General features: G+C 37.9%; 1 protein-coding gene and 2 long non-coding RNA genes across 4 annotated transcripts; all 3 read left to right on the top strand.

Moving 5' to 3' along the window:
* Positions 1 to 22,879: 22,879 nt before the first annotated feature.
* On the top strand, positions 22,880 to 25,304 carry LOC108956898. The gene is made up of 7 exons (XR_005547920.1): positions 22,880 to 23,476; positions 23,616 to 23,674; positions 23,763 to 23,917; positions 24,014 to 24,090; positions 24,243 to 24,295; positions 24,408 to 24,498; positions 24,604 to 25,304. It is a non-coding gene; the product is annotated as an uncharacterized LOC108956898 (long non-coding RNA).
* Positions 25,305 to 28,996: 3,692 nt separating this feature from the next.
* On the top strand, positions 28,997 to 30,368 carry LOC120289386. 2 transcript variants are annotated; one of them, XR_005547343.1, is made up of 4 exons: positions 28,997 to 29,063; positions 29,971 to 30,023; positions 30,136 to 30,226; positions 30,332 to 30,368. It is a non-coding gene; the product is annotated as an uncharacterized LOC120289386 (long non-coding RNA). The 2 variants fall into 2 exon arrangements; XR_005547342.1 differs by lacking the exon at positions 30,332 to 30,368 and having other exon boundaries at positions 30,136 to 30,278.
* Positions 30,369 to 50,328: 19,960 nt separating this feature from the next.
* On the top strand, positions 50,329 to 51,513 carry LOC108958828. The gene is made up of 3 exons (XM_039305317.1): positions 50,329 to 50,676; positions 50,753 to 50,800; positions 50,905 to 51,513. The coding sequence occupies exons 1-3, from the start codon at positions 50,329 to 50,331 to the stop codon at positions 51,511 to 51,513; spliced, it is 1,005 nt and encodes a 334-aa protein (XP_039161251.1).
* Positions 51,514 to 72,089: the final 20,576 nt, after the last annotated feature.

Raw genomic sequence — 72,089 nt, 5'->3', positions numbered from 1 at the left:
TTATTTGCTTTGTCTCTTTTACTATATCATTTTCGCCAAGAACAAAAAGCAAAAATTATGGGAAAATGATGATGTTTCGATTGTTATAGCAAAGGGTAATCTTAATTAATTGAAGAACTTTAGTGAGAAAAAGATCGAATTAGTGAAAGGGGAGAACCTTTGGGGGGACCATCAAGAAGGGTCAAATCACGGAGTTCTTGCCAAGTCCAACGTGAATTCGAGGCAAAGTAGGTCTTTTTCCACTATCTTAGTTTCAATGTATGCAAACGCAGATAATACACATGGATGCTTTGCGTTGCTTTTGGCTTGCCTTTGTTAAGGCTGAAAAGGAACGTCCTTTAAACGCATGACCCCATGAAGGATGGAAGCTTAGTTTTCTCTCCTTCCCCACCAAAACCCCACCACACACTCCAAGCATCAAATTGCATTCTTGTGGCTCTAATAAGTTATGGCCTAAGGCCACTGTGGTTTGTGCACACAACCTTGGGTCCAATTGAGTTGTGTGCATTGACACTTTGGATGTGCTAGAAGCGAGTGGATCTCAAATTTCATTTCGAATCAATGGAGTGATCTTTCGGGATCAAGTTACGATGCAATAATTCATCATGAATCCCTAAGGTTGTCGTCCGTTGGCCTTCTTTGATTGGACATTAGCGCAACAACAGAAGAGAGATTCGTGATACCATACTCCCTATATAAATTAAACTTGATCAAGTTTTCTAGGAAGTACATTGCAATTTATAACTGAATTTCAAATCACAGGCCAAATGGTTTGCCCTCTCCACAAAATCCATCTGATTTGCCCCTGCTCAAGAAAGAAGAGGTACTTGGAATTAAGCTGAAAGGCCCATCTCAATAACCTGGACCAGTCTATAGTAAGTTGACCCGACCATGGGCTTATAATAATTGGGAAACTCAAGCTATTACTTAATCGTGATAGCCCCACCCATATGAGAATAGCAAAACTTTGTATGTGTCTAGGGGACGGAGAAGTACACTATTGGTGCCATAAGTTGTATATGGCGCTCACTTTGGTGCTAAAAGTTTCCGTCGGATCACTTAAGTGCCAAAAATTTTGAAAAACGATCACTTTGATACCACCGCCGATTTGGTTGGCCGGAAATCCGACGTGGCAGTTTTTTTATTAATTTTTGACGCCGATGTGGATCGCCGGAGAATACAATCAGTATACAAAGAACAAAAAGACACCATTGTGGCATCCCAAAATTCATGGCAATCTCTAGAAGCATTAAAGTCTATGAATAAGTGATGGAAGTACCATCAAGTTATATTGTAGCCATTTGATCCATAATTTGCAATGAGATTTATGGCCAAGCTTTTAGTGGATAATTAATTTGATAGGAAAGAAAATTGTATCATTGGCCATGTGAGTAAGAAATTGGAATTTATGGATTTATGACTACAAGTTTTATGGCCATATTATTTTTGTAAGTTAGGTATTTATTTAAGTGGAAGATATTAGTAGATTATTAAAGGGGAAGTGGGCCAAAACTCTTAGGCCAAGACCAGCCCACGAACACCCACCATTCGGCCATATGGGCCTGGCCCGCGAAGCCCAAAGGGAGAGGAGGAGCTGCCATCGACCAAGCTGGCCCAAGCCCAGTTGGATTCAAGCCCATCTTGCATGGCAATTGCCAAGTGGCGCAGGCATGCAAGATCATGATTGTTAATCATGAGGGGGAAGAAATTAGAGAGTGAGGGGGGCGGATTAAGCGAGAGAAAGAGGAGAGGAAGAGAGAGAGTCGTCCGAGAGAGAGAGAGGAGAGAAAGAGAGAAAGGAAATGAAGAAAGGAAGAGAGAAAGGAGAGGCCGTGCGTGCGAGAGGAAGGAGGAGGGCCGTTCGCCGATCGTCCGCCTAGCTCGCCGCCGTTCATTCGCCGCCTTGCCCGCCGTTTGTCGCTGTTTTGAGCTTAAATTCGAGGCAAGTAGAGTCCTAAAACCTACCCTTTGCTTGCTGTGTTGTGTGTGTAGAAGATGGTGAATTTTGGTTGTGGTGGATGTGATGAAAGGTTGAAGCTTTGGGGAGAAATTCGTTGGCCTAGCATGCTGTTTTCTGGAAAAACCAGTCCAACCCTTCACGGGTTTGTGAGCTGCATGCGAATTTTTAGTTGGAATCTTGCTTCGATCTCTTCATGAAAGTTGTAGAGAACATCTTGAGGAATAAAATAATAAAATTTGAGAAAAAACGGACAAGGATTTCCCGGTGAAATGATTTTCCTTTGGAGAGATTAGATCTGGAATTTGTTGTGCTGACCTTCAGTGATTTCGTGGACTGTAAAGTAGCTTTCTTGCGAAAATATCACTTTGAATTCTTAATGAAAGTTGTAGTGTACTTCTTGAGGTAAAACATATCAAAAATTTAGAGGAAATGAACAAAAATAGGTCGGTGAAATCGTTGTCCTTTGAAGAAACTGGATCTGGGAAAATGCTACCTTGACCTAGTATGATTCTGTGATTTTTATAAAATCATACAGTTAAAATTTGATCGTGTGTCCTTAATGAAAGTTGTAGATAATATTCTGAGGTATAACATACTGAAAATTTAGAAAAAAAACGGACATATGTAGATCGGTGAAACGAGTTTCCTTTGAAAGAAGACAATCTGGAAAAACGACACCGAGAACAGGGGGAATTAATCGTCTATATCTGTTAATCTAGAACGATTTGGGGTTAGATTTCTTCACAAGATATTTACCTTTAGGAATTATCTATAACATATCAAAATTTCAGAATTTTCTGAGTTCAATTGGATATTTAATTAAAATTACTTCCGAAACTGTGCAAGCTGAAGTGTTAAAATTTTGAAGACTATGATGCATGGACCGTACTGTTTTGTGTGGGATTCTTTTGGTATGGTGTTCTTCATGAGATATCTGCCTTTAGGTCTCGTATATAATGTGTCATGTTTTCAGAATTTATTTATACCATTTACTAATTTTCCTAGAGTTTTAACCAAAGGAGTGTATTCTGTTTTATCTAAAAATTGATGTGTTATAAAAAATAAATGAATTTTTCCATGTGATGCAATGCTTTGAGTGGTTGATCTTGCTGCATATGTGATGACATATGGCATGTTATATGGTATCAAAAACTGGTTGAGACTCTTGATATTGATGCATCAGATGCCATGTTGAAATTGAGATACATGTGTGAATATAAATTGAGATAATAACAAGACCATCGGAGGTGTGAGCCGACGATGCCTCGGGAGTTTCGAGATGCACGGAGTGTGTGTGCCGGATGTCCTCGGGAGTTTCAGGATGCCCGGAGGTGTGTGCCGGAAGCCTCGGAGGTGTGTGCCGGGGGGGATACCTCGTGATGCTAGTTGGGGTACGAGATGCCCGGAGTGTGTGTGCCGGATGCCCGGAGGTGTGTGCCGGAGGTTCCTCGTGATGCCAGGTTGGATGCGAGCGATAAATTGAGGGATGCAAACACTGGTCCTTGGAAAGATAAAAATTGAGATTGTATCATGCGCATGGATGTGTACATATGGCATGGTGATATATGCATGACTGTTTGATGATAAGTGCATGGTGGTATATGCACATATGGCATGATGATATATGCATGACTGCTTGATGATAAGTGCATGGTGGTATATGCACATATGGCATGGTGATATATGCATGGTGATATATGCATGGCTGCAAGGTAAGGTATGCTTGAATGCATGAATGATATGTGTTTTATTCATGATACCTTGATTGTTCTGTTTGATGCACTGTGTAGTGTAGCGGATCTTTACTGCTGAGTGGTTGTACTCACCCCTTTTGGGGATTAACATTTCAGATTAGAAAGATGCCTCTTTCACCAGTTGTGCGTGGTACCTTCTATGGCATACCTACTGACGTCGAGGTGGAGTGCATCGAGCATTCTTGTATTAGTATACGTGGTTTGGAGTATGTCCGAGTTTGAGTATTGGTGATGTACGACATGGGTTCAGTTGATGGCCCTATCATCTAAGAGTTTTTGTCCGTTCACGTTTGACGCAATGGGGTGATGCTAGGGATGTTACTGTCGCTGCCGCCCAATGCACCGAGGTGGGTGTGATGGCACGTAGGACTGGTGGGAGCTGACGCTTTCTTTTTGGGGATAGCTGACACTTGTTGATGGAGGGATGTACATGTTTCGTATAGGGTCGAGTTCTCTTTTGGGTATAGCCAAGTATAGTTAAAAATCTTGGCCTTTTTGTTGTATCGACATGAATGTCCATCATGAAAATATAAATAAAAGTGAATTGGCTTTATCTTTTCTTCTGGTGCATGGTTGGTGTGCATTGCATTATTATTATTGGAGGGAGAGATGGTGAAACTTGTTTATGCTTCCGCTGATGAACTGCGCTGGAACCTTTAAAAAAAAATGATAAGGAATTCTATTGATCAACCCCTATGAACTATGGTTTCACTTAAATAAAAAAAAAATTACTTTACTGGTATGTAATAGGATGAGTAGCAAGTAATCTGTGGCGACCCTAACGAATTGGGGGCCGTCGAGGGGTGCCACAGCCATTTACCATTTTCTCCCAAATAAGAAATCCTAAATCCCTAATTTCGACTAGAACCGGAAGTTGAAAACCCTAAATCCCCAATTCGACCATTTCGAGTGCATACTTCGATTTTCTCCCAAAGTTATTAGCTCGCTCTTGCAAATGGAGGACAGAAGCTTCAGCAACGACTCACATTCCTATAAGAAAAGCGAATTAGATGGTGAGTGTTACTATTATTGTGGGTTACCGAGTCCGAGAAGAACATCTTGGACTCGGTTGAATCCCAGGAGAAGATTCCATGGGTGCGGCCGATATAGAGAAGGGTCGAAGTGCTAATATTTCAAATGAGTTGATAGGAAATTCTCTGATCAAGTGACAGAGGTGATATTGGAGTTACTTGAAGGCCGAAATCAACCTCCATCTATGTTAATGGACGAGTTGGAGGATGTCGATTCAATGCAAGCTCAAATGAAGGGTATAACATCTCTGGTGGACCATTTGAAGATGGAGGTTTCAAGGCTGAAAATTGAAAGAAACTTCTATCAAGCGTTGATTGTGTTCTTATTCTCTTTGGTAGTTTATTCAAATGTAAAGTGAGTAATGAGAAGAAGTTTGTATGTCTACCATAGCTGAAGACGTGGAATATGCACTTGTATTGGATTATTTATAAATAAAATGTGTTTTTGGTTTGCTGCAATTTTTGTATGAAGCAGAAGGTTTTGTTGTTGTAATCTATAGATAGAAATGCAAGGTTGGACTTGAAATGCATTAGCTATGAACATTTAAAAGTTTTGTTGTTTAGTTGTGTACTATTAATGTTTGTTCTGGTTAGTTTTTGCTTCAAATATAATGGTTTGTTGCATTTTTTATTTAGTAATAGTTTGCTGCATTGAAAGCTTTTGGTAATGGTTTGATACATTTTTTTTATTTGGTAATGGTTTGCTGCATTTTTTATATGGTAATGGTTTGCTGGTTTGCTGCAACTGCAAACCATGGCGAAATTAAAAGATGGTGACAAATTCACGATTGACCATTTCAGTGCCATAAGTTGTAAATAGTGATCGCTTGAGTGCCAAGCTTTTATAAAAGTGATCATTTAAGTGCCAGTTGCGATTACAAAATGATCACTTATATTGCACAAGTTTTTTAAAAAAAGAACATGTTAGTGCCAAATGTTACATTCCAAATACACATTGTTCTTGCACCAGTTGGGTTGCTGGTGCATGCACTAGCCCATACAAGTGTTGATGCAACAAGATGTACCAGCACCCAAAGTGTTTTTGCAGCAACACATATAACTAGAACCCCACAAATTCATTATAATCCATAACTTCAACCAACAACAACAACATTGCAGCAACAGCAAAAATAAAATATACAGCATAACTGACTTGCTAGTATTCTAGCCGAAACTAACACAAGAGAAAATAGTCATTCTAGTACTTGCCATTAACATTGATTGATTGTTTACAAAAGAAAAGAAAAACATGTCTAACTTCACTCCTCAATCATCGAAAGTTCAGCACCCTTTAAAAAAAAAAAAACAATGGCAATATGCAGGCAACAACTACCATCAATGATATGATATCCAGCACCCTCCTAAAAAAAGAAAACATGAAAAGAGACCATATCCAGCACCACATAAAAAGAGACCATGTCTAGCACCCTCCCATCAGTCAATATTAACAACACCATGATCTCCTTTTCCTGTTGGAGCTTTGAATTGATTCATAATCCGAGCACTCTTTTGAACTGGATGTGCAGGTTCTTTAACTGGGCTTTCTGTCACCTCATTTTCCTTTTCCTTATTTTTTACGACGGCTATTTTTGTTCTAGCACGTGTCATGTGTTGGTCCATATCATCACTACTGCTCCCAATCGTTGGTTGAGATGGAACTGGTGCTGAGTTCTTTTTGGATGGCTGTTTCACAACTATACCCGCTGCCTTCTTCTTTTTTGGAGCACTCTTCTTTGGCTGCGCCCTTGATTCTTGAGTTGGCCCACCTTGAGAGAGAAGTACCTCCGAAGTTCTCATAGGCTATAAGAAGATAGTGATATTGTCAACCAAATAAATTAAAGTACAACAAATTAAATGCATATGGCCTATAAATCTTACATTCAAAATAATCATTCCAGTACGTTCATCTGTGTAAATCCCATAATCATATTGCCTTAATATTTTTCCAAGAGCCCCACTTGTTCGCTGTGGTGCATCAATTCAGCAACAACAATCCTTGTAGCAACCTCTATAACTTGTGCAGTTGCTCGTCTTCTCACCTAAGAAACACATAATAAATGTAAATTTCAGCCCATAAAAGACCAAACACAGCGATGTACAACTTACAGGATATTTTTTTTTCTTGTTTGCTCAACAGTGGACTCAGTTGTTGTTGTTGTTGTTGTTGTCCTGCCCATTTCAATCCCTGTCCCTGCACTTAAGCCTACAACAGGGCCTTTTTCTGGCCCTTTAGTAGGCCTTACAACAATGTACTGTATTAGGATTATGACCAACTACAACGAATAATTAGACATCTACTCATTTTCATGGTGGAAACAAATGGAGAAAATTTCTCAAATTACAAGTGCATGACAGAGGAAAAGCACAAGAGAAGCCAATACATATGGTCAACCATCAAACTCTATCGAATAAGAATTGTAAAGTTACTGAGACAAAGAGGATACTTACTTTACAGCATGGCTTTCTGTTTGCCCTTCAGTAGGCATTACAGCAGGGCCTTCTGTCCTCCCTTCAATAGGCCCAACAAGAAACTCTTCAGTAGGTCTTGTCCCTGGCACTGAATTAGCCATTACATCTTGCTGTTGATGTTGCTTTTTCAGCTCACAACCTTTCTTATTGCGCCCTTCCGTGCGGCAATAGGAACATTTCATCTTTGACCCAATCCTACTCATCCTCTGACTTGATGCCTCTTCCTGTTGCATTCTTTGTCTCTTTTTTGGCCTTCCTATTTGCTTCTTCAGTGGTAAAGGTAGAGGGCTTTCATGATTTGTTGGCTCCCAAAATTTGCTGCTTCTGATAGGTTACATCATGAATTGGTATGAAGTAAGGTATGAGTTTTTTTTTGTACCAATCATGTAGATAATCATTTGGGTTTTCTTACTTTATCTGAATAGCACAAATGGCATGGGCACAGGGAATTCCATTCAGTTGGCAAGCTCAGCATGAACACTTTCTTCTATCCAAATTGACAACATACTTATCCTGATTTTAAATAATCTCATATCCATTATCTCCATTTCAAACTGAATGGTAGAACCTACTAGCAGCAATGTTTGCATCCAATCTCTTCACAATCCTAGGGCCACAGTCTCTACTCCATTTTGCAGCCTCATTTCTTTGTCTATGCAGTCTAGTCATAACCATAACTCGAATATCAGCAAGCATGCTGATGATTGGTTTGTACATGGCCTCTAAAATTCTGTCATTGAAAGCTTTACTGAGGTTGTTATCAATGATATCGCATTTGAACTCTTCGCTGAAGAAGGCTCGACACCAGTGCTTAGCTTCTGTCTGGAAGAGTGCATCAAAACCTTCCTTTGTCAGCTGCAACAATCATTGTTTAACTAATATGAAATCAGCCATATTCGTACTCTTTGTTATTTGCCAAAACTGCTTCTGTAGCCCATCTCCTTTGAAGTTCCTTGACCAGTTTGCATATATGTGCCTCGCACACATTCTATGTTCAGCACGTGACATCAACTCAGCCAATGTAGGAATAAGTCCCTACAAAAATTCAAACCAATAAATACAAGTCAGGAAAAATATGCAAGTGATTAATATTAAAAGGGAGTGAATTAATTGACAATGAAATTACCTTTGGTTGGTCGCTCATGAATGCCCATCCTCCCTATCGGTTATCTCAAGGTCAGCTATTAATTTTTTTAGGAACCAGGACCAAATATCATTGTTCTCTATCTTCACCACCGCCCAAGCTATCGGGAACATTTGATTATTAGCATCTTTTCCCATAGCAGCCAACAACTCCCCCTTGCATAAACCCTTTAGAAAGTATCCATCCAATCCTATAACTCTTCTACAATCAGCCAAGAAGCCCCATTTGCATGCATCAAAACAGACATAAAATATATCAAATCTAAGCCTAAGATTAGGGAGTGGCCTCTCCACAACCTCTATATATACCCTACTAGATAGGTTTTGAAACATGCACTCGCCAGCATAATCCCATACCTACGCATATTATTCCTTATACCTACCCATTAATATTTTCATCACCCTCATCTTAGCTCCCTTACATTGATTCCTCAACACATTAACCCCCACTTGCTCATTCACTAACTGTTGAAATTGAGGATTCTTGATCTCGGGCATTGCTTTGATAGTATTGAAAAAAATGCTTTGATAACCACACACTTGTTACCCTTTTATTGTTAAAGATAATTGGACAAGTATGCTCCTCCTAGAAGGACCTAATCTAGAATGACCCATTCTTATTCAGCGCGCCATAGAGCTTTCACGAACAATTAGGTTGTGAGCACTTAACTATCATAAATTCCTTCGTGTTTCTAATGAATTTAACGTTCCTCTGTTTACCAATGAAGTTCTTCACAACAGCTTCCTTTAACTGTTTGGCATTGTCAAATCTCATGTCTACCGATAAAACAGGTTTATCAACAGTCGGATCATAGCAAGGGTACTTACTTTTTCTTTGACGAGTAGGTTTTTCATCATCATTGTCAAGCTCATTTTCCAAACCAGCAACTTCATCGCTGCAGCTTTCTTCATCTTCACTTCTATTACCCTCAGCTGGATCTTCATCTTTATTTACTGGCTTGAACCTTTTTGCTGAAGCTGCAAGTTTTTTTCTCAAAAATTCCCTTTGCTTTTGTCTTGATTGTGCGAGTTCATCATCATCTTCGTCACTTGGGAAATTTACTAAAGCCAAACATTCATCCTCCAATTCACTAGATAAAGCAATTTCCCATTCTAATCTAATGAAGTTTTCATCGCCCACATCTTCACCCAAATCTTCACCCAAGATTTCAGGACATCTCCCTCTCTGTTCATCTCTATCAATATGACTTCTCTCCCTCTCATTTTGCCCTTCATCTAACCTAAACTCATCCCCGACCTGATTACTCGCTTAAACAAGATCCCTCACTTCTCCTCCTTCAGTGGTGGTTTGCTCATCCACATCCTCATCCTCATCCCCACCATCCTCATCCTCATCCTCATCCTCACTATAATACTCAACATATACCTTAGCTTCTTCACCGTGAAGATAATAGTAAATGATATCCTTAATACCATTATCGTCATTAAAAAATCTCAACCCGTCTTTCAATTCCTTTCCAGGAACACAGTAATATATTTTTTGCACTTTGCATCGTAAAAAATACACAAAATCCCTCATAAAATCAATATATGATGGCTTCCAAACATTGACATAAATAGTACATTCATTTCCACCACTATATTCCCAATCTTCAGTGCCAATAACAAACTCTCCACCATAGCAAACAATGACGCTTACCTGATTCGCATCCATGTTGATGCTGCACCCAATGAAAAAAAAGAAAAAGGTCCTTGTCGTTTTGTTGTCAAGAAATAAATGCGACTAAAATCTCCCTAATTCGGTGCATTTACAGAAACAAAAGAAACCAAATTAAATAAACAAAGTGAGGTCTCTACCACCCATTTTTCAATTCAATCACATTCACATTCGGTCCCCCACAGAAGTAGTCCAATTAATTAAACAAATAAATTCGATCCCACCACAGTTTCCCTCCCAGTCAAGCCCCTCCGCGCCCTATTTTTCTATTCAGTCCCCACAAAATAAAGCGAATGAATGATGGAAGAATCAATTTTTCTATTCCGTCTCCATAAAAGTGACATCCCCACCACTTTCTCCACTACTTTCCCCCTAAGCCGAGCCCTCAATTTGCCCTCCGCGCCATAACTTGCCCGTCGGAACCCTAAATTTTTCGCTAAATTGACCCACATAGATAACATGACAAACCTGAGTGAGCGAGAGTTAGCGACATAGCCAGCGAACGACCGTGAACGACGGCGCAACTACAGCAGTGGCCGAGCGACGGCGGGCGAGCGAATGACGGTGGGTGAACGACAGTGGGTGAGCGAGCTACGGCCGGCGTTGAGAACTGTATACGAACCCTATTTTACTCCCTCTTCAGCGACATCGTTTTTTGCCATGGAGCAATGCGGCATCATTTCTTATGTGAATCTACGGTGGATGGCAAGAAACGGCATTGTTTCTTACGAAGAAAGGAAAATAGCGTCGTTTTATGCCATCTACCGTGGACAATCTTAAGCCACGTCGATTTTTTTTTTTTTAAATATAAAAGCCACGTAATCATTTTGGCTGGAATTTCTCGCCGGTGGCACCAAAGTGATCGTTTTTCCTCCAATTTGGCACTTAAGTGATCTGATGGAAATTTTTGGCATCAAAGTGAGCGTCGTATACAACTTATGGCACCAATAGTGTACTTCTCCCGTCCAAGGGATTAGACTAAACCTATCCATCGACCATTAAAGTCATGCCTAGGAACACCAGCAAGATCCAATGGAGTTTGATCTTGGAGTGTATCGAACCCAGCGCCAATTGCATCTTTCCCCATAAGTTGAAACACATTGATGGTCACCATATATACATACAGCCAAACGTAATTGATAATCCTCACTAGGTACCAAGAAAGACCAACATTTCGATTTATCTTATTTGTATATGGAACCGAACAAATTGATTAACAACCTATATCTTATATCTCATCTTTCATATTAAACTAAGTGCAGACCTGTTTTTTGTTTTTTTCTTTGCACAATGTGATTCACGTTCGATAGCAAATATATCTAAGTGAAGCGAACAATCGATGGCAAACTCTAGATTTACTGGCAAGTACATCTAAGTGAAGCGAACAATCGGTGACAAAGAAAAACACAACTTTAGTAATTTAACTGATGAAATCATTCCTATAATTGCACAGCATAACATTTATTCTAGCAAAATGTGCTTCAATTTCGATGATTCTAAGGTTTTTTTTCCAAATTCCTCTCTGGTATTCCTTTTCTCTAACCCTTCATTTTGGAATCCAATTCCTTCTTCTTTTCTTATATCGGGTGATTAAATCTTATGGCAATTCTACAAATTGTTAGGCGCGAAAAAAAAAAAAACGCAATTCCAACCCATCAGCGAGCAGCTGCGTTGGTTGAGAGTCCCTCCCTCATCGCCGAGATCAAGAGTTTGAAACCCATAGTTGCTAGCGCTGTAAGTGAGGGACCATGGTGGTGGGGTTCTGTGTTAGTCTCCCTCAAAGTATTGATGTTGGTCCGAATGTGCCACCAGGCACTACTAGGGCTGTGTGACCCCGTAAGGGGGCTCAGGCAGATTCTTGGTTATCAAAAAAAAAAAAAACGCAATTCCATGATTTTCATAGCTAGAACAAGAATATATATAATTGAGTAGAAAGATTAACGCACCTGTTTTGGAATTTTGTAGGAGTGAAAAAGTGATGATCCAAGCGCAAATCTTTCTTCTCTATTGCTCTCTGTGTCACTAGCTCAATAAGACAGCCCAATCACCCTTTAGTGCTAAGTAAATGTTTCTTTGTGAAGATAATTATGTATGTTAGGATTATATGAGAGACTTGAGTACTATTTATAGAGTTTCTAGTCAGGCCCTCTCATTACGAGTCAGGCTCAACTCGGCCCATACTAGCTAGTCTCATATTAGACTAATTAAGAAACATTATATCCCATCTTACACCAATCTCGTAAAGTAGTAAATTACAATATCAATTAATGTAGTTTATATTAGGAAAACTTTTACATTTTCCCACTTGGACTATATTAATTGAAATTATACTATACATGCGTACCTTGGTCTAAAGATAATTTTTAATAGTCAATCATATCACAAAAAGTCTCAAATACCGAATTATGGCAGTAACTGCATATATACACACAGAGCCTTCTATGGTCATGAGAGTAATACCTTATATATTATCACATTTGTCGGTCAACATTTTTTTACCTTAAGTGTCACAAAAACCTGTGTCACTAGAGAATTACTTTTTAGTTCAATGAATCCACATATGTCTTATCCTTATAGTTAACATTTCTTTATGTGTAACAAGACATATGTTCAAGGCTAATAACTAGATGCTCCTAGCATTCACTTAAGGTTTATATAATACCATAAGATTTTTATCAAAATGTATTTAACATAATAACAATATATTCATAAATGCTTTATCGAATGCAAATGTTGATACATATCAGAACGTTACTTAATGTAACAAATACAGATGTAAACCTTAAATATGTGTACTTTTACAGGTATTTTCGCGTATTTATTTTACATATTTGATATTTTATGGATGTAAAAATACATACGGAACCCTAAATACGTGTATTTTTAGTATATTTTCGTGTATTTTATTGTATTTTTTTGTGATTTAAAAAAAATAGGTATTGGTTTACAGGAATGTCATCACATAGATATTGTGTAAAGTGTGATTCATTGATAATAAATATAAAGTTTAACTTGTATTAATGAATAAAGTAATGTAATTAGCATAATATGTTATTTTACTGATAAATTGTCCATGTCACTAAAGTTAAAATCACATATATATAGTGTACGTGAGAAATAAAGTTTATATTCTTAGTATAAAAGAATTTCAAGAATTTAATTGAGTTGTTACCGCCAAAGTGGCACACTTCATTGAGTTTAAAAAATATCGGTCTCGTATAATAATGGACGTGCGGACTGAGTGCCATAATTTGACCAAAGGACACTTAAGTCGCCATAACTTTCGAAAGGTACACTTAAGTGCCACATTTTAAGAAAAGTGGGACACTGAGTGCCATCTTCGAAGTTGGCGGAAATCATACGTGGCATTAAAATATTAATATTTCTCGCCGATATGTCTCGTCGGAGAGTCGAGCTCGGAATTCATACCAAAACGACGTCGTTTTGACATCATTTGAATTTTATAATAATATAAAAATTATTTAAATTAAATTTAAAATAAATTTATTTAAAAAAATTTAAAAAATTAAAAAAATTTAGAAACTTTAAAACATTAAAGAAATAAAAAAAAAAATTACAAAAATTACAAAAATTTACAAATTTACAAAAATTTACAAAATTTACAAAAATTTTACAAAATTTAGAAAAAATTTACAAAATTTAGAAAAAATTTACAAAATTTAGAAAAATTTAAAAATTTAAAAAAAAATTTAAAATTACAAAAAATTAAAAATTTACAAAAATTTAAAAATTTACAAAATTTTTTAGAAAGTTACAAAAATTTACAAAATTTATAAAAAATTTACAAAATTTACGTAAAATTTACAAAATTTACAAAAAATTTTAGAAAGTTACAAAAAAATTTAAAAATTTACGAAATTTACAAAAACTTAAAAAAGTTACAAAAATTTCAGCCCTCACCGCCTCCCTTTTTTTAAAAAAATTATTTTTCTGTAACTTTTTTAATTTTGCAAAATTTTTTAATTTTTAAAATTTTAAAATAAATTTATTTTTATATTAAAATTAATTAATTTATATATTAATTTTTTTTACCATGTCAGCACCAAATTAACGTCGTTTCGGGTGTTGGCCAGATTAGAGCACTTAAATCGGCCAAAACAACGTTGTTTTGGTATAAGTTGAATTTTAATATAATAGAAAAATTAATTAAATTAAATTTAAAACAAAACAATAATCTAATTTATTTTTATTTTTAAAAAATGTAGGAGGAGGAGGAGAAAGGAAGCCAACGGTTGAGAGCGGAGCCCTCGTTGCCGCCGCCTCCCCGCCGTCGCCGGAAGGTGGGGGAGGGTTGGCCGGGCCCACCTCATTTTCTTAAAAAAATTCAAAATTTTTTTAAAATTTTTTAAAATGTTTTAAATTTTTAAAATGTTTTTAATTTTTTAATGTTTTAAAATATTTTAAAATTTTCTAATATTTTTAAAAAATTTCGAAATTTTTTAAAATTTTCGAAATTTTTTAAAATTTTCTAAAATTTTTGAATTTTTTTATTTTTTAACTTTTAATTTCTTTTCAAATTATTTAATTTATTTAATTTTTTAATATTTTATAAATTTTTATCGACTTTTATAATTTTTTATAGAATTTTATAAATTTTTATAGAATTTTTACAAAATTTTTACAAATATTTTTTTAAATTTTTACAATATTTTTAAAATTTTCTATATTTTTTAAATTTTTTACAAAATCTTTTAAATTTTTTAAAATTTTTTATAATTTTTATAATTTTTTTAAATTTTTATAATTTTTTAAAATTTAACATTTTTAATATTTTAATATTTTGTTAGATATTTAAATAAATTTATTTTTAAATTATTTTTATATTAAATTTTTGGCCACGTCGCATTAAAACGACGCTGTTTCGCACTCGCTTCGCCGGAAAATTGACACGTCAGCGTTTTGGCCGGATTTTGGCCGGATTGGCACTCAAATGATCCATTTTACTCCGATTTTGGCACTTAAGTGTACCTTTCGTAAGTTATGGCACTTAAGTGTCCATTTGTGCAAAGTTAAGGCACTTGAAGTGTCCCTTTGTGCAAAGTTAAGGCACTTGAAGTGTTCTTTTGCCTATAATAATGGGATGTCTCATATTCTAATGTGTGGTCATACTTTTCAAGGAGGTGATTATGTATCAATTCATGGAGGGATACATGATCTAAAAGCACCGATGCTCTTCGAGAGCCTTTGTGTCGTGTCCAACACTCCGACACATGTCAAACATACTTCGACATGTAGTCAACAAGTGTAGGAAAATCCGACAAATGATCAACTCTCCCTGACATGCTCCAACACATGAGTTTAGAATTTCAACATGCGATTTCGACACGCACGGGGTCAATTTTAAAAATTTTCAATACTCAATGGGTCAAAATGTAAATATATGAAAAAATTGGGTAAGGATCGTGGTTGGGCGTTGCTACTGCTACCACCATTGGAGTGGACCGGCCCTAGGTGGAGATAGGGGGGCCCTCGCTAGCCCGACCAAGGCTCACTTAAATCCAAGAGATGCCACGCCCTCTCTTAGGACTAACAAGGGTCATCGACCCCCGCTTGGGGCCGATGAGGCCTCACCTAGTCTTGGGGAGGTTCGCTGGCCATAGGCAAGGGCCAACGTCGCCCAGATTTGAGCGAGCTTCATTGCCCTAGCTGAGGCGTCGCCTAGATCTGGGCGAGCCTTGCCTGGGCCTCACCCAAGTCAACAAGGACCGCTCCCCCTTTGCGGTCACCGACCCCCTCCGACGATGGCAGGGGCAAGCCTAGACCCCGCCCTTTTCTTTTCTTTTCTTTTCTTTCTAGTTTTGTTTTTTAGAATTATTTTAGCATTTTCTATGAGAAAAAAGTAATAAAAAATGCCACATAGGATAAATAATTTAATTTAAAAATGCCACTTCATCATTTTTCGTCAAACAAATTGACAGTGTTAATGGAATGACTTAATTACACCAATTTGATAAATTTTATGACTTAATTGCATTTTCGTGGTAAATTTTAGAACCTGTAGTACACATGTTCCTAAATTTAATAGTGGAATGTGAATTGCATTTTTTTCCCTCTAAGTTTTATGGATTATTACAATGGAATGTAGTTGAATTTGTTAAATTAAAATAATGAATGATATTAACAAATATTGGATTAATGTTTTTAGTGTAAATTAATTCTGGTCTCTTTTTACTATTATTTATTTAATTCTGTATTTATATATACAAATATGTTTAATATATAACATGTCATAATGTGTCGGAATTCTTTATTTTTTGAGAAATGATGTGTCGGTATGTCATGTCATGTAATGTCACGTATTGCTTGTCCATGACGGTGCTACATAATACATGATAGTATGATAGAGGAGTAACTGAGTCTGAGTGTAGTGATTCATACATCTAAATGTGATGAATTCACTAAAGTTGAAATATATTCTCATGGTTGCTGTTATGTGAGGAGTATATATCTGCATGTCATGTATTTTGTTTAAAAGTGATTATGTGATGATGTATGTAACTCTCTAGATTTGTACTTGTGCATCTTCAAGTTACACAATACTCATATGATACTATTTATATACATTGCTTGTTTTTAGTCACTTTTTTCTGTAAATGGTAATTCCGTTACTATTGAGATTCTTGCTGGTTGAAATTTTAAGAGATAGAAAGAAGATTTTTTGTTTGGTGTGGAGATGGCAAATAATCATGTTGCTCTTACTGTCGAAAGCCAGCAGATCTTATTGCCGAAAGTACTGAAGCTTAGAAAGCACAATTTGCTATTTGGGGGAAAAAAACAATCAAATTTGTTTATTGTCCATGAAGCTTTCCATAGGAATACTTGAAAAGTAATATGCCTACAGACTGTACTGCTAGATAGATGATGGAAGTCTTGGTGGCTAGAAACTGTGTTTTGTCTAATGCTGAGATAGGAACACACTAGCAAACACTCTTTAATATGAAATATGATGATTTGGGGGAGCCTCCCACGGCGACGCACCACTCACGATTTTGTGCGTTTTGACAAATTCTTTCTATTTATATAATTAAAATCAATTTTTTGCCGCACAAAAAAATCACGAAAAAAGAGCAAAAACTATACACTAGTGTTCTAATCTATGGAGGCTCTGATACCAAATGTTAGACGCGGAAAAAAAAAATGCAATCCCACGATCTCTATAGCTAGAACAAGAACATATATAATCGAGTAGAAAGATTAACGCACCTATTTTGTAATTCATCATTCTTGATCCAAAAGTGAAAATCTAAGCGTAAATCATTCTCTTCTATTGCCCTCTATATTACTAGCTTACTGAGATGGCCTCCTCACCTTTTAGTGCTAAGTAAACGTTCCTTTGTGAGGATAATTGTGTGTGTTAGAGTTAGAGAAGAGACTTGAGCACTATTTATAGAGTTTCTAATCAAGCCCTCTCATTATGGGTCGAGTTCAACTTGGCCTATGCCAGATAGCCCCATATTAGATTAATTAAGAAATCTTCTATCTCACTTTAGACCAACTCTGTAGAATAGTAAATGACAATATTAATTAAAGTAGCCCACATTAGGAAAACTCTTGTACAAATCAATTCTTGGGACCAATAACCATTAGTATAACAAAAGAACATGATATTTAATACTTATCTATTCGAGTCTAGTGGAGCACAAATTTTTCAATTTGCTATTCGAGTTAGACTTGAGCATGACATTTAATGCTTGATCAAATTTGAGTTGTGCTTTGAGTAACGAGTATGTGGGTTAGGTCAAGCTTCACCGACTCAATTACGTCCCCTTGCCTACATAAAGAAATCGTGAAGCTATCGTTGAAGATTCATTAAAATATATGGCTCCGTTTATTTCATGAAAAATAATTTTCAGGAAAATATTTTATGAATTTTCCAGTGTTTATTTTTTGGAAAATGAACTGATCGTGGAAAATATTTTTCATTCTCTTTCTTTCACTCCTAAACCAAGCACTTTTTTCACCAAACACATTTTCCTTTTATTTATTTATTTATTTCTTATTATTATTCTTTTAAAAAGTCAAAATTTTATTTTATTTTTTAATTTTTCTTTTATCTTTTCTTCTTCTTTGGTTGGTTGCGCACCTCGGTGATGGTCGGCAATCCGGCCATGTTTACCTTGAGCCTTGTTGGCCTGTGGCGAGGCTTTGCCTCACCTCGCCCAAATCGCAAGCTAGGCGGGGCCCGAGCCTTGCAGCAAGGCTCGAGCCCCGCCTAGCTCGCTAGCTTGTGGCAAGGCTCCGGTTTGTTTGTGGTCGACAATCAGCCGATGAAGAAGAAGAAAAAAAAAAAGAAAGAACGGAAAAAGAAAAATAAAAGAAATAAAATAAAATAACAAAAAAATTATTGAAATGAGTGCATGGAGGAAAAGATTTACCTTATCAAATGTAGAAAATATTTTCTATTTCATTGTCAGATTTTAGCCGAATGCCAGAAAATATTATTATTTTCCTAGAAAATGATTTCATAGAAAATATTTTGCAAAAATGCCACATTTTCTACGAAATGAACGGAGCCTCTGTCTCTTTAATTTATCTTGTTTTCTACCGAGATGCTTGTAATTTGTATTTCCCCCTTTTTTGCCGCGTATATTTGATGCTTGATATTAAATGAACAATCAAATTGGCTATGAGAATGTCTTCTCCCCCATTACTTTCCCATGTACATAATTTGTCTTATCTAATAGATGAACGTGGCATGTGATTGATACCACTCCAAGGAATTCATCTTGGAAATATATTTGTTGGAGTAAATCTTATTACCTATGACTTTCGAAAAAAAGATCTAAATAATATAACTTTTATATGGCATTCACTTTAATACTGTTTTTTTTTTCTTATTACTTAAATGCCATGACTTCCAAAAAAAATTTCACTTACGTGTTATAATTTTTTTTTTTTTTTGCAATTACTTGAATGACTTCTAATAAAACGTTCACTCAAGTGTCATAACTATTTAAAAAACATTCACCTTTTGTGCCGAAAATTCTAACGTGGCATAGTACTTGTGGTGAACATTTTCTAAAAGTTATGTCTATTAAGTGTTCAATTAAAAGTGTGGTTATCACATACATATAAACAAAGATATTTACCCTTAACCATTCGAGTTCTCTTTGCACTTATACAGTTGCTTTGGAGACATCAGTTACAACATCGAACTTAGGGTTGTACTTTGCTGCCACGAGCATCATCCTGGGCGATTCTTCTGGAGTAGGCCCTTGAACTAATGATTTGATCTTACCTTCAAAAAGCGTCTGAGAGTTCCTTTCTTGGCCATTTTCCACAGCAAGTGTCATCAACCTCCTGCCTTAGGCTGAAATCCAAATAAGCTCTGGGTAAAACTGAATACATGGCTTCACGAGTTCATTGATTCCCTTCATTGTAGCTTGACAAAATAGGGCCAATGGGTTTTTCGTGTGCATACAAATGACAAGATGAGTGCAACTGCCGGCAAAAGTTGCGAGTAAGTTTTGGGAACCATTCGGTTTTTTTTAGCGGTTAGATGGTGTCCACCCAATTTTTGCGCGCCTCAAGTGATCCACCTCTCTGAATAATCTTAAGAGTACACTCTTTCATTTTGGTCCGGTGGGTTCATAATCTTATTTCTAAAGTGCTCTGAATAAGCCTTGAACACAAGATCACAAGAATAACAAACTCGTTTTCATGTATCTTGGGGTGGAATTTCCGAATGCACGGTTTTGTTGTGGCCCAAGAAATTTGCTCCCCTAAAATCTTCTTCTATTCCGAGCCCTCCCAAAAAAATTAATTTGACTTACGTACCTGCTTTCTCCCCTATATTCCTATTCTTCACGCCTTTTTGAAGTTGCCAAGCAAAGGTGTAAATTTACTACGTTAAATGCGTTTTGATAAGCACAAGCATGTGTGTTTCATCTATGGCAACCTTATTTTATGGATGACATGGCGAGAATAGTCAATGACGCTAGGGGCTTGCCCCTAGTCCCATGCCCAATTTCGTTTCGAATCAATGGATTGATCACTCGGGATCAAGTTACGATGCAATAATTCATCATGAATCCTTAAGGTTGACGTCTGTTGGCCTTCTTTGATCAGGCATCAGCACAACAACAGAAGAGAGTCGCAATACGATACTCTTCATATAACTTAAATTTTGATCAAGTTTTCTAGGAAGTACATTGCCATCCATAACTGAACTTCAAATCACAGGCCAGAGGTTTGCTCTCTCCACAAAATCTATCCGATTTACCCGACCATGGGCTTACAATAATTGGAAAATTCAAGCTATCTAATGTTGGATAGCCCCACTTAAGCGAGAAAAAGTAAAACTTCGTCTGTGTTCAGGGGCTTAGGATAAGATCAAAGGCAATGAAAAATAAACTCGCTAAAAAACACGTTCAACATATAAAACTTCGAAGATCCCACAAAACTGTTTCACAATGCAATATCTATCTCAAAAAGATTCATTATTTCGTTAAGTTTAACATTGAAATTATTTAGCTATAATTATACCTCGATCAATAATTTTCATTGACTCTGTCTTAAACTTCTACGCATGCTTTGAGTCACTTCATGTACTTTTTTTTTGGTCGGTAATGCTTAAAATTTCATTAACACAGCAGAAGTCTGTTTACTTCAAAAACTAAGATATCTAACGTAGATTTCGGGGGATATAGCAGCCAATTTGGGGGAAGTTCTTTTTTCCACTTTGCCTTGACCACCCTATCTGCAAGTTGATTTGCTTCTCTCGGACAGAAAGATAAACTAACCCAATTTAGTTGGGCCAGCTTTGATCTACGTCCATCCAGGCCCTGATGTTCCATGGACTTTCCTCTCCCTGAGCCAGGCACTGAATGAGCAAAGTACAGTCAGTAGGTACTTCCACTTTGCTCGCACGTGGGATTTCTCTTCCCATCTTTTCTTCCACAAAACGCAGGCCATGGAGGAGAGCCAGGGTTTCAGCTGCTTTGGCCAATCTAGCATGAACGGAGTGCTCGAACCCATTGATCATCGTTCCTTTGTAGTCGCAAACCACCCCAGCCACCGCCGAGTCCAACGATCCTTCCGATTTCAAGCCATCCAAGTTAAGTTTCCGATTTCAATACTTCACTTAAATTTTACCCATTGGAAACTCAAGACCGATGACCTCATCGACAGGCCTTGTGGGTCAATCCAATTGTTATGACTTATCGGTGAGCTTATCAAGTGTCCTGTCGATTATGTATTATGATTTAAGTGTATTGTCATGGCTGATTGTGGCCATTAAATTATTTAAATTGGGTCCGCTTCTGAGGAGAGGCAAGAGTGTCACATCCTTGTGGTGAGTAGCTTGGGTGGCGTTGTTCACTTGAACAACATCTTTCGTCGGCCACTTGGCCTGTATTATCTTGCTCTTTTACTTGCCATTACTTTTAGCCAGTTACATCCAACTGGTCAGTAAAGCATATACAGAACAAGCTTCCGCCAGATATTGAACAAGAGTTGGCCAAGAGTCGATTCCCATTCGCACTCTCCAATGGTTTTCTAATTCTCTTTTCTCACTTTTCGCTCGGGTAACATGTGTACGATTCGACAAGAGTCCTCACTAATTTCATACATAATTTGCAAATTTTCAGATGTGCCCCTGTCCCACGGTACACGTGAAAAACATTCCATCTATTTAATAAAAATGAGCTAGTTTCATTGATTAAGTTCCCATCTAAATTTTTTTATCCTCCCTATTTTCCTTATACCATAAATTACATATTAAGTTAATTATCCTTCTCTTAGAAAAATTTCTGATATTAAGCTTTTGAGAACACTCACATTAAGCTAAATGTATATGATAATTTTATTGATTTTCTCATCTTATGAGGTAAAGATAAAGACGTGTCTCTAGGGAATGACACATTAGTGCAATCTAGACACAAATTATGTTTGAAAGATTTTTTGAGTTGGCAATAAAAATAAACCTAAAGAAAAAAGAGGTGGAGGGAATGATTTCCCCATGTTGTTCCAAAAGAACAGATATAATTACTTATCATTAAGAGACTGCATAAGACTCATCCCTTGAAGACTTGATCATCGAACTAATCATTTCACTATGGTCATCTCCAGGAAGGAAATCATGTAGCGTTGTTCTAAATAAAAAATTACTTGTCAATTGATAGGATTGTCACTATTATGACAAAGTGTAAAGATAACACTATAGAAGAATATTCACCGACAAACACATTGTCCAAGACAAATGCACGGTGGAATGTTTTTGCTACATAGCAACAAAAAAGACGATGGGTCGTGTAAGAAAAAAAAGATTGATTCTTTTTCCCAACTGTTAAGTCTATCCAATAAAGTTTAATTGATGTACTTTATTTAACAAAAAAATCCATGCAATGCATCAGCATGATAAAAAGTAATACTTTTATAAACGTGTATCTTGTATCATTTGTAACTTATACATTAATTTTTTTAATTGATGAAGTCAATATGATTAAGTTCATTAATTTATTTTTATTCGTGTACAATTCTGTTATAATTATTACATGAAATTGTGAAGATACAAATTTTTTTGTATAGTGTGAATACAGTGGCAAAGATAAATGAACTAAAAAACAAATTGTGTAAGATATAAAAGTTAGAAGGTACCTCAAAACTAATTCACAGTGCAATATCTGTCTCAAAAAGAACTCATGATTTTGTTAAGTTTAATGTTGAAATTTTTTAGCTATAATTGTACCTCGATCGATGAATCCTCCTTGATTCTGTCTAAAATTTCTATGCATGCTTTGATTCAATCGATTATCACTCATGTTATGTACTTCACTTAAACTTTACCCATTAGAAACTCAAGCCATTTCATCGACAGGCCTTGTGGGTAAATCGCATTGTTATGACTTATTGATGAGCTTATTAGGCATTTTATCTAGGGTGAGCACGGTTTTTGAGTAGAACCGGGAACCGAAAAACCGAACTGGTGGGTCTGATTTGGTTCCCAGTTCCAAGGGAGAAGGTTTCGGTTCCCCGTTCTACTCTTTTTGGAACCGGCGGTTCCCAATTTGGTTCTCGATTCCTATCGGAACCAGAACCGGAAACCAGGGTTCCTAAACCTAAAATCTCTAATTTCTTCAATCTTCAAGTCTTCCTGTTCTCTCTGCCGATACTTTCCTCTCTAGTCTCTGCTCTCTCCTCTGTACAGCACTGCGGCGCCCCGACAACAGCCCGACACTGTTCACCGTCCTCGACGCCGCTGTCACGACCCACGATGTCACCGTTCTTGCTTTCTACTGATGGCTCATCAATCGGTACCCGAACTTGATCACAGACGTCATCAAGGAAGAGCCGCCCCTCGACACGAGCGGCGTCGCCTGGCCGATCAACCCCTTCAAGCCAAACCCTAACACTTGTGTTGTCAGGTTTTTTTGAATTTTGGTGGTCTCGAGCTGGAATTGTGAGAGGATTTGCGTTGAAGGTAAGGAGAGAGAGAGAGAGAGAGAGAGAGTTCGTGCGGATTTTTTGCATCACGCATGCTCAAGAAGTGAAGTTATCATATCGTTGACACTAATTTAATTGTCCTTTGTGCATAATGATGTTACTTTTGGGGCCTCCAGGTCCTGGAAAGACCACATTACTTCTAGCATTAGCTGGGAAGCTTAGCAAAGCTTTGAAAGTAAGTATAAAGAAAGTACTTTTAGAGTTGTCTTACTTTAGTAGTGAATTCTTTCGTGTGAGTCACACAAAGAGCTTTTGAATCTCAGTTCGTACAATGGACATGGGATGGACGAATTTGTGCTGCAAAGGACATCGGCTTATATAAATCAATATGATCTCCATATAAGAGAAATGACTATTAGAGAAACTCTAGCGAACTCTGGCTTTCTTGGCCAGGTGCCAAGGCGTCGGACACCATTTTGTGAGTTTCCTCTATTTTTCTTGTTACCTTGATTCAAAGAGTAAATTGTAGAAAAGCGTAAGGATTTAGAGATATAATACTACCGTTGTTTTTCAGACATGCTAGTAGAGTTATCAAGAAGAGAGACGGAGGCAAACATCAGACCTGATCCTGATATAGATATCTTTATGAAGGTGAGATACGAGACTGCAACTAAGGAACAATCGAACAGCTTTCTGATTGCAGATTTTACATGCTTATACTTCCTTTATTTTGATATGGAAAATATGGTCAAAAACATGGATTGATGCCTTTAAGAGCTTCTATGTATCTTAATCTTCTACAGGCAGCTGCCCCGGAGGGTAGGAGACTAATGTTGTTACCAATTATATACTCAAGGTACAAACAAGAAAAATACCTTTAGTCCATTCTTTTGTCTTTTTTCCACGAGGATAAGGAGAAAACACAAAAACTGAAAATTTCTGTTCTTTTTGCCATGCTTAAAATTTAGATTCCAGGACTTGAAATTTGCACCGACACGATGGTGGGAGATGAAATGATACGAGGCATCTCCGGTGGACAAAAGAAACGAGTCACAACTGGTAAGACCCAGAAGGCTGCTTTAGTATCCCATTTTGTTGGATGATTGCAATGACTTTCGATAAAATTCGGTTGATTTTTTTCAATTTCGTGTTGATATAAAACAGGGGAGATGCTAGTCCGGTCAGCCAAAGCACTCTTTATAGACGAAATATCGACTAGCTCGGATAGTTCGACAACATTCCAAATAGTGAACTCACTCAGATAGTCCATACCCATCCTCAATGGGACTGCTCTAATATCCCTCCTCCAGCCTGCACCAAAAACTTACGACCTGTTTGACAATATCATCCTTCTTGCAAATGGGCAAGTAGTGTAATCAAGATCCCCGAGAAAATGTGCTCGAGTTCTTCAATCACATGGGTTTTAAATGTGCAGAAAGGAAAGGAGCAACTGATTTCTTGCGAGAAGTAATATTTTCGCAGCACTGGGTGGTCTCGGGCTCGAATGATCATCCATCCTAGAATTTGTATTACATGGAGGTAATATTGTTGAGTTATAATCCAACAAAGAACTTCTTGCATGGGAAATAATCTGCTTAAATTGCTGATTTTAGTGTGATAGTAGGTGACTTTGTAGTTGTAATTTTAGATCCGAGAATTGTTGGAAGGTGCTGATCTTAGTCTGTTCTAATTTGGATTTTGTGATTGTAATGTGTGTTTTTACTATGCTTGGCTTATTGGTAGATGTTTTGCTTCAAAATTTATTCGCCAGACATTTAAATTCTAAGCTGAGGGTACTTTGTAACTATAGAAAATTTCGAAGTGATGGTGTTGTGGGTCCTGTTATAGAGAAGTACGTATTGGAAGTGAAAGTGTTGTGATAAGTTGGTGCAGCTATTTTTGAGATAACTGTTGTGAAGGTTTTGCTTAACTAAAGATGAAAAAAAAAAAAAAATCTGTTAGAATCTGAAACCGACCTTGAAATCTATAATAAGGTAGGTTCTAGGTTTAAGGTTCCAACAGATAAGTTTCAGGTTCCAAAATATAAGGAACCTGTATCTAAAGGTAGATTCTAAGTTCCAAATAGAATCTGTAAGGAATTTGAAACTGCTCATCCATACTTTTATTGATTATATATTATGATTTAAGTGTATTGTCGGTGGCTGATTTTGGCCATTAAACTCTTTCATTTTGGTTCACTTCTGAGGAGAGGCAAGAGTGTCACATCCTTGTGGTGAGTAGTAGCTAGGGTAGCGTTCTTGACTTGACCGACATCTTTTGTCGGCCACTTGGCCTGTATCATTGTGCTCTTTTACTTTCCATTACTTTTAGCCAGTCACATGGAACTCGTCAGTAAAGCATCAGAGAGATGCCGATATCATTAGATCATGTAAAAGTCGATAATGCCCCAGCATGCATTATATAGAACAAACTTCCGCCAGATATTGAATAAGAGTTGGCTAAGAGATTCCCATTCGCACTCTCCAATAATTTTCCAAGTCTCTTTTCTCACTTTCCGCTCGGGTGACATGTGTACAATTCGACAAGAGCCCTCAATAATTTCATACATAATTACAAATTTTCAGACGTGCTCGGGTCCACGGTACACGTGAAAAACATTCCATCTACATGTGTACAATTCGACAAGAGTCCTCAATAATTTCATACATGATTACAAATTTTCAGACGTGCTCGGGTCCACGGTACACGTGAAAAACATTCCATCTATTTAATAAAAATGAGCTAGTTTCCTTGATTAAGTTCCTATCTAAATTTTTTAGCTATAATTATACCTCGATCGATGAATCCTCCTTGATTCTGTCTAAAATTTCTATGCATGCTTTGATTCAATCGATTATCACTCATGTTATGTACTTCACTTAAACTTTACCCATTGGAAACTCAAGCCATTTCATCGACAGGCCTTGTGGGTAAATCGCATTGTTATGACTTGTTGATGAGCTTATTAAGCATTTTATCTAGGGTGAGCACAGTTTCTGAGTAGAACTGAGAACCGAAGAACTGAACCGGTGGGTCTGATTTGGTTCCCAGTTCCAAGGGAGAAGGTTTCGGTTCCCCGTTCTACTCTTTTTGGAACCGACGGTTCCCGATTAAGTTCTCGATTCCTATAGGAACCAGAACTGGAAACCGGGGTTCCTAAACCTAAAATCCCTAATTTCTTCAATCTTTAGGTCTTCCTGTTCTCTCTGCTGATACTTTCCGCTCTAGTCTCTACTCTCTCCTCTGTACAACGCTGCGGCGCCCCTGACAACAACCCGACATTGTTCGCCGTCCTTGATGCCGCTGTCACGACCCACAATGTCACCGTTCTTGCTTTCTACTGATGGCTCATCAATCGGTACCCGAACTTGATCACAGACGTCATCAAGGAAGAGCCACCCCTCGACACGAGTGGCGTCGCCTGGCCGATCGACCCCTCCAAGCCAAACCCTAACACTTGTGTTGTCAGGTTCTTTTGAATTTTGGTGGTCTCAAGCTGGAATTGTGAGAGGATTTGCGTTGAAGGTAAGGAGAGAGAGAGAGAGAGAGAGTTCGTGCAGATTTTTTGCATCACGCATGCTCAAGAAGTGAAGTTTTCATATCGTTGACACTAATTTAATTGTCCTTTGTGCATAATGATGTTACTTTTGGGGCCTCCAGGTCCTGGAAAGTAGGGGTGTGCAACGGGAACCGCCCGAACCGGGAACCGGCCGGACCGGACCGGACCGGACCGGCCGGTTTTGGGCGGTTCCCACAATCGGCGGTCCGATTCCTGGTTCCTAATCTTGGAACTGGTGGCCGGTCTGTCCGGTTCCTGGTTCCAAGGTGGGAACCGGACCGACCGGACCGAACCAAATTTTTTTATTTATAATTTATATACATAGAATTAATAAAGTATATAAACATAATAACTTATTGCAACCAAAATTGCAATTTGAGGTAACAACCTCTTATGGGGCCAAAAGACCATTAAAACCCTTTTTGTTACTCTTTTATTTATAGAAAAAATCTCTCTGTTAGTTTCATCTTCTACTCGATGTGGGATTAACGCAAAACATGCCAAACCCAATTGATCTTATTATGTATGTGTGCAAAGATCCATTTCGGATAAATCAAGAAAGAGCGAATTTAGCTCGACGGCTACTGGCCAGTTCAAGTGCCGAATACAGCTCTTTGCCAGGTCCAACGAAGCATTTCCGGATCACCCAACAAGCAGAAGAGCCGAGCAAAGGAAACAAAAAAGACAACTTCCAAAACCTCATATTCAAGTCCTGAAAACAAGAATGTCGGTTCTGCAGTGACCATATCCAATAGAAAACACGCCACTGAAATTGCAACAATCGATCTATATGCTTATCAACCCCAATCTCAGGTTTAAAGCTCGCTTCAACCTGCAACTAGTTTGATGTTTATAAATCACCAAAATGCTAAGGCTAACATATTCGAGTTCAGTTGCAATTGAAACACAACTTCACCTATTAACGTACAGAGCTACATGACTTGTAAAACACAAGGACACGAGATTGCCTGCCAATAACACCAAAGAGAAGCATAGAGCTAGCAAGAGACTCCAGCAACTACGAACTTACAGAAATGTGAAAAAAGATAAGCCAATTCAATTTTGCCACTATTAACAATTTTAGCAGAGATGGGTAAGTAATCATAATGATGACCAGCAGAGTACAAACGATTTAAAATGGAAAGGATAATTGCCAAACGAATTCGACGCAGAAATTGACCACCGCGAACACTAACTTCTCATTAAAGTATTCACATTACACGTGACTTCGATTCAAAACTAAATCAAAAGCCCTAACCCTAAAGCGCCATAACCATCCACAATGATACCCAATTCAACAACAAGCGCATCGAAGCGAAACACCCCCCAAACACAATTAACCGCTAAAGCCGTAGAGAGTCCTGCCCTGCCTCTTGAGGGCGCAGACGACGTCCATGGCGGTCAATCTTTAGTGCAAAAAAGTAGAGCCGATTTTGTTAGACCGGACCGGACCGGAACCGATGGTCCGGTCCAGTTCCTGGTCCTAGGACCAAACGGTCCAGTCCACGGTTCGCAATTTTGGGAACCGGTGCTCCTGGTCCGGTTCCCGGTTCCAAGGTGGAACCGGACCGAACCAGGAACTGATCACCCCTACTGGAAAGACCACATTACTTCTAGCATTAGCTGGGAAGCTTAGCAAAGCTTTGAAAGTAAGTATAAAGAAAGTACTTTTAGAGTTGTCTTACTTTAGTAGTGAATTCTTTTGTGTCAGTCACACAAAGAGCTTTTGAATCTCAGTTCGTACAATGGACACGGGATGAACGAATTTGTGCTGCAAAGGACATCGGCTTATATAAATCAATATGATCTCCATATAAGAGAAATGACTATCAGGGAAACTCTAGCGAACTCTGGCTTTCTTGGCCAGGTGCCAAGGCGTCGGACACCATTTTGTGAGTTTCCTCTATTTTTCTTGTTACCATGATTCAAAGAGTAAATTCTAGAAAAGCGTACGGATTTAGAGATATAATACTACCGTTGTTTTTCAGACATGCTAGCAGAGTTATCAAGAAGAGAGACGGAGGCAAACATCAGACCTGATCCTGATATAGATATCTTTATGAAGGTGAGATACGAGACCGCAACTAAGGAACAATCGAACAGCTTTCTGATTGCAGATTTTACATGCTTATACTTCCTTTATTTTGATATGGAAAATATGGTCAAAAACATGGATTGATGCCTTTAAGAGCTTCTATGTATCTTAACTGTTGCGATAGGGCGAGCGATCGAACAAAATATAGACGGAAGAAGAAAAATAAATCAGACACCGGATTTACGTGGTTCAGTCGTAAAGACCTACGTCCACGGGGACAGCAGCAGCGAATTTCACTATAGATCAAGCGATACAAGGAGATTACACACTCAAGTCACTCAAACACTCTCTCGGTGTTTCCCAAGCCCCAATTACACCCAATAACACACACAGTGTTTAGCCCCGAAATTCCTCAAGAAATAATCTCTCAATCTCACGAAGGAATTACACGCAAATCTTACCACAAGATTTAATTGGCTTTAACACTAAACCTTCTTGGATGTAATTCACGACAAAGAAAATCCCTCCCAAGCACTCGACAACGAGACGGCACTTCAAGATCAATTCTTCACGATCAACGGCGGAACACCAAGCACTCACGTGGCGCTTCAAAACAACTTGTGATCCACATCTATCACCCACGGCCTCGAGTCTATATATAAGTAAAACCCTTATTCTTTTGCCAACTTCTCATAGGATTTTGTTTCCTATCCAAAACATATCTTTGTATATTTTAAACAAAAAATCCAAGTCCTAGTCAAAGTTGGACTTTCCTATTTTAGCAGCCAGACTCTCCAACGCAGATTCAAATTCGGGAAGTTGATCTTCGGATCTTCTTTGCTCGATTTCGAACATCCACAACATATCCAATTCGGAATATTCGTAATTTTGCATTGGGCTTAAACTCGAGACATATTTTAACATTAACCTTCTACAGGCAGCTGCCCCGGAGGGTAGGAGACTAATGTTGTTACCAATTATATACTCAAGGTACAAACAAGAAAAATACCTTTAGTCCATTCTTTTGTCTTTTTTCCACGAGGATAAGGAGAAAACACAAAAACTGAAAATTTCTGTTCTTTTTGCCATGCTTAAAATTTAGATTCCAGGACTTGAAATTTGCACCGACACGATGGTGGGAGATGAAATGATACGAGGCATCTCCGGTGGACAAAAGAAACGAGTCACAACCGGTAAGACCCAGAAGGCCGCTTTAGTATCCCATTTTGTTGGATGATTGCAATGACTTTCGATAAAATTCGGTTGATTTTTTTCAATTTCGTGTTGATATAAAACAGGGGAGATGCTAGTCCGGCCAGCCAAAGCACTCTTTATAGACGAAATATCGACTAGCTCGGATAGTTCGACAACATTTCAAATAGTGAACTCACTCAGATAGTCCATACACATCCTCAATGGGACTGCTCTAATATCCCTCCTCCAGCCTGCACCAAAAACTTACGACCTGTTTGACAATATCATCCTTCTTGCAAATGGGCAAGTAGTGTAATCAAGATCCCCGAGAAAATGTGCCCGAGTTCTTCAATCACATGGCTTTTAAATGTCTAGAAAGGAAAGGAGCAACTGATTTCTTGCGAGAAGTAATATTTTCGCAGCACTGGGTGGTCTCGGGCTCGAATGATCATCCATCCTAGAATTTGTATTACATGGAGGTAATATTGTTGAGTTATAATCCAACAAAGAACTTCTTGCATGGGAAATAATCTGCTTAAATTGCTGATTTTAGTGTGATAGTAGGTGACTATGTAGTTGTAATTTTAGATCCGAGAATTGTTGGAAGGTGCTGATCTTAATCTGTTCTAATTTGGATTTTGTGATTGTAATGTGTGTTTTTACTATGCTTGGCTTATTGGTAGATGTTTTGCTTCAAAATTTATTCGCCAGACATTTAAATTCTAAGCTGAGGGTACTTTGTAACTAAAGAAAATTTCGGAGTGATGGTGTTGTGGGTCCTGTTATGGAGAAGTACGTCTTGGAAGTGAAAGTGTTGTGATAAGTTGGTGCAACTATTTCTCGAGATAACTGTTGTGAAAGTTTTGCTTAACTAAAGATGAAAAAAAAAAATTTGTTAGAATCTGGAACCGATCTTAAAATCTATAATAAGGTAGGTTCTAGGTTTAAGGTTCCAACAGATAAGTTTCAGGTTCCAAAATATAAGGAATCTGCATCTGAAGGTAGATTCTAAGTTCCAGACAGAATTTATAAGGAATTTGAAACTGCTCATCCCTAATTTTATTGATTATATATTATGATTTAAGTGTATTGTCATTGGCTGATTTTGGCCATTAAACTCTTTCATTTTGGTTCACTTCTGAGGAGAGGCAAGAGTGTCACACCCTTGTGGTGAGTAGTAGCTAGGGTAGCGTTCTTGACTTGACCGTAGGGGTGTGCATGGTCCAGGCGGGCAGTTCCCGACCTAGAACCGGGAACCGCCCGCTAAGGACCGGTTCCGAAAAATTGGATCCGGGATCCACCCGTTTGTTGTATGGATCCACCCGGGAACCGGACCGCCGGTCCTGTCCGGTTCTCGGGTGGATCCACGGAACCGATCTTGACGCGAAAAATCGACTTAATTGGACATGAAAAATTCAAGAATTAGAGAAATCTCGTTCGGCTATTCTATCACCAAAACATGTAGTGCTAAGAGGGTTCGTGGGAAGAGTTTCGGTCATAAAAACCCATACTCGGCTCGAAGACGGCGGCAAAGGCCAGTTAGAGATGAATCGAACTTCAGTCGGCCGGGAACGAACGGTTTGAACCAAAAGGAAACTCACTAGAAATGCCGAGGTTTGGGAAAGAGAAGTCTTGTGCTCGAGGTCGGCGATTGGCGTCAAGGATGGGCAAGCAATGCTCGACGTCGATCCACTTCTCCCTCACTGTTGGCGTGGTGGTCGGCGCGGAGGCGAGCTGTGGAGTCGCAGGTCACTGCTGGGCGGAGCAGAGGCTGTGGCGGGTGGCAGCCGGTGCGAGGGGGCGAATAGCAGCAGCAGCCGGCATGAGGGGGCGAACACGCCGAACAGCAGTCGCGGCCCGCGGGTCACTGTTGGGCTAAGACAATCACCGAAGAACCGAAGAAGTGGAAGAAGTCGAAGAAGTCGAAGAAGAAGAGAGACAGAGAAGAGAGACAAATGGTCACAGAATAGAAGAACCGAAGAAGTTGAAGACACTGGACAGAGGAGAGAAGTCTCGGTTAGGGTTTGTTTTGTTTTAGTAATATTTTAATATTAAAAAGGTTCCGGTCCGGTCCGGATGGGCGGGCGGGCGGATCCGCCCATGGAACCGGGAACCGGACCGGTACCCACCGGTTCCCGTAAATTGGAACCGGGAACCGGACCGGTTCCCTCAAGAACCGTCGGTTCCGGGCGGTTCCGGTCCGGTTCCGAGCGGTTCGGGCGGTTCCCGGATATTTTGCACACCCCTACTTGACCGACATCTTTTGTCGGCCACTTGGCCTGTATCATTGTGCTCTTTTACTTTCCATTACTTTTAGCCAGTCACATGGAACTCGTCAGTAAAGCATAAGAGAGATGCCAATATCATCAAATCATGTAAAAGTCGATAATGCCCCAGCATGCATTATATAGAACAAACTTCCCCCAGATATTGAATTAGAGTTGGCTAAGAGTCGATTCCCATTCGCACTCTCCAATAATTTTCCATGTCTCTTTTCTCACTTTCCGCTCGGGTGACGTGTACAATTCGACAAGAGCCCTCAATAATTTCATACATAATTACAAATTTTCAGACGTGCTCGGGTCCACGGTACACGTGAAAAACATTCCATCTACATGTGTACAATTCAACAAGAGTCCTCAATAATTTCATACATGATTACAAATTTTCAGACGTGCTCGGGTCCACGGTACACGTGAAAAACATTCCATCTATTTAATAAAAATGAGCTAGTTTCATTGATTAAGTTCCCATCTAATTTTTTTTTATCCTCCCTATTTTCCTTAATTTTTTAAAATACCATAAATTCCATATTAAGTTAATTATCCTTCTCTTAGAAAATTTTCTGATGTTAAGCTTTGGAGAATACTCATATTAAGTTAAACGTATGTGATAATTTAATTTGTTGAGGATGATAGTATTCTCATCTTATGAGTTAAAGTTAAAGACGTGTCTCTAGGGAATGACACATTAGCGCAATCTAGACTCAAATTATGTTAGAAAGATTTTTTGAGTCGGCTATAAAAATAAACTTGAAGAAAAAAGAGGTGAAGAGAATGATTTCCCCATGTTGTTCAAAAAGAATGGATCTAACTGTTTATCATTAAGAGACTACATAAGACTTGTCTCTTGAAGACGTGATCCTCGAACTAATCAATTCACCTTGAACTAATCAATTCACTATAGTCATCTCCAGAAAGGAATCATGTAGTGTTGTTCTAAACAAAAAATAACTTGTCAATTGATAGGGTTGTCACTATTATTACAAAGTGTAAAGATAACATTATAGAAAATACACTGACAAACACATTGTCCAAGATACATGCATGATGAAATATATTGAGTGGTTTTGGATTTCTCTCATCCCAAAAAAATAGCAGAGGATCTAGCTTTTTTCACAACCGATATGGGGCAACCTCAATAATCTCTCCCTGAGTTGAAGCCATAATAACATATAACTCTTCTGTGTGATTGTTGGGTTCAGAATTGTTGGTAATCGAACTCTAATACCAGTGTTGAGTGATCTTGGGTTTCTTTCACCCCAAAAACTAGCTCGAATGGTAAAACTCTACCTCACACTTATAAACTGACAATCAATCTCTTTACAACCTCAACCAAATGTTCTTTGTGTAAGAGAAAATACAATGATTCTTTCTCCCAACTATTAAGTCTATCCAATAAAGTTTAATTGATATGCATCGGCTTGATAAAAGTAATACTTTTATAAACTTGTATCTTGTATCATTTGTAACTTATAAATTAAATGTTTTAATTAATGAAATCAATATGATTAAGTTCATTCATTTATTTTTATTTATGTACAATTCTGTTATAATTATTACATGAAATTGTGAACATACAACAGTTTTTGTATAATGCGAATAAGATCAATTGCAAAGAAAAATAAAGACTCGCTAAAAAACACATTGTTCAAGATGTAAAAGTTAGTAAGTACTTCAAAACTAATTCCCCATGCAATATGTATCTCAAAAAGAACTCATGATTTCATTAATTTTAATGTTGAAATTTTTTAGCTATAATTATACCTCGATCGATGGATCCTCATGATTTAGGTCAATCGATTATAACTCATGTCATGTACTTCATTTAAACTTTAACCATCGGAAACGCAAGATTGATGACTTCATCAGACATTCCAACGATAGGATTTGTAGGTCAATCGTATTGTCATGACCTATTGATGAGCTTATTAAGTATTCTATTGATTAGGTATTTATTTATGTTTTTTGGAACACAAATTTTTGTTCTTTTATTCTAAGGAACAAAAAAAGAACAAAAAAGCGTTTGTTTACACTTTTATTCCCGGGAACAAAAAAACTATTTTTTTTGTTCACAGGAATAGATTTTGAATAAAAATAAGAAGTAGAAAAAACTTGTTTCTTGTTCCCGGGAACAATTCCAAAAAACACTTCTTCTTTTTTTCTCTTTTTCTTCTTCCTTTTTCTTTGGCTGGTCGTCGGCCTCAACCATGGCCGGCAACTAGCCGTTGAGGGCCAACGACCTCGCCAAAGTGTCGCCGATCGGCGCGAGGCCGGCAACCAGCCAAAAGGAAGAAAAAAAAAAGAAAAAAGGAAAAAGGAAAAATAAAATAAAAATATTAAAAATTAAAAGAAATAAAAATATTATACAAATTTACCAAATGTGTTTCTGTTCTTATTCTATTCCGGGAACAGAAATTTTGTGCGATTATCAAACACATTCCTCTGTTAAAAAATTATTCCTCGGAATAGAAATGGTTTTTTTTTTTTTTTTTTTATATTTCGTAGGAACAATTTTTGAACAAAAACGTTACCAAACGCGCCTTAAGAGTCCATTCCCATTCGCACTCTCCAATTATTTTTTAAATCTCCTTTCTCACTTTCCGCTTGGGTGACATGCGTGCAATTCGCACTCTCCAATGATTTACATGAAACTTTGGCAGCGTTTTTGACTTAGGGTGCCTTTGGTTGAATTTTTGAAAAAAACCTTTGAGAAAATACAAAAACTTTAAGTTAAAAGGATTTTTTTAAAACGCAAATTGTATTTGTTAAATTGTGATATGAAAGTCCATTGTGAAATATCTTTGAGCAAAATAGCATTTTGAGAGATTATATTTACAAAAAACTTTTGAAATTAAAAAAAAAAAATTTATCAACGGAAAAAAAAAAAATTGACTGGCAAAGGCAGGTGGCCGTCGATAATCGAAATCTATCATCGACGGCCGACCTATGAGATCACAAGACCTTAAGTGGCCCTTGAAAAGCACCGGTGAGGGTGTAACCAAGCGGTTGCAACCTCCACGCAACCTCCATGCAACGTCGCCGCAACCTAAATCTAGGTTGCTGGAGGTGGGTCGAATGACCAACGGCCCAGCGACCCAAATTGCTGGAATGACCAAGCGACCTTTGCAAGGGCCACCTAGTTGTGCGACCTCAGGTGGCCCTTCACGAAGGTCGCGTAATAGATTTGTGTCGTCGCGATTGTCGCCAAGGGTCACTCGATTGCTTGCCCTTCACTGACGACCACTTGCAACCATGCCAATCCTGTTCAATGGAAAAGAAGAAAAAGAAGATGAGCAATAGTAGGTCAACATGCTCATAAGGCAAAAGCCAAGGCACCCCCTCAGCTACCTTGGGCTTTTAGCCTTTGAAAGGCTAGCATTGAGGAATGGGATTCAAAAAAAATTGCCAAACACACTTTATTTGGCCTAAATGACTTTCAATGCCCAAGGGGCTTTGGGAATGCCTCTCCCAAACACACCCTTAGAGTAGGTCCTTTGTCGGCCATGTGGCCTATATTATTGTGCTATTTTACTTTACTTTTAGCCAGTTACACCGAACTTGTCTGTAAAGTATCCTATAGATGTCGATATTTTAGGATCATGTAAAGGTCTATAATGCCCCAGCATGAACAAACTTCCCCCGGATATTGAATAAGAGTTGGCTAAGAGTCGATTCCCATTCGGATTCTCCAATGATTTTCTAAATCTCCTTTCTCACTTTCCTCTGGGGTAACGTGCGTACAATTCGACTAGAGTCCTCAATATTTTCATATATAATTGCAAATTTTCAGACATGACCGTGTCCCACGGTACACGTGTAAAACGTTCCATCTTTATTTTGTACAATACGATCTAGTCATCAAAATTTTCATCCTCCCCATTTTCCTTACCTTAAAAAAAATATAAATTCCATAATGAGTTCATTATTCTTCTCTAAGAAAAAATTCTGATATTAACCTTCTGAGAGTACTCACGTTAAGCTAAATGTATTTGTAAACTTTATTAACTTAGGAGACAATATTCCCATTTAATGAGGTAGATGTCAATGTATCTCTTTTATGAAAACGACACATTAGCGCAATCCAAACTCAAATTATGTTAGAAAGATTTTTTGAGTTGGCAATAAAAATAAACGTAAATGAAAAAAGAAGCGGAGAGAATTATTTTTCCCATGTTGTTCAATAAGTACAGATCTAAGATAGTAAATATGAATATTATAAATATGCATATAACATACATCGTCATTTGTAAAAAAATTTATTCACATGGTCTCAGAATGAAAATTTAAAACTATTTAACGACGCAAAAGTCTAGAATTATCGTGTCATCATTTAAAACCCGCTTGTGTTAAAAAATAATTTCAATTTTACAAAGTAAAAGCCAATTGAAATAGGATTCATATTATGTATACCATCTGTTTAGAAGTCTCTTTTTATGAAACAGTCTCGGAATGGAAACACAAACCTGTTTCTGGAAGAAATCTACATGCTAAAAATGAAAATCGTATGTTTGTCATTCTATAAAAGCTGCTTATGTAAAGTAAAAGAAAAATTTACTCTGCCGGTTCACCGCACAGAAATCTATTGAAATATGTTGTTTGTGAAGAAGGGAAAGGTGGAAGAAAAGAAAATAAAATAGGAATATCCATAAAAGTTCTGACGTCACAAAATTTGGAAATGAGGACGTCATTCTGGAAAGGAGAGGGGCACATCATCTTTACAGCTGGAACTTTGGCTCCGTCCCATCCTCAGGTCGATTATAAAAGGAGAAGATCCATGAGAACCGAAAATAACTTCGACTTTAACCCCTTGAAATTACTTCTCCGCTTTAGAGTTGTACCTGCTCGCGGCACGGCATGGAAGCCTCCATGGATATCCAGGACGGTTCGTATCCGAAACCATCGCAAGGTACGTTCTGTTCTTTCCTTTCTTGTTCTGATTTCATCCCAAAAGGTGATGGAAAAATTGGAAAAGTGTCGCTTTTGGGGGGTTAATTTCTATGTAATATAAAAGGGCAACATTTTTATTTATTTATTACTTAACAAGTATCCCGACACTTTATAAAGAAAACCCTTGTAAAAAAGGAAAGAGTGTGAAAGGAGAATAATTTTTGCCGAACTTGAGGGTGTGTTTGGTCTGAGAAAATTTTCCAATTTCCCGTTTTTCTTTCCACAAGTTTTCAATGAAAATACGTTTGGTAGAAATTTTGGTTGTCATGTTTTCAACGTCTGAACTTTAAAACTCAAAATGACCAAAATTGACAGTATTTTTACGAGGTTTGCTTTAAACAACTACACCCAACATGCTTCTATAACTTTCATTCATGTTGAAAGCTCTTACTTTTCACCCTCCAAACATCTTTTCAAGAAAATGGGAGTTGAAATAAGTAGCAATTTTCACTTAAACATTTCCGTAAACCGAATGTACCTTAAATACATGAACTGACTCAAGAGGCAAAAATGTTGATTCGACTAAGCTGGAACTCATACAATTAAAGTTGTGCTCTTAATCCGAGTCTAGGGTACCTAAAATCATGCGTTGGACTCAAGTACGTTTCCTAAAAAGACATTGCTTAGAATTTTCTGGTGTGACCAACGGAAAATGACTTCTAAATATTTTGGAAAGTCCAACTAAATCATTAGAAAAAATTTTCATTTTGAAAAAGAGCTTACTTCTAAATTATTAGGGGACGCAAAATTCTTTGTCCCGGTAATTTTAACAAAGTGATTTAAATTGTCACCATAGAATAGTATGAGGACTGGACTTATAACCAAACAAAGTATAGGGGCTAAAAGTGAGATTTCCCAACTTACCGAGACCGAATAAATATAATCTCCCCGAAAATGCAAAAGTTAATATAGCTAATTGAGGGAAAAGTGTTAGAAAAGTCCTAAATCTATTGTATTTATACCAATTTAGTCATAAACTGTTTATTGGTACCAATTTAATCATAAATCTTTTGACCTAGTGTCAATTCAATTATTTTGGCTAATTTTGGCGAAATATTGCTAATGTAGATGCTGATCGGTTGACGTGGCATGGCCGGTGCTAACATGGGACAACTTTTAATAATATTTTATATATTCTTCACATTTTTATTTTATATATTCTTCACATTTTTATTTTATTTTATTTTTCATTTTCATTTTATTTTTTTCCTTCTCCTCCTTCTTCCTCTAATAAGTTGCCAGACTGCTGCGATCAGCCAAAGGCGAGGGTTAGCAAGGTCAATGTTGTTGGCCTTTGGCAAGCCTCACTGGCAACTGGTGAGGCTTACCCTCGTCAGTCATGAGTGAGGCTCAACCTTGCCAAATCCATAAAGGCTAGAGCTCTCACTAGTGGCCAGGTGAGGCTTGACCTTGCTGAATTTGGCTAGGCCAGGCCTTACTGACACCGGGCCTCACCCATGGCTAGTAAGGCCATCGTCACGGCGACCTCAAGCTCATTGGTCCTCACCTTTAGCCAATTGCCAAGGTCCAAAAATTGGTTGGAGGAAGGAGGAGGAGAAGAAAGGAAAAAGAAAAGGAAAAATAAAATAAAATAAAAAATTCGAAATATATTATTAAAAGTTATCCATGTCGGTGTTAGCGGTGCCATGTTAGCCGACCGGTGCCCACGTTAATAATATCCAGCCAAAATTAGCCAAAAGGATTGAATTAGTACCGAGTTAAAATGTTTATGACTAAATTGATATAAATACAATAAATTTAGGACTTTTTTTTGACACTTTTCCCACCAATTGATTCATTTTTCTTGAGCCCACGGGCGTGACTATTCCTTTCAAGTAAACTTTAAGCACACACAATGTCGTACAAAGCAATTTCATCAGGGCAAAACAAACTGGTTCTACATAGTTAATTACTTATCTTTAAGAGACTGCACGAGACTAATCCCTTTAATACATGATCCCCAAACCAATCAATTTACAACAGCCATCTCCCAAAAATAAATATGTAGCGTCATTTTGAGTGAAAAATAACTTGTCAATAAAAGTGGTTGTCACTCTCATGACAAAGTTTAAGATAACATTAGAAAAGAAAATTCACTAACAAACACACAATGCAATATACATGCATGGCTGAACGTTCTTGCCACAAAAACAAGAAAGACAAGATGGGTTTTCTAAGAAAAAATAGACCAATTCTTTTTCCCAACCATGATGTCTATTCAATAAAGTTAAACGATATACTTATTTAGCAAAAAAAAAAAATCCATGAAATGCATTTGTATGAATGCTGTAAACTCGTATCTTGTATAGATGGTGACTAATGTATTAAATTTATTAATTGATAAAATCGATATGATTAAGTTAATTCATAAATTTTTTATTTATGTATAGTTGTGTTATAGTTATCATGTGGAATTATGAAGATACATAAAGTTTAACATCTCTATTTATGAACGATATCTCAAATAAGATTAATGGCACCGAGATCTCCAAAATAACTCATCATCTCTATTAAGTTTAACATTAACTTAAAAAAAAAAAAAAAAAAGTTTACCATCTAAGTTTAATACAGAAAATTCCAGGCACCGAATGAGCCTGGTACTACTCATGTATGCATGATCCAAAGCATACAAAGTGTAATTAATTTTTCTAAAGTTATTTATGTCCATTTATCTTTTTGGTAACAAAGAGGTTTGCATAGACTTGAGTTCAGAGGGCATGGCAACTGATCAAGCTTGCCAGGACAGTAGCAAAACAACCAGAGGTTTGTCACTTCAAACTTATAATTGTTGTTTTTCATAAATCTTGTGTTTCGGGCATTTTAACATTTTAAATCCCAAATACTTCAAGTTTCAGAGCATACATATGCTGTCATATAAATTGAAATATAAAATTTTCATAATTTTTGATATCTGACTGGAAAGCCCAAAAAAAAAAAAAAAAAAAAAAACTTTTTTACTTCCAAAAGGTAAAAGAATGTGCTCATAATTTACTTAACGATATCATGGATAAGATCAATGGCAATGAGACAAAAACTTAGTAAAATCGCATTGTCCACCATATGAAAGCTAGAACGTCCCACAAATTCATGATGCAATTTCTATCTCGAAAAGAAAGTCGTGATGTCTGTTAAGTTTAACGTTAATTGTTTTTGTTTAAAAGTTTACCATCTAAGGTTAATGAAAAAAAAATTCCATGCAATGATTGAGCTAGTATGCATGATATAAAACATACAAAGTGTAATTAACTTTTCTAAGGTTGATTATATTCGTTTCACTTTATGGTAACAAAGAAGTTCCCACAAAACTAATTCCTAATTTGACACCAATTAAAAAAACTCATGATGTTTGCTAAGTTTAACGTTGTTGTTTATTTTTATTAAAATTTTACCACTTAAGTTTAACGCAAAAAATTCCAGGTGATGAATGAGCCTGATAATGTATATATGATCTAGAGCATATAGAGTAAATTTAATTAGGCTATTTATATTCACTGATTTTTTGGTGACAAAGAGTTTCACGAAAAAGGGACTACAGAAGGAATGGCAACTTATAAAGCTTCCCAAGTTGGTCGCAAAACAACTAGTTTGTCTCTTTGAACTTTTAATTTTAGTTTTTTATAAACCTTGTGCTTAATGCATTTTGACGTTTTTTTAGCCCAAAGCACTTTGAATTTCACATCATACGAATGCTAACATATAAACTTACAGACAATATTTTCATTGTTTTACTGAGCTAATAGCCCGTCATGTGGGCCTCCCACCGGGGCCCGCTATGTCAAAAGCGAGAGAAACCTCATCCCCCTCTTCCCCTTTTAAACAATGTTAAAATATGAATTCAAATATAATCTCATCACAATTTTTAAAATTTGAATAATATCTTGAATTATAACTAAGAAAGCCCAATTGTTTTTTTTTCTTTTTACTTTGAAAGAGTAAAAGATCATGCTCATCAATTATGAATGATATTTTGGATAAGACCAATGGCAACGAGAAAACTCATTCACTAAACAATGCCTATCTCAAAAAAAAAAAAAAACTCGGGATATCTATCATGTGTAATGTTTAATTTTGTATTTAAAAGTTTACTATCTAAGTTTAATACAAAAAATTTCATGCAATGACTGAGCTTGATACGAGTCTTGAATAGATGACCTACAGCATACAATGTGTAGTTAATTTTTCTAAGGTTATGTATGTTCATTTATATTTTTGGTATCAAAGATCAATGGCAATGAGACAAAAACTTAGTAAAATCGCATTGTCCACCAGATGAGAGCTAGAACGTCCCACTAATTGATGATGCAATTTCTATCTCGAAAAGAAAGTCATGATGTTTGTTAAGTTTAATGTTAATTGTTTTTGTTTAAAAGTTTACCATCTAAGGTTAATGAAAAAAAAATTCCATGCAATGATTGAGCTAGTATGCATGATATAAAACATACAAAGTGTAATTAACTTTTCTAAGGTTGATTATATTCGTTTCTCTTTATGGTAACAAAGAAGATCACGAAGAAGGGAGTTCACAAGGCATGGCAACTGATGAAGCTTCCCAAGTCGGTTGCAAAACAACCGGAGGTTTGTCACTTTGAACTTTTATTTTTCATGAATCTTGTGTTTCGTTGATTTTGACTTTTCAATCTAGAACATTTTAAGCCTCGAAGCATACAAATACTGACATATAATTTTAAATAAAATATTTTCATTAATTTTAAAATCTGAATAATATCTTGAATTATAATTTATGAATGATATCGCCGATAAGATCAATGAGAACAAAAATAAAAGCTCACTAAAAACAGATCATCAATATATGGAACCTAGAAGGTCCCACAAAACTAATTCCTAATTTGACACCAATAAAAAAAACTCATGATCTTTGCTAAGTTTAACGTGGATTTTTTTCTGATTAAAATTTTACCATTTAAGTTTCACGCAAAAAATTCCAGGTGATGAATGAGCCTGATAATGTATACATGATCTAGAGCATATAGAGTAAATTTAATTAGCCTATTTATATTCACTGATTTTGTTGTAACAAAGAGTTTCATGAAAAAGGGACTACAGAAGGCATGGCAACTTATAAAGCTTCCCAAGTAGGTCGCAAAACAACTAGTTTGTCTCTTTGAACTTTGAACTTTAGTTTTTCATAAACCTTGTGCTTAATGCATTTTGTCTTTTTTAGCCCAAAGCACGTTGAATTTCACAGCATACGAATGCTAACATATAAACTTACAGACAATATTTTCATTTTTTTACTGAGCTAATAGCCCATCGTGTGGGCCTCCTGCCAGGGCCCGCTATGTCAAAAGCGAGAGAAACCTCATCCCCTCTTTCCCTTTTAAAGAATGTTAAAATATGAATTCAAATATAATCTCATCACAATTTTTAAAATTTGAATAATATCTTGAATTATAACTAAGAAAGCCCAATTTTTTTTTTTTTTTACTTTGAAAGAGTAAAAGATCATGCTCATCAATTACGAATGATATTTTGGATAAGACCAATGGCAACGAGAAAACTCATTCACTAAACAATCCCTATCTCGAAAAAAAAAAACTCGGGATATCTATCATGTGTAATGTTTAATTTTGTATTTAAAAGTTTACTATCTATGTTTAATACAAAAAATTCCATGCAATGAATGAGCTTAATGCGAGTCTTGAATAGATGACCTATAGCATACAATGTGTAGTTAATTTTTCTAAGGTTATGTATGTTCATTTATATTTTTGGTATCAAAGATCAATGGCAATGAGACAAAAACTTAGTAAAATCGTATTGTCCACTATATGAAAGCTGGAACGTCCCAATAATTCATGATACAATTTCTATCTCGAAAAGAAAGTCGTGATCTTTGTTAAGTTTAACGTTAATTGTTTTTGTTTAAAAGTTTACCATCTAAGGTTAATGAAAAAAAAATTCCATGCAATGATTGAGCTAGTATGCATGATATAAAACATACAAAGTGTAATTAACTTTTCTAAGGTTGATTATATTCGTTTCTCTTCATGGTAACAAAGAAGTTCACAAAGAAGGGAGTTCACATGGCAAGGCACCGGTTGAAGCTTCCGAAGAGGGTCGCGAAAAACCCAGAGGTTTGTCACTTTTAACGTTTATTTTTCATAAATCTCGTGTTTAGTGGATTTTGACTTTTCAATCCAGAACATTTTAAGCTTCAAAGCATACAAATACTGACATATAATTTTAAATAAAATATTCATTAATTTTAAAATCTGAATAATATCTTGAATTATAATTTATGAATGATATCGGGGATAAGATCAATGAGAACAAAAAATAAAGCTCACTAAAAACAGATCATCCAATATATGGAACCTAGAAGGTCCAACAAAACTAATTCCTAATTTGACACCAATAAAAAAAAACTCATGATCTTTGTTAGGTTTAACGTTGATTTTTTTTAATTAAATTTTACCATTTAAGTTTCACGCAAAAAATTCCAGGTGATGAATGAGCCTGATAATGTATACATGATCTAGAGCATATAGAGTAAATTTAATTAGGCTATTTATATTCACTGATTTTTTGGTAACAAAGAGTTTCACGAAAAAGGGACTACAAAAGGCATGGCAACTTATAAAGCTTCCCAAGTTGGTCGCAAAACAACTACTTTGTCTCTTTGAACTTTGAACTTTAGTTTTTCACAAACCTTGTGCTTAATGCATTTTGACTTTTTTTTAGCCCAAAGCAATTTGAATTTCACAGCATACGAATGCTAACATATAAACTTATAGACAATATTTTCATTTTTGTACTGAGCTAATAGCCCGTCGTGTGGGCCTCCCACCGGGGCCCACTATGTCAAAAGCGAGAGAAACCTCATCCTCCTCTTTCCCTTTTAAAGAATGTTCAAATATGAATTCAAATATAATCTCATCACAATTTTTATAATTTGAATAATATCTTGAATTATAACTAAGAAAGCCCAATTTTTTTTTTTTTTTACTTTGAAAGAGTAAAAGATCATGCTCATCAATTATGAATGATATTTTGGATAAGACCAATGGCAACGAGAAAACTCATTCACTAAACAATGCCTATCTCGAAACAAAAATCTCGGGATATCTATCATGTGTAATGTTTAATTTTGTATTTAAAAGTTTACTATCTAAGTTTAATACAAAAAAATTCCATGCAATGACTGAGCTTGATACGAGTCTTGAATAGATGACCTATAGCATACAATGTGTAGTTAATTTTTCTAAGGTTATGTATGTTCATTTATATTTTTGGTATCAAAGATCAATGGCAATGAGACAAAAACTTAGTAAAATCGTATTGTCCACTATATGAAAGCTGGAACGTCCCAATAATTCATGATACAATTTCTATCTCGAAAAGAAAGTCGTGATCTTTGTTAAGTTTAACGTTAATTGTTTTTGTTTAAAAGTTTACCATCTAAGGTTAATGAAAAAAAAATTCCATGCAATGATTGAGCTAGTATGCATGATATAAAACATACAAAGTGTAATTAACTTTTCTAAGGTTGATTATATTCGTTTCTCTTCATGGTAACAAAGAAGTTCACAAAGAAGGGAGTTCACATGGCAAGGCACCGGTTGAAGCTTCCGAAGAGGGTCGCGAAAAACCCAGAGGTTTGTCACTTTTAACGTTTATTTTTCATAAATCTCGTGTTTAGTGGATTTTGACTTTTCAATCCAGAACATTTTAAGCTTCAAAGCATACAAATACTGACATATAATTTTAAATAAAATATTTTCATTAATTTTAAAATCTGAATAATATGTTGAATTATAATTTATGAATGATATCGCCGATAAGATCAATGAGAACAAAAAATAAAAGCTCACTAAAAACAGATCATCCAATATATGGAACCTAGAAGGTCCCACAAAGCTAATTCCTAATTTGACACCAATAAAAAAAAACTCATGATCTTTGTTAGGTTTAACATTGATTTTTTTTTGGTTAAAATTTTAACATTTAAGTTTCACGCAAAAAATTCCAGGTGATGAATGAGCCTGATAATGTATACATGATCTAGAGCATATAGAGTAAATTTAATTAGGCTATTTATATTCACTGATTTTTTGGTAACAAAGAGTTTCACGAAAAAGGGACTACAGAAGGCATGGCAACTTATAAAGCTACCCAAGTTGGTTGCAAAACAACTAGTTTGTCTCTTTGAACTTTGAACTTTAGTTTTTCATAAACCTTGTGCTTAATGCATTTTGACTTTTTTTTAGCCCAAAGCACTTTGAATTTCACAGCATACGAATGCTAACATATAAACTTACAAACAATATTTTCATTCTTTTACTGAGCTAATAGCCCGTCGTGTGGGCCTCCCGCCGGGGCCCGCTATGTCAAAAGTGAGAGAAAGCTCATCCCCCTCTTTCCCTTTTAAAGAATGTTAAAATATGAATTCAAATATAATCTCATCACAATTTTTAAAATTTGAATAATATCTTGAATTATAACTAAGAAAGCCCAATTGTTTTTTTTTTTTTTTTTACTTTGAAAGAGTAAAAGATCATGCTCATCAATTATGAATGATATTTTGGATAAGACCAATGGCAACGAGAAAACTCATTCACTAAACAATGCCTATCTCGAAAAAAAAAAAAAAACTCGGGATATCTATCATGTTTAATGTTTAATTTTGTATTTAAAAGTTTACTATCTAAGTTTAATACAAAAATTCCATGCAAAGAATGAGCTTAATACGAGTCTTGAATAGATGACCTATAGCATACAATGTGTAGTTAATTTTTCTAAGGTTATGTATGTTCATTTATCTTTTTGGTAACAAAGATCAATGGCAATGAGACAAAAACTTAGTAAAATCGTATTGTCCCACTATATGAAAGCTGGAACGTCCCAATAATTCATGATATAATTTCTATCTCGAAAAGAAAGTCGTGATCTTTGTTAAGTTTAACGTTAATTGTTTTTGTTTAAAAGTTTACCATCTAAGGTTAATGAAAAAAAAATTCCATGCAATGATTGAGCTAGTATGCATGATATAAAACATACAAAGTGTAATTAGCTTTTCTAAGGTTGATTATATTCATTTCTCTTTATGGTAACAAAGACGTTCACAAAGAAGGGATTTCACATGGCAAGGCAACTGTTGAAGCTTCCCAAGAGGGTGGCGAAAAACCGACAGGTTTGTCACTTTTAACGTTTATTTTTCATAAATCTTGTGTTTAGTGGGTTTTGACTTTTCAATCCAGAACATTTTAAGCTTCAAAGCATACAAATACTGATATATAATTTTAAATAAAATATTTTCATAAATTTTAAAATCTGAATAATATGTTGAATTATAATTTATGAATGATATCGTGGATAAGATCAATGTCAACAAAAAATAAAAGCTCACATCAACCGATAATGCTTCTCAGGATGGTTGCAAAACAACTAGAGGCTTGTCACTTTTAACTTTTAATTTTTCCTTTTTCATATATCTTATGTTTCTTGCATTTTTACTTTTTTTAAATTCGAAATATTTTGAATTCACGGCGTACAAATGCTGAAAGAAAAGTTAAAACATGATCTTTCCATAATTTTGAAAATCATAATAATATCTTCAATTTTAATTGAGAAAGCCCCCACCCCTCGAAAGAACTGACTGCGAAAGAGTAAACGAAGGCGCTCATGGAAACAGGCCTGTTGAGTAACGACCGCCCCTTAATTTGGATTGGCATTTCATCCGAACTTTTTGCACTTGCACGTGACCTTAAAAACAAGAAGTGCGAAAGACTGAGGACTTTTAAAGTTCAATATTCGCAGTCGAGCAAAGATTGGAGGTCAGTAAGGAGTATCGATCATTGTTTGAAGCCGCAGTAAAAGGTGATTGGAAAGGTGCCAAGGAAATCCTCGATCATGTTCCCGAAGCAATCAAGGCCACACTATTGACCACAGCAAGTGGTGAAGCTACTGTGGGCGATATTGCAGTTATGACCGGACAAGATCAATTGGTCGAAATGCTGATGAAGCATTTCTCTAGATTTGGAGATTTCAAATTACGATGTGCCCTCTACCTTCACGCTCGGAGAGGAAGAATAAGGGATATAGAGGAATTATTACGCCAATTCAGTCCCCTAGATGTAAACTTTGCCTGGCCGATTGCTATTGAAAGTGCTCCTAGGCGCAAGGAGGTTATCTGGTGCCTGGCCAGACAATCAACATCCTTCCCAAAGTTTGCTATCGTGATTGACATTATTAAGGCTGGCCATTCGGGTAGGATTTCACACTCACTCATCTTATCTGATTTCCTTCATTATTTACTTGACCTAACTTTTTTGTTTTTTGTGTCCCAAAAGATGTACTCTTGTATTTATTTAGAAAACACGAGGCATCAATGAGGCCCGAAGTGAGCCAAAGCATATTACAGATCTCTGCGTACATGAAGTCTTTCTACCGTAGTGGAGCTCAACTCAATTTTTGGGAAAAGTGTATATATCAATGTAGGTACTTTTTGTGCTTCTTTTGTTAGATATGCACGATTAGAGCAACTCTATTTACATAGTGTTCACTCTATCTATTCCCTTAATAGGTATCCCCCCATTGGTTGATGCATCATTTGACAATTTCCCAGGCACGGACATGGCTCGAGGTATTTTTGTTAATCTACTGATAGATGGACTAACACGGCAAAAAGCATATCATTCAAAAATCTTATTCACAAAAAAGTTAGGGGATAGGGACTACATCAGTGTATACAATTAATATCTAAACAATGATGTGTGTAACAAGTGAAAATCTAATTTAACAACAAGCTTACACCCCCATTTTAGATAAAACACTCCTTTTTTCCCTAATGAACCTACCGAAATACCCTCTCTCTCTCTCTCTCTCTCTCTCTCTCTCTCTCTCTCTCTCTCTCTCTCTCTCTAAATTATTGTTTCTTTATATAATTATACTAACCTACAAAATTGCCTTTATTTTTATCATCTCTCTAATCTTATCAGTTTCACAATATAAATGTCAAATTACACCCAAAAAGATATTATAATATAATGTATCCAGCTATCATAGTGCCTAGATAAGATTGCTAATTTTAATTTATGATATCATATTTTAATCACAAAAGTTACATAAAAGATTAGAAAATTGTAGTTATGATGGCCTATGAGTATACAATTAATTGCCTATCTTTATCAAATAGTTTGAGGGAAACTTTATTTCAAAGTTGAAGATTAAAATTTAATCTAATTATCTAGCTGATTTTAACATTGTGAGCGTTTTTCTGGTATAAGTTTGTAGGTCTATAAAATTAAACATTGTTGATTTGTGCTTTCTTTTGGGCTTTTTACATTTTAATATGAATTACAAGATAGGGGTTAAAAATTTATTTATGCCTTCTTCACTTTAAAACTCACACTAGAATTTTACAAAGGAAAGTTTTAAGCATATTCTAAAGTTTTGGTATACTTGATATGAGATTGAATCTACAATTGATAGTAATTACTTTCTTCATAATTGAAGTAGAACAACAAGAAGTTTTTTTTCCCTTTTAAGTTCTTATCCTTTGTTAATATTAAGATATGATCTAAATGTAAATATGTATGACGTGTGATCAATTTTTCTTTTCCATTTCTGATCAAGATCGGTTAGACAATTAAATTGAATTTTAATTTTCGACTTTGAAATATAGTTTCAATTATACTATTTGATAAAAATAGGAAATTAATTGCGTGTTCATAAGTTATCATAATTAGAAATATCTTGTGATTGAAAATATAATACCATACATTAAAATTGAAAACATTCTCTAGGCAAAGTTAGAATAAGATGCATGATAAAGTGATATTTTGTTGAGTGTAATGAAGCATTTTTATTGTGAAATTGATGAGAGGGATGATAAAAATAAATGTGGTTTTGTGGGTTAGCCTACTAAAAAAAGAGAGATGAGGGTATTTCGGTAATTTAACTAAAAAAAGGAGTGTCTTAATTAAAATCGGAGTGGAAATGGGGCTGCCCTTAACATTTGTATAATTAGTTTTAGAAGTCTTACTCAATGTCTAATTGCGAAGTAGAATTATTGAGAATAGTAAATTTGAATATCAAGTCATGTGGGCCGATTGATCCAAGTTGTTTCTAACATATTTGAGCATTATTAAATTTAATTACATGTGCAATTTTCATTTCTTAAATGTGATATGTACCTTTTCGTTCATCATCAATTCCTAATTTGCTGACTGTGATTCTTCTCTCCTCTTGGTGGTGGTAGAACCAGTAGAACCAGCAATACGTCGGTTCAAGATATTACTCTGGAATCTTGCCACAAAATCAGGTACACAAATCGGCATGGTATCTTCAGACAAAAAAACATGCGGTGGTATCTACGAAAAAATTATTTTATTTATCCATGGTAGAGATCTCTATTTTATATTGTAAATTGTTATGCTTGATGTATCCTTTTAGGATCATAGTCTTTAATATGGACTAGTTCTCGATTCGTATATTACGATATGATTGGATTCCATTCTATTCAAAATCTAATTGATATGTATCCAATAGGAGAATCCGTAAAAATAGCCAAGTTGAAAACAGATCTATTGATCCGTCACTGAATCTATCTATTCTTCAAAAAAAAAAAAATTCTCTGACATTGTTTGTGCTCATCCATAAATCTATCTTTTCTCTGATGCATGCATTTTGATTTTCAAGCCATATGAAGCTTGCTTCCTCGATTAATACGTTAAATTCATCAATCTCTTCTCAACGACGCAAATGCAAAAGCCTTTATAACCTTTTGAATTTTCATCGCAGGTAAAATTACTTATCGAATGTTAAGTAAAGCACCTATTATCAATAGGATTGAAGAAATGAAGTTGAGGCACGAATGCTTGCTTGCGTTAGCAAATCAAATTTTTATGAGGATGAAGTGTCATAGGGAATCTCCTGAAATACTCGAATTGAGTAAGGTCATTGTCGTTGGAGCTGCATTTAGTGGAATATTTGAAATTATAAAGTTATGTCTTGAGCAATGTCCGGAATTGATGTGGGATGAAGAATTCACAAAACAACTGATTGAAGGAGTTGTGAGGGCACGGCATGTTGAGTTGTTTAGACTATTGAATGCATACAACAAAATCCGAAGATTGATGTACGGCTTGAAAACGAACTGCGACCTGATGAAGGCAGTAGTAGAATGGTCATCAGCATGCGTACCGGCTGATGTTTCTGGGTCAGCTTTTCTTATGCAAAGGGAACTTCAATGGTTTGAGGTCGGTTCACTATATTTGCTTGCCACTCTTTAATTTATTTACATTCATGTTAATAGACGTCCTTTATTTTCTAAAGGTACTGGAAGATGGGAGCTCTCCTTTACTTCGAAGTCTACAAGTTAAGGTCGGTTTTTTTTTTTTTTTTTTTTTGGGTCGGTAGTTAAGGTCGGTTCACCTTATTTGTTTTTCCACCCTTTTGTGATCTTTAATTTACACTTGTACTGATAGATGGAGCAAGATGAGAGCGATCCTTCTTCTGAAAGTCCGAAATTGGAACCAAGGGAAAGGACGTACTGGGATCGTTTTGTAGAACAGCGCAAAGATTTGCTCCAAGAGGCAGGACGATGGATGAAGGATACATCATCATCTTGTAGCCTTGTAGCTACTCTCATCATTACAGTAGCTTTTGCTGCAGTTGTTACTTTTCCTGGAAGCAACGACAATACAGGGATCCCAATCTTTTCAAAGAAGACCTCATTCACGGTATTCGTGGTTGCAGATGCTCTAGCTCTCTTCTCCTCTATCACCGCCACCTTGATGTTCTTGGCTATCCTAACTTCGCGCTATGCCGCAAAAGATTTCCTCCACTCACTACCAACAAAAATGATACTAGGCCTCACCTTTCTCTTCCTCTCTTTGGCCTTTATGCTCTTGGCTTTTGGCTCTGCTCTTATGATCGTCCTAAGCGAACGATGGAAGTGGATTTACATCCCCATTACTTTGTTGGCTGCCGTCCCTGTCATATTGTTCGCAATCCTACAGCTTCCCTTGTATGTTCAAATGGTTGAATCCACCTATTGGCCTCGCCTCTATCGTCCCATGAAGATTTGGAAATGATTTATGCTATTATTATGGAATAAGGACATATGCGATGTGATCTTTGTTTGCACTTGTAATTGTGTGTGAAATGCAGATATTATGGTGTTTATTCATGTTTTAAGACTATCGAGATATGACATTAGCCATACTTATGCTTAATTTTAATGTATGCTGTCAAGCGCACACCTTATCTCTATGGGTTATTTGGTTTTTTTACCCCAAAAAGTGAGCAATTACTTCATTGCTCGTGGTATTAACTACTAAGGTGAACCCAATTCTTCAAAGAACTGGCAACATGCCCATCAACATTTAATATTGATAGGGTTCATCCATAGAAATTCTCTATCCTACAGAAGATGGCCACCCAAGTAATGGCCCACCACAAGGAAATTCTCATATGGCAAGCCGAGCAAACAACTATTTTAGTTCAATGGAAGCTCAGTCTTCAAAATCAGTCTTCACCCACTGCCCACACTTCCGCCGCATCCTCTCATCCAAATTTTTGGCTTTGACCTCTGCCATCTTAACCGCGTTGGCCATCGATGCCTCCTGCACTTCCATTATCATCATGCTCCGCTTCTTCTCCGCCGCATCACCCCTTCCTAACTTCTCACCAAGCAACAGTGCACAGTGCTCGTTAGCAGCAGCACCAACTCCATTAGAGACATAGCCATCGAAATCCCGCAGTCCCGCCTCACCACGACTTTAGCCTCTTTCAGGTCTCTCTGTGATCACGGCAGCAAAAGGCTTAGATGTTTCTTTGGTGAATAGCGCTAGTACACCAAGCACCTGGCCGGACAGTGAAGTGGGGAGGATCAACGTACCTGGATGCAATCGATATGTGGAGACGTTTCAATGTCGTGACAAGATGGCCAAATGAGATATACTCTCAAAGCAACCGACCTAGAATCTCAAAGGTCACATCTCAACGGCCAAACATGAGAGAACAAATTGTCTATGAGCTAGTGGATATCTCTGCACATGTCTCTCGAGACCATAAGTCCAGCGAAAGTAAGCAAGAGCAAAGTTTGTTTTGAATTCACCTTGTAATGTTACGATTGATGTTTTGGGGAATAGCATACCGATTCTTTCTAATCAACCTTACAATTTATTGATCTTATGCTACTTTGGACCAACATTTATGACCGACGCATTACGAGATGAGAAACCAAAGGAACTATTTGAGCAAGAGAGGAGTTTCCTACCCAAAGGGTTCCCATGACACATTTACAGATGCATCTATTTTCTTCATCCATAGCGGCGTGAGCCAAACTAAAATTTGACACTTTGGGCGTAAAATCATGTTCTAATAATATGTTGCTGGTCTTGAAGTCTCTATGTATAACACGATGGGCTCGAGTCCTAAAGCAAATCAGCTAAACCACAAGTAGCACCAATCTAGGGCCAGCTTCCTTAGGATAATTATCAAAAAAATCATAAACTTTTTGCACTTATGCCAATTAATCTTAAACCTTTCAATTATACCAATTTAGTCCTAAACATTTTTACATTTTACCGATTGAGTCCATCCGACCAATTTTGACGGAAAATCACTGATATGGACGTTAGCCATCCTACGTGGCATGATCGTACGGCCCTTGCCCAAGGGGCACTGAGAGCCAGCAAGCCCTTGCCTAGTGGCTAGGGAGAGTCGCTCGGCCCTCGTTGGGCTTGAAAGAAAAAAAAAAGAAAAAGAAAGAAAGAAGAAAAAGGGAAAATAAATCAAAATTTTTTAAAAGTATTATTAAAATTGTTCATTTCAGCATTAGTTATATTATATAGGATGGTTAACGTCTAAGTCAATGATTTTCGACTAAAATGGGTCGGACGTATTCAATTAGCAAAACATGAAAATGTTTAAGACTCAATTAGTAAAATTGAAAAGTTAATAAGTTTAAGGTTTTTTGAACATTTTTCCCTCCTATCTCCACTCAACTCGATCTCACCCCTTGCCTAAACAATTTTGTGAAGCTGCCCGTTGACACCTAAATTTTGGCTAGGTTTTTTTAATTAGGCCCTATTTGTTGTCCATTAATCCTTATATATATAATAATGAATAATGAAGAAAAAAAGATAAGATAAGATAAAAAGAGAAAACAGAAGCAGCAACCACCGACGTTGGGCCTACGAGCCTAGCCCCTCCTTTTTTCTCTCGCGCGGGTCCCCGTGGCTTGGCCCACATAACCCGACTTGTCCCTGTCCCCCTTTGTCCTCTTCCTGAGGTTGTCTTCTTCCCCGAGCAGCCCGGTGCCGAAATGGAGGAGAGGATGGCCACATACGGTACGGCAGGTAGAGAAGACGCGTCTTCAATGCGAGAGCCACCTCGATGGATGGGATGCCGGTTCGGCTGGCAGAGGCTATTCGGTGAGCAAGGGACCGGCAGCCGGACCCCTGCCGATCGGCCTTCCCCTCGCCTATCAATAGGGTGTCGAGGGAAGGCCAAACCACAGCCAAGGAAGGATCCGAGGCAGCTAGCTCCAATCACTTTCCTCGAGAGATATTGGGGGAGGTTCGAGAGTTGGTTGGTCGGAGATTCAGATCTGGCCAAAAGAGGGGAGTTTTGGTTAGGGAAGGTTCTAGATTTGCGAAGAGGGGCTGGAGAGAGGGAGAGAAACCAAAGAGGGGGGTCGGATCTGAGGAGGAATGAGGTGCTGTCAACACTGCCCGACGCCATGCTGAGCCATGCCGTCCCGACCACCTCTTGACGCCGTCGCTGTGACCGAGCCCCTGTCCAGCCACCTTGTCAACCAGCCACCAGCCTTGAAATCCTCTGGCTCGACGCCGGTTGTTGCTGCCACTCGATCCCTTGATGACCAGCCACGGTGCCGCCTGCTGCTCGTAGACCAGTAATGCCATCATGCTGTGCCCTCACTATAGACAGGTAACAAGTTGCCGCTCGGCACATCGTCGCCGTTGCCTTCCCCGAAACCCTATCCACAGCCACATCGTGGTCTCGATTGGCTAAGCGTGCTCCGCGCTTGCTGCAATCTTACCGCATGCCTCGTTGTCGATCTCGTTGAGCAGTCGGCTGTTGTTGTTTGCTACGTCGCCACTGTCGAACGCCGGGCTGCCGCTTGATTGACGCCACCCCCCAACCTTTTCAATTAGCACTACAGACGGATCGGAGGGGAGATGGCCACGAAACTAGGTCGAGCCCGGGTCGGGCGCATGACCTAGGCGCCCTAGGGTTTGGGCGTAGCAGGCTGGATTCAGGTGTACGCGAACCCGGGAGGATGTGGGCCCTTTTTAGGGAGGCTACGGGCTGGGCCTACGTTTCGAGCCCATTTGGGCTGGTGTTTCAGGCCCATCCGGGCTGGTAGTGTGCAACTCGGGTCGGGCTCAACTTGGAAATCTGACCCAAGTCGTTTTTTATAATATTATAATTAAAAATAATAATTAAATAAAAAATCAAAATAATAATAAATAATAATTTTATTTTCACAAAAATCAAGAAAATAAAAAAAAAAATCCCATATTTTCCCAAAAAAGCCATAAAAGTAAAAAAAAACCAAAAATGATTTATATTTAAAAAAAGATAAAAATAACAAAAAAATGCTTTTTATCCCCAAAAATAAAAAAGACCAAAACAAGTGCTTTCCCTCCACAAAATGCGTGGAAAAGCTCTCAAAATCCAAAAAGTCTTAGGGTTTAAACAAGATTAAGTACCGGATGGACATTAGTGATTAACTAGTGTAATCAAGTCCCCGAACCTAATTTCTCTGGTTGCACAAAAGCGAATATTTTTTCCAATATTTCGCTTGAGTTTCTAATTGACCCACCCCAAATTAATTAATGGTATCAGAACCATGGTTTCGTTTGTAATAATATCCGTTCCATGCACCCAGTAGGTGAATCCAGTGTTGAGAAGATCTCTTCACATCATGACTGAACCAGAAATACTAGAAGCATCCGTTTCTCTCGCCTCATCCCCATCTTCCTCAACCCCTTTAGATTTTCGTGTGTCCAACGCTTCTAAGATTGACTATCTTTATGAAGTCTCTTTTAGTGATGAAACCAAAATTTGTGAAACTCAACTTCCCCTTATGAACCCCTATTCCGCTTTTGCTAAACCAACCTCATATTTTTCTCCAATCTGTTTCATCCGACAACTCATCCGCCAAACTCCAAATGAAGTAAAAGAGTATGTCCAGTTCTCCAAGTTCAATCAACATCTCATTCCTGCCACTAAAAAAGAGTATTTTGTTACTCTTCAGATCCCTCTGGAGTTTCCTAGGCAGTGGACCCAACATGGGTATTCTCATGTCCATTATGGGGTTGTTCGTCTTGCTCTCACGTTTCATGATCGAAAGTGTTTGCCAGTCATGGCAAGAATAGCATTATTGGATACTAGGCTTCTAGAGTACCAGCATGCTTGCATTGGTACTGTCCAAACCACTCTAAATGCTGGAACGGTCTTTGTGACTTTATATCCAAACTTCAATATAGTTCTTTCGGACCCCCAGCTACTTTCCTTTCTAAAAGTCCAAATCTAGCTCACTGGAGCTCCTCAAAATGCTGACTTTGTTCCAGCAATACCGCACTACCAGATGGTTTACTGAGTGCAGAACCATGCTCTTAACTTGAATTTCCACAATGGAAATGAAGATGCTTTATTCATCTCCATGTAGAATGATCAAGTATCTTGCATTCATGTTCCCAGGCAAATCCCGAAGGAAAAGCTAGCCAAACTCCTTCCGGAGACATGGATCACCAACTATGAAAAGCTACATCAGAATAACAAGCATTTCCAGTCTTCAGACTCTGAATTTGTGAGAAAAAATAATGGCATTATTTCCATCAAATTTGGCAAGGAAAAGGAAGAAAGTCCTTATATCTTCCAGACTCTATTCATGATTGAACCATGTGTTCCTGAGTCAATTTTCGAGCTAGATCCCAAAAGACTTGTCCAATATTTTCAAAGTAATGGAAACCCTATCAATTACTATAAGGACTGCTATGGTCATTGCTTTTGGGACCCTTTTTGTCAATGCTATTATTGCACAAATTCTCCTAATGAGGTAGACCCAAATGCAAGACCTCGATGGAAACACAAGAAGCCAAAGGATGCTATGTATTAAAGGTACTTGAACGAAGACCCCTCCGTTGATACTCTTGTTGAGTGTGATAAATCCCACTTTATGGTTTCTTATGCTCCAAATCCACCACCAGAGTTCATTGCTTCATCCTCTGCTTCACCAACTCCACCACCATCACCTCCTCCTCAGAAAAAGCCAGCTCTTTCCCCGTTTTATAATCCAATCTTAAAGTGGGCGAAAAAACATTCCTATCCACTTGAGGCTCCAAAAGAAACACCACTGAGTTCTTCCATCGCCATGTTCCATGAGATAGACTTTCCTCCTCTTGTTTGAGAAAGTTTGAAACTTTCATTCCCTACTCCAGAAGAATTCATTTATCCACAAGGCAGATATCGGCATGCTCCCAAGATACCAACCCCCGCTGATGTGGATGAACATGGGAAACGGAAAAGAATTGTTGTTGCCGAAGCCGTCCTGAATTAGCAATCAGAGACTCTGTTAGCACATAACAATGCGTTCAAAGTTATTGATTCCAAAATTGTGAATTTGCAACAAGATCTTCGAAGATATGATGAAACCACCAAGAAGATGCTTTCGGACTTCCAAAAAAGGCTTCATGCCTTGGAATCCGAACAACATCTGTGATATCATCATCTCGAAAGTCTCAAGGTGGAAATAGAAAAGCTCAAAAGATAGATCCAACTCCTTGAAGAAGGAAGGTTCAATCCTTTCAACCCATTTCCAACTACATTGCAAACAGAGCATCTCCCTCCTCCACCATCTCAGAATACGTTTATCTTTGCTGCCCTCACAGAAGCTCCCATTAGGCAAGATAAGACAGATGTGGTAGAGATGTGAAATCGCCTCAAGGAACTGGACCGAATAAGGAAAGAAAAGGGAAAAGAGAAGATGCCTGAAGAATCCTCACTTGTTATAAAGGAAAAGCCAAACCAAATGATGCTGTCAAATCCATTAGAATCATTTTTGAGAGATTTAGGCGATTAGGAGAAATTGCCTGATCCTGCCACTAATCCTCCCAATATGAAAGATCAAATTTTATTTCCATCAGAACCGATTTTTTCGGACCACCTGGATATTGAATCAGATTCGGTATCCTTTTCATCTTCAACATCCTTCTCAATCCCTACCATTGATTCCTTTCCTATTGCACCGGTAACTTCATCAATATTTATGGCCAATCCTCCAGATCAAGATATGGAATCTAACCCTTATGAACTAGAGGTTGTTCAGCCAAACAATCCTTCTTAGCATGTGTCTACTTCATCTAAACAGTTCTTTACTGTTGATGACATTCCCTATTCCAAATGGCCAGAAAGATTTGAGGAATTTCATACTTGGTTAAATGCCTAAGCTCTTACCAATCATGATAAGTATGATGTCCTTTTTGATTTTGTTACAAGGTTTATAGGTAGCCTCAAACATTGGTGGCAATCTGTGACAGAACAAGACCAGGTTCAATTTTTACTTTCACTCGACTTTGGTCATGCTATTACCCTTCTATACCATTTCTTCATTAGAAAACCTTCTGACCTTCATGAGCTTAAAATGAGAGAATTTTTTGAAAGAAAATACTTCTCTCTCCAGAAAAGGCATCTCGATAAACTTGATGGGGCCTGTTCTCACCATAAGCTAAAGATCAAATCCTCCAAGCGAGACTATGATGGTTCCTATGGAAAATCTTCCAGGAAAAAGAAGCACTTTAAGAAGTTTTGGATAAAGAAATCCATACATGGATCTAAATACTTTCGCAAAAAGAAGAAATGGCGATACTTGTGCAGAAAGAAAGACCGCTCAGGCCATAAGAAATCAAATCAATGCTTCATTTGCAATCAGAAAGGACATTTTGCCAAAAATTGTCCTCAAGCAAGAAAATGTCATAATCATCTGATACATCATATAGAAAATAAAACATGAATTTCACTTGAAAATGATGATATCGAATATTTATTTTCTGTGAAAGAAGAACCATCTGAACAAACTCTATGTCATTTCTTGTTATCAAACTCCGAGTGAGACTAATTCATTTCACATATCTCTCACTTCTTTAGAACAAGATCCTGACATATTTTCGAGTCAAATTCGTTGTCCCAATTTTCCTGTAAAAATCTTTACTTCAAAGTTTGCCAAACATATCACTATCATTACTTTCATAGACACTGGTGCAAGTTCTTCAATTTTAGATACTAAAGTTCTTCCTGAAGAATATTGGACTCCCTACATTCGATATTTCAATTCTGCCTAAGGAGATACTTTTTTTTACGAATGTAAGAACCACCCCAGTAACTGTCTAGTTTTTTCCCCAATGTTCCATAACCACAAAAATCTTCAGATCCAATCTTCCCAACAAAGATTTGATCATTGGTTGGGACATCATGACTCAGATTTCTCAGCTTCGTATCATTCCTGGAAAAGGTCTTAAGTATAAAGACCAATTTTCTGAATTCGTCAATATCCAAAGACTTTTTTCCATCCAAATGAATCCATTAGATTCGATCATGCAAAAGCTGTTAGAATCCTGTTCGGAATCTCATTCTAAGTTTGCTCAAAAGTGTTATCATCCTTTATGGAAAAATCCGGAATTCTTTGTTCGCCTTCCCTTCAAAAAGAATGAAAATATCAATCCGACCAAGGCGAGTCATATGGGAATGAAGCCTAAACATCTGGTTTCAGCTTAGAAGGAATGCTCGGAACTATTGCAACAATATCTTATTGAAATTTCAAAGTCTCAATGGGCTTGTGAAACCTTTTATGTCAATAAACGTGCCGAGCAAAATAGAGGAACGATGCGATTGGTAATTAACTATCAGCCTCTTAACCTCTTTATCCAAGATAACAAATTCCCTTTACTTTCTAGAAATTCCCTTTTTACTGGATTATCAAAAGCCCATATGTATTCCAAGTTTGATCTTAAAGCCGGATTTTGGTAATGGGGCATCCATCTTGAAGACAGACCAAAAACAGGGTTATGTATCCCAAACCAACATTTCCAATGGAAAGTTCTTCTTTTTGGCCTAAAGATAGCACCGTCCCTTTTCCAGAAGGCCATTTGTAGGATTTTTCAACCAATATTGTCAAGTGCAGTAATATACATTGATGACATCCTGCTTTACAATCCTAATGAGAAATCACACTGCCAACTTCTTGGACAGTTTGCAAATATTGTAAAGCAACATGGGATCATGCTTTCTTAAAGAAAGATGAATATCGCCCAGACGGAAATTGAATTTATTGCTATGCACCTTAACAAAGGTACATACTATCCAGGGCAACATATTGATTAGGAATTGTTGAAATTTCCTAATGAGAATTTTACAACAAAGCAAATTCAGCAATTTCTTGGGATAATTAATTATCTTAGAGACTTTGTTCCAAACATCACAAAACTACTGATTCCATTGCAATTGATGCTAAAGAAAATTCCCCACCTTGGGGAAAATCTCAAACTAAAGCAGTTGCTGAACTTAAAGATATCATGCAAACTCTTCCTCCATTACAAATCCCATCCACAGGGAAGAGAATCCTCCATACTAATGCCAGTGATGAATACTGGGCAGCCATCCTATTTGAAGAAATTAATGGTATGGACACCTGTGTGCCTACAAAAGTGGAAAGTTTTTCCAAGCTGAAATGCATTATCATTCTACTTTCAAATAAATCTTGGCGGTGAAAAATGAAATACAAAAGTTTGAATTCCATCTCATCGGTCATCAGTTCCCAGGAGAATTAGACATGGTATCTTTTCCTCAGATGATCAAGTTTAAACAGAAGCAAGTTTCCAATTCTCAACTGTTTCGATGGGCTAAATGCTTTTCAAAATACTCTTTTGAAACCAAACATATTGCTAGAAAGAAGAACGTACTTGCTGACTTCTTATCAAGACCAAAAGCACCGGCAGAGATCAACATGTACATCATGAGGCATGCTTTCCATACTCTTCATCACAATGAAAAGTATAAGATTGAAAGAATACAAGATTGGCCAAGCTGGCAATACCCCTAGGAGATTGTTGAACAAGTCCAGAATGACAGCCTCACTGAAAACCTGGGAAACCTCATGTGGCAATGCCACACAGATCTATTCTAACTCCATGGAGGTTCAATTATTTATCTTTTTGGCTTAAATTCGGACTATCTATTCATACATCCTCTAATCTGGAAGGAAAATGACTTCCCCGATCAACTCCAATGGTTATTATGGTACTTAACCAATAAGTACTTGATAGTTGTTGAAATTCCAACCAGAAGATTCATTGCTAACCTCACTAGGATATTCGGACTCGGTCGAAACATTGAAAAGGAAAGTGACAGAAACTTCTTAGCTTTCCTTAATTGGTTTTATCCTCCTACTCACTGAAGGCAGCTCTTGAAGTAAGAATTGAGAACCATCCAACCAAACCTTGAGATCCACACTATTCTATTTTTCTGTCGTCCATGGGCTTTTGTAAAAAACAATGGCAGCATCACTGATGCTCCACAGATTATAGGTACCACATCCTATAAACCTCAACCACACCTTACAGAAGCTCGGATTTACAAATCTTTTCCAAGACCTGTTGGTTAATGTGAACATTAGTATCGAGAACTTCAAAGAGTCTTGTGCCAGGAAAATAAAACCATCCTTGAAGATGTATGGAACTATAATGTACCCACTGCATGGGATCATTATAGCCTTACACCAAAAGCCAAGGAAGCGCTTGAGGAATTCAGACAAGCCTCATCATCATAGGAGCAAGAAATGACAAACACAGATGACCCTACACAATCTTCTTAAGACCCATATGCACGATGGGGAGGACCTCTTTCCCAAGACCCCTATGATCAAGGGCCTTTGTCCTTTTCTCTAGGCATAGACACATCCTATTATGTCCAACCATCCAATTGGTCTCATCTAGACATGCCTACCAACACTACAAGCTCTTTCCATAATCAAGAGGAAACATCCTCTTCAAACCAAATTCTCTCACCAAATTCACTGGCAGGACTTGAGCAAAAGTACGAAGAACATCTCATGACAGAAATGCATAATTCTGATGACTTAGACAATGGCTACAATGCTTGTGATAGACGAGACTGCTGACTATAGCAGAACATTGTAGCAAATCACTGTAGCAGTTATTGTAGCAATAGGCTGGGGAAATATGACATCCAGATCTCGTCGGACCCCGAGTACATAACGGTTTGTGACAGGTCGATGAGTTTGTCATCGGACTACGTCGTTGGCACCAATTACGGCCCCGCTTCATCACCACACTCGCCGTGTTGAGGCGTCATGTATTGTCACGTTCTCGTAATGGCACCTCATCTGAAATTTCTCGCTTAATGCGGTTGGCTATGAAGACAAACGTCAACCTCGAGCTGCCTCGCTAACCAATCAAATTGAAGATCTGGATTGCGTACTCCTCGACACGGCCGTTCCTCTTCTTGGATAGCTCTACATCTTCATGCACGTTCCCTTCTTTTTGTTGGTCAACAAACGGAGGAGTTGCCCATGCACAACCATGCACATGCTCATTAATGGTCAATAAGAGAGGAGCCTTTGACCAAGAGGCAACCATCGGCAGCCACGCCTCCTCCCCTACTCGATCGGTCAACCGAAGAAGGGTGTTGACCATGCAGCTACGTTCTACATGCAAGGGATGAGCTGCTGCTGCCACACCCCTTCTCTCCTTCAGCCGATCGAGCGGCTACGTCTTGCATGGGGCATGCAAGATGGCGCGCGTGGCAGCCTTGCTGGCGCCACCTCCCGCCACCTGCCTTCGGTTTGGATAGCCACCGAAGCCTCAAGATATTGACTGAAGAAGTCAACTAAGAAAGGAACGAGCAGAGCGCATGAAGTCTCCCCCTCCGCTCTCTCTCCCGTAGCTTGCTTCTTCCTTTCTTCAACCGCATGGCCAACAGAAGAAATCCAGAATCTTTCACCCTCTCGCCCCGCCTTGATCGAAAATCCTTGGCACGGTACCCAGCCCCTTCGCTGCCAGCCTTGCTCCTCGCCGACCCACTCGTGATTGCTACCGACCATCTCCTCATCGCCGTCCCGTACCTAGCGACCAACCGCGTCTCCGTCTGCCGTTGTGCCGTCCAGCTCGCATCAACCACACCCGCAGCCCGCAGCTCACGGTTTGTCTTGCCATCAACGCCGCCGGACTTAAGGTAAGTCGATATCTACTAACATATATTGCGTGAGCTCGGTCGTTGCTTGGTGAAACGTGTCCTGTTAACCAACGTTATTTTGAATACTTGCGCCAAATGGTGAATTCGGTAGTTGTTGAGCTGATTTCGGGCTATGTGATGGAGGATTTCATATTGTTTATGGTTGAGTGTGATTTTGGCACCTATGTACGTATTGATTTTTGGTGTTTCAAAGCTCTAAGGTTTTACATGTGAACTACTTTGAAAATTTTAGGGTCGGGTTTGAGATTATCAACCCACCGACGTGCCAATTCCAATACTTTAAGGAATGCTTATGGTTTTTGATGAAAATTATCATATATAAATCTCAAGTTTTGAAATGTGAGGATATTCGAAGTCCACGCCTGTGAATTTTTGGACAATGATGGGGGTGGAACAATACAATTTGATTTTGATTTATCCTAGTATTTAAACTCTCGATTTCATGAAAGGCTTTGTTGTCATGGATTTGGTGCATTTTAAGATTTCATTGCACATCGACTTATACCATGAATTGGGATTTCGAAAACCAAGGCAATTTCACATATTGGCGGTACGAAAATGTTTTGGCATTGAGTTGTTAGATGACTACACCATGGTTCGTGAGTAATGAATGCCGTCAGTTCACGATGACGACGATGCCTCGGGAGCCGGGTTGCTTGGAGGGTCGTGATGGCGATATCTCTGGTTGCCTGGGGACTGGTGAGCCCCGGAGGTGCCTCGGGTGTCGGGATGCCCAGGAGTGTGATGTAACACGTACCGGATACCTAGGGACATCATACGTGGTGAGCCCCGGAGGTTCCTCGTGATGCCAAGTGGGGTGCAAGATGCCTGGAGGTCTAACGTAACACACTCCAGATGCCCGGTGACTGAAATATGGAGTCAGAGGTCCTTGTGATGCCAAGTAGAGTGCGAGAGCTTGGAGGGATGCAAACACTAGTCCTCCAGAAGATGGTGGTAGTGAATTGAAATATATTGAGTTTCTAAATTCTCATTGTGTTCTGAAATGCCGTTTTGTTATGATATTCTCCTAAATTGATGTCTACTCCTTGCTCTAGTTGTGTGATTTGTTTGGGATTGTATGGAGTCGGGTAGCGGTAGACGTGCGTAATATAGTTTAGTAGAACTTTGATTGCTGAGTAGTTGTACTCACCCCTCGTGGGGCTAACATATTACATAGTTATAGAGATGCCGTTGCAACTCGCGTCCTTTGGTACGTTTTATGGTATCCCCATTGATCTCGGATGGCAGCAGATGGAGCACCTTGACCCCGACCTGCCAGGACTCACATTCATCCGAATTCGGGTGATCCTTATTGTAGACACCGGACTCACCTCGGGTCCAGTGCTCATGGAATTCGTGGTCCTGTACGCCCGAGTGAATGGGCACACCATGGGGCCACCGTCACTACTGGAGGATGACGATGGTGGCTCAAGCGGGGTGGAGTAGCGGAGGACATGGGAGGACGGCAGAAATTTTTGGATACCGGCGCATGAAGATGGATGACGTTGTGAATAGATAGCGAAATAGTCGGTCCAATTTTTGGTATAGCCAAATATAGAAACTTTTGGCCTATTTGTACCGACTAACGTCGTCTGAAAGCTTTAACTAAATAAAGTGCCTGGTTTATATATCGTGTGCATCATTTTAAGTTAAGTTGAGATGGAGTTAGATACTCACTTTTGCAATGATATAGCGTAGGGACCGGAATATTGGGCGTGGCAAACCTTAAGGATCGAGGACCGTCGCGGCCCAGGGTTGTCATAGCGAAATCACTGTTCATTGTCACTGTTCATACCACCGAGAATAATTCCCACCGGATTTTTTGGAGGCTCTGTTTGTTTTCACGACCCGTGAGCATGGTCCTTATTTGCGTGTAACCTCCTAATGTCTATAAAAGCCAAGAGGATGTAATGTGTTGGGCAAAATCCCTTGAAGTAAAGTGAGTGTTTTGTGTGAAACTCTCAATGGTTTCTAAACTTCTTTTTCTTCTCCAGCCTGGTAGGATCTTCTGAGAAATACAGCTTGGATAGTTAGAAATGTTACCATCCTAGCATCTATGAATGCTTTTAGGCTCTAAACTAAAGGTCAGAGTGGTCTTCTTCTAAAAGGTTGTCCCTGAATGGTTTGAACGGGAGAGGTTCGCCCATAGTGGGAAGGCATACCTGCAGGAAACTGACTCCATCCTCCCTGGTTCTAAGCCTAGGTCCATTCCTCAACTTATAGGTGAAAATATATATATATATATCAAACTATCAAGTTGTGAAATGGTGGGCTTGGGAGAACCCAGGTTAAGCCTAATAGACCTAGCCAAACCATTAACCTCTGAAAGTGTCTTCACTAATCGGGCGCCAAAAATCGAGGTTGCGACAGCTTGGCGACTCTGTTGGGGACAATTTTTAAGGACTTAGGCCATTTTATCTTGTTTAAGTGCTTTACTGACTTGGGTTTTTTTTTTTTTTTTTTTTATGCAGGTTAGTAGCTTAAAGGTCTATTTTAATAGAATGCTTTGTGATTACAAACTGCCATGCATGTTTTAATATTTCAACACTACACATGGCACACACAACCTGGCCACCGAACTTGGGCCACCATAGGATATTTAGAATGGTGTTGAGAAAGATACGGCTTTGAATGCGAGACTGTGATGTAGATGTTGTCTTTCTTTTCCCGAATTTCTTTAGGTAAAGCCGATGTTAAGAGGGTATGATGCCAGCGTGAGACTGCGACGGGTAGACACTCTTTTAATTTCAACAAACCTTCTCAGTTAGACATCGAGTCACATGTACCATGCACATGTCTCTATGCTTGCCATTTTTTTTAAAGCAAAGTAATTTCTTTACTTTTTTACTCAGTCCTTCTTTATTGGCCCATGGCAATTTAGGTAGGTTTTTCGAGTCCCAATTTAATGTGATGGGAGGAGATGATATCTAGTTTATTCCTGCCCCCAAAGCAGAGCTCTTCAAATGGTGAGGTCAATTCGACCAATTTGCCCAAGAGTGCATGAAAGCCAAAGTCGATTATCTCCTATCATTGTTCCAAATCTCTGTTTATTCTGAAGTCCTGCAGGCAATAGCACTTTTTGGTGCCCAAGGACGTCCACTTTTATGTTTGGTGGATTCGAGTTAACCCCAACTTTGGAAGAATACAGTATCATCATCGGAATGCCTCTCGAGAATAAGCTCGTTAGGCTACCAATAGGTATTGACCCGTTGCGTGGGTTAGCACGACTTTTAAGAACTGAAATTCATGTTTTGAGGCAAATTCTTGAAACCAACCATAATGCTTGTCCACTAGCATTTTTAACTGCTCATTTTGAAAATCAACCCATGATCCAAAAAAGTGAGATCTTCCTCCTAACTTGTTTCAGGTTTATCATTTCCCCCCATCAAAGAAATGCCATAAGTCCCTCAATGGCTTGGGTGGTTGATCAGGTCTCAAGGGGGTAAAATTATGTCAACATGATTTTAGCCGAAACATTTTTGTCCCTTAATCCTTTTAAAGAAAACACGGAAAAAATGATGCGGGCCTCTCCGGAAATTTTGCAAGTTTGGTTTTTTTCTCACCTAAGCAAATTTCGATGCCTCATGCAATCGTCTGAAACAAATGATTTCAAAAATCCCTTACAAAAATTTGTGGTCCTAGGACCATACATTCCTAACCAAAGTTGTTTTAACTGGATAAATTTCCTGAGAGACCCTGCTCCTAAGGCATTCCAATGGTGTGCTGGTTGGTTTCATGAAAGGAGAGCTCGCTTTGCTTACAAATGCTGCAATCCAATCTCGTTGCTTGGCCTCACCGGCGCCACTCCCTATTACTCGTATAGGGTGGCTCGACAGTATGGAGCCCTTTAGGAAATCCTGCTGCTTTTCAAGAGGAAGATCCCTCAACTCCTTTTCACCCATCAAAGCTATGACTATGCACACGAGATTGCCATTATTAAGGAAACATAGAGCAAGTGCCATCGCAAAAGGATCGTGGTACCCATAGGGCTTGAGGGACAAGAAAAGGTCCATCACGCCTCTGAGTCCTACATCCACAACCATCACATCCCGACAAGACTGTGGCCATCGGTCCCTCACTCGACCAGGGAGATTAGTCGATGTGAGCAAGCAAGCATATGCAAAGGGACTTGGGAATAAGCTAGGTACACGTCTTAGAACCAGCCTGAGGAAGCAAACATCTTCGCAAAAACAAGGCTCCCGTCGCATGTAAACTAGCAATCATGTGCCCCCCAATGTCAATATTGTAAAAATTTTCATCTTGGTCCCATTATTTATGGCATCTATTTAATACTTAGTATTTCATTCTGTCATTAAGTTTAGGTGTCAGAAGCATGTCATCTAAGTATGTTGTCTGTAAAATCTTTTTGATAAATAAAAACAATTAGACCATTGCCATGGGTCAATCTTTGTTTACTCTTGCGCTCATTCATTATTTTTGTGACGGCGGATAATTATGAATCGCCAACCACCCGTCACCCGTAAATGGCCTCAAGTAATGATGCCTGATCAGAATGACGTACAAAATCGCCTCGCTAACATCGAAAACGACGTAAGACAAATGTCCATTACCCTTCGACAACTCTTGAGGCAAATGAAGTCCACTCAGGTTAAGTCTAACTTCGTAGCTGCTTTAAACACACTCATGACACTTGCAAATTTGCTAGAGGATAACCAACAGGATAGACAGTTTGTAAAGATCATGAAGAAGTTGAGCCAGCTGTAGGGGCAGGATCCCATAGACCTTTCTAATTATGTCGGCATTAAGATCCTTGACGAGCTCAAAGTGCTTGAATGCGAGAGGTACGCCAATACCTCTCGCCCAGAAGCCTACTTGCAAGCCTACCTAGTCCAAAGGATGATCCAATCATACCAATCAAACCTAACTGGCCCTGCCTTGTGGTGGTACATCATAAGGAGGATTAGTCTTCTTAAGACCTCGGAAGAACTAACTGATGCTTTCCGTCAAGAATATAATATTGACATCAACGCCGACATCACCCCGCCCTACGTAGAGCCAATAATTGCAGAGATGAGGGGTAATGTGTTTTTAAGAACACATGCCGTGTCAGGGTGAACCCCGACTGCTTGGTCTGACCTACAGCCCATAGAAGAAGATATTAATGTAGCCTTGCATGATAAATGGACAATCGAGCAGTATCTTACTACTGAAAAGCTTCCCAATAGGAAAGGCAAGGAGCCCGCATATGAGGTAAATGCCACAAAGCCTATTCGAGACCGGGGCATGGCAAGGCAACTTCCCAAGCTTACTGCAAGAGTTAGGATCTAAAGAATGTTGACTCCCATCAATCTAGGGAGCAAAACTCCACCATCTCCTAGTCCCCTTGAAAAAGTCTAGTTGGCAAAACGAAGGGCCTTACTCAAAAGGTCTGAACCACCCGAGGCAACTCGAGCCAGCACCTACCACTGAACTTAGGCACAATCTGATAGCCAATGAGTCACCACGCCAAGACTTTAAGCATCCCCTAGGGTACAATCCTAAAGGTTACCAGTCCCTAGGATACAATCTCGAGGGCTACCAGTATTATACAGATGAAAGTAGCCATTCATCGTATGACTGCCTCCGCCCACACACGGGATCTAAGGCCTGTTAAAAGAAGGAACTTTCGTCCGTTGTGACTTGTCTTCCAATGAGCTACTAAATTTGTCACCCGGCCATGAGGATGACGTAAACGCCTCATCCTTAGTTGGAAATTTCGACCCAAAAGAAAGCGACGAGATGATCTCGATAGAGTCCAGCTTTCCTGAAACGGCAGAATTCACCATCGCAATGAATATACAATGGGAAAACCAGTGGCCTAACTAAGACTCGACAGGCCCGTCTTGCCCTCATAGGATTATTGACCCCTAGAGAAATGAGGGTACCCAATCTCTGCAAGTATAACGCCACGACCTGCCCCGTAGCTCACTTGCAATACTTCCATGCAGAAATGAGTCGACACTACAGCCCAACGTTATTCACAACTCAGGTCTTTCAAGAAAGTCTTATAGGGTCTGCATTGTAATGGTTCGTCACGGTAAATATCTACCTCATGAGAGATTGGAATGAGTTATCTTCCGCATTCTTGCATCAGTACCAAAGCCAGATTGGAACTAAACTGTCTTACAAGAACTTGGTTCGCTTCAGAAGTGTTGGAGAAAACTTCCTTATTTGTTTTGAAGTTGACAAAATATTTCATCGGTCTAGTCTGAAGATTTGCAGACTCTTTCGTCAAAGTCTGAAGATCGCCAGACCGCCAAACTCAAGATTTAAAGTCTGCCCTCATTGACAGTTTCTAGACCAACGAAGAAGATTTATCCAGAATCAAGTATTTCCTTAAGGATTTGATTCGAGCAGCCAAAGAAGTTCTCACAGCTGAAGATAACATCTCAAGATCTATTATTCATTTTGAAATCAATACAAGTAATTTGGATCCGTTGATTGGCGAAGTATACTTGGAAGGTTCTACTTATGGAAACTTAGATCTTGATTGTATGAGCGAGCAGAATTGGTGGGCTATCATCACATTCCTTAAGTAACTCGAGATCTCCCTAATTGATTCTGTCCAATGGGTAGATTGGAAGAATTCTTTTGGAAGGTGCCAACGGTTATGAAGGCATGGAGGAGTATATAAGGAAGACGCTCTAGTTATTCGAGGGTGTGCACGATAGATAAATTCCAAAGTCTGAAGCTCATTGTTCTTTGCTGATTCAATTGTTGAGCATATATTTGTACTCAAAAGAGAGTTTAGACATTTGTAAGGCCTTGAAGAAGTGTAGCAGAGTCTCTACACTGTGAAATCAAGGGCGTGATACTGTAACGACTCTTTTGATTCTTAGTGAAATCCAGTCGGTGGGCTGTCAGTGCGGGAGAGTGAACGTAGGCTTGGATTAAGCCAAACTACTATAAACTTTGTGTTCTTATTCTCTTTCCTAAACTCTTTTATTTTGCTCGCAAATCTATTTAATTGTTTCTCTACAAAGTCTATAGTCAACCAGACTCAGGATAAAAGTAAAGTTTTATACTATATTTTCGAAGAATTGTTTGTGCACCTATTCACCTCTCTCTAGGTACTCGTACTAGCTCTATCAATTGGTATCAGAGCATGTGTACTCATTTAAATTGAAGTGTTTTTACTTCAGAGTTAAAGATTCATGGCTAGTATGTTGGCTCCAGGTTTGGTTGAAGAGTAAAGCAATATCAGACCACCTTATTTTGATGGAAATGAACACAGCATATGGAAAAACAAGATGAAAGCATTCCTAAGATCGAAAGATCCTCTGGAATGGGATGTAGTAGACAAAGGAATCATTCCTAACGTTACAACAGTCTCAGAAAGGGGAAAAGAAGTTGCAGAGGCTAGCGAGATGACTTAAGAAGAGATAACCAAGAAACAAGCTCTTGATACAAAAGCAATTTACTCCTTATATTGTGCATTATCTCCAACTGAATATAACAAAATATCTTCTTGTGAAATAGCTAAAGAAGTTTGGGATAGGCTACAAATTACGTATGAAGGGACTGATCGAGTGAAAGAAACCAGAATCAATATTCTGCTCGGTCAATATGAAGCCTTCAAGATGAAGCTAGGAGAATCTATCACTGACATGTTTAGTCATTTTACAGAAATCGTGAATGGTCTTGAGTATCAAGGTCAACCAATCTCAGGACCCATGAAGGTTAACAAATTGTTGCGTGGACTTTCCAAAGATTGGAATCACGTAAAGACATCAATAAGGGAGACACAAATGATCATGCCACTCTCCATTGACGAATTGGTTGGCACTCTTCCGTCTTTTGAAGTGGAGCAAATCAATGAAGATGAAGATCCCAAAGGTAAAAAATCTATTGCTTTAAGATCTAATGATGATTATGATGTTATAGATTTTGAAGACGATATGGACGATGAAGAGCTTGCTCTCATGATAAGAAAGTTCAGAAAACTGAACAAAAATGGAAGAAGATTCAATTGGAAGAAACAAAGCTCTCAAAAGTTTCAAAATAAATCAGCTGAGGACGATGAATCCAATAAAGATGTGATTTGCTTTGAATGCAAGAAAAATGGACACATTAGACCCAACTGTCCCTTGCTGAAGAAAAGGAAAGGAAAAGCTGAAAAATACAGAAAGGCACTCAAAGCAGAGACTTGGAGTGATACCGAATGCGAAGAGAGTGATAATGATTATGCTAATATTTGTTTAATGGCAAAATCAGAATCAGATTCAGACTGTGAGATAGATACAGACGCAGACTCAAACAGTGAAATCGAGGTAAGTAATTTAAAAATTCCTACTAAAGTCTCTAAATACATTGATGAACTGTGTCTTAGTCTCAAAACCTCTCTCAAGAGAATTTCTAAGCTAAAAAGGGAAAATTCTACACTGAAGCAACAGGAGATTGTTGGGAAAGAAAAGTTTGAAAATCTAGATAAAAGTTTTATTACTTTGAAAGAAAATGCAGACTCTCTTTCAAGAGAAAATACATTTTTGAAAAATGATATTTCAAGTATTTCAAAAAGGTTTTCTATAGGATCTGAGAAATTGGAAAAGATTCTTTCAGCACAAAGACCTTACTTTAACAAATCAGGCTTGGGAATAACCTCTAAAACCATTCCTCTAATTGATTTTCCAAAAGTAAATGAAAGAATCAAACAAAGACCCACAAAAGCCTTCTATAAAAATTATTTTCAAAAAGTTTTTGTAAAACCTGTTGGCTGTAGTGCTCTTAAATGTTCTAAGTGCAACAGCTCAGAACATTTTGAGAAATAATGTCCCATGGTTTGGAAACTTGTTAAGAATGATTGGGCAAATATCGTATATTGCACTAACTCCATTGGACCCCAGAAAGTGTGGGTACCAAAGAAAGCTTGAGTTTCTCTTTTAAATGCAGGTCACTATCAAGAAAAATGTCAAATGGTACTTGGATAGTGGATGTTCAAGACATATGACAGGAGATTCAAGTTGTTTCATAAAGCTTATGCAAGTTAATGGTGGAAAAGTTTCCTTTGGTGGAAATGGCAAAGGAAAAATTGTTGGATGTGGAATAGTAAAAATTGGAAGTCTCACAATCAATAACGTCTCCTTAGTAGAATGACTCAATTACAACTTGCTGAGTATCAGTCAATTGTGCGACACGGGATTCAAAATCAATTTTCAAGAAGGAATATATTCGGGAATTAGTAAAGACTTCTCTCAGACTTTCACTGGGCGAAGACATGGGAACATCTATCTCTTGGACATCAAACTAGAAAAATCTCAATGTCTAATTTCAATTCAAGAGGAAGCTAATCTCTGGCATCGAAAACTTGCCATATCAACATGAAGTAAATTGCCAAGATCTCTTCAAAGAAACTTGTTCGTGGGCTACC

Source organism: Eucalyptus grandis, chromosome 11, assembly GCF_016545825.1.
Source record: "Eucalyptus grandis isolate ANBG69807.140 chromosome 11, ASM1654582v1, whole genome shotgun sequence".
Lineage (NCBI taxonomy): Eukaryota > Viridiplantae > Streptophyta > Magnoliopsida > Myrtales > Myrtaceae > Eucalyptus > Eucalyptus grandis.
Note: the sequence above shows the minus strand (reverse complement) of the source record. Positions and strands in the feature narration are given on the sequence as shown.

Bases quoted from the DNA above. Each gene is read 5' to 3' on its own strand.
- LOC108958828 (XM_039305317.1), top strand. From the start codon at position 50,329: ATGAAGTGTCATAGGGAATCTCCTGAAATACTCGAATTGAGTAAGGTC. The intron at 50,677-50,752 runs GTCGGTTCACTA...TATTTTCTAAAG, and splicing joins GGGAACTTCAATGGTTTGAG to GTACTGGAAGATGGGAGCTC. The intron at 50,801-50,904 runs GTCGGTTTTTTT...TTGTACTGATAG, and splicing joins TTCGAAGTCTACAAGTTAAG to ATGGAGCAAGATGAGAGCGA.